Raw genomic sequence first — 72,089 nt, forward strand, 5'->3', positions numbered from 1 at the left:
TATCGATGGACCAAATATTATGTCAGGATTTATAAATTCTGAATGGGGTCAAGTCGTAAGACGAGATGTTGGCAGTACATCTTTGGAGATGCTCAGCTAAGCGAATGTAATTGTGAGGTTACAATTAGAGGAAAGAGTTATTCCTTGAAGCATTCGACTAACAGGATCGAGACACGACCATAATGTCTCAAAGTCGTAGATCTGCATTATAGCTTTTTGACTTGTCGTCGTCTATGGAGTGTGATTACACCAAACGGATAGAGGTTCAAGGTAAAACATTTCATCTCTATCCGGTATCCATTGAAGTTGGGGACTTAGGAGGGTTAAAACTCAGAAGGGTACCGACTCTGAAAAGCAAGTCATGATAAAATCTGATTTGCATTTCTGTATGTATTTGTGGGGGATTTTTAGAAATGGAAAATTTGAGACATGTTTAAGACATGTTCTTAATGTAATTTCCTAAAACTAATTGTTGTAGGTTGTTTCTAATAATGAGGACTTAAATTTTCATGTTTGGATCTAAGTCATTTTCTTAGTATAATCCATATAGAAATTGAGGTGAAGTTTAGTAGTTTGAAATGGGTTTGTGGGTTTTATCCCACATTGATTAAGTAAAGAGGGGTGTGTTGCTTTGTATAGTACCTTGTACAAGAGTATTATACCAACTACTAAGGCATGTGGGTGTGCATGGTGTTATTGTGTGCCTTGCGCGCGCACACACACGCGCCACCGCCTCACCACGACACAGGTCGGAGGGCGATTTGGACGAATGTCTCAGCGTCTCGCGTACGCGAGGTGACTTGGGTGAGGAATTTTACTGCTTCTTTAATTAAAATATTTAATGATTTATTATTTTATTTTAATATGAGACAGATCCCGACGCTTGACTGTATCAGGATTTGCTGAGGTTGTGACATCCTGACGCTCGACTGGATCAGGATTTGCTGAGACTGATAAATCCTGACGCGCTTGGATCAGGATTTGCTGAGTGTAAATACTGATGGGCAGGGTTGTCCTAACTATTACGTTTCTGATTTTGATAATATTCAATAAAATGCTGTTTAAGTCAAGATATTTATTTTAGTTAATGTAAAGTTTTCAGTTATGTTTTGGTTTTGTATTATATACATAACTAAACGTTTGGGAAAATATATACTAAAATCACATACTTGTGAAAACCCTAACCGTTACTTCTTTCTTTTTCTCTCCTCCATAACATACATATTATAACATAGGTTTTCTGGGCGAACTGAGGTGCGGGTCGCTGTTTAGCATTACGTGACTGTGGACACATTGCTCTGATAGTGATATTGCTGCAACTCAACACAACGTAAGTGGGACAATACTCTCTTCAAGAACAATTTGTTTTCTCGAAGGCTGAGCGGCTCAGCAGTTCATAGTTCTTTCAGATTACATATTTGATAAAGGTTATGTTAGAACTAAATGTTCTATTCTCTTTTTGTCAACACAGTCACTAATAATATATTGTTATTTTTGCCTTGTATTTTGTTTTGTTACTTGGTTATTTGCATGTTCTTGTTAATCCTAATTATATAATTATCTCATTATTGCACGTATCGTTAATTATACCCAACACCTCTAACCCCCACCACAACTCATTATATTATTCACGCGTGAAACCTAATTTTCTTAAACCCGCCATGTTCTACATATACCAAAACTAGTCATATGCAAGGAGCTGAGGGAAAAACTTGGGAGTTTTAAAGAAGCATTAACATGAAAAAAATTGGAGAACAAATCTGTGCATATTTGAACTGGATGCGAAATCAACAGTGGATAGATACAACTCATGGCACCCGGAAAATTCAATTTTTCATACTATTATAGAGTAACTAGCTTTATTACCCGTGCAAGGCACGGGCTAGCTTTATTTATAAAAAATTGCTATTTTTTGTGTATTTTTACGATATTTGCGTGTTGTTTCATACAATATTGTGTGATTCATATTAGAAGGACTACTGTAATGACGAACATCCTTAAATTTATATTGTGTCGCGAATGTAAAGTTTAGAGTGCATTCTTACCATTAAAAATAATGATTTTCTATCAAGTCTCAATGATTTTTTTAACTGGAGATACCAAAAATATTATAATGTTTAAGTGTCATGTTTATCAAAATATGGGGGCAAAATAGTAATTTTTTTTGCACGGTCGAACTCGAACTTCAAATTACTCGGCTCATAAGGTTCACGAGTCTTATCGAGCTGATATTATTTTTTTAATAGAAATATATTTTTATCTAAATATTTAATATTTTATTAATATTTTATATATTTATTAGAATCGAATTCGAGCACAACCTATCATATTTCGAGTTTTTGTCAATATTTGGTGAAATTGATTCAAGTTTTCGAGCCGAACTTGAGGCTACCGAACTATTTACGACCCGAGTTTCATGCTGATTTAAGATTCGGGTGAAACCGAGCTCGTGCTCGAGCCTGGACATTTTTAATCGAGTTCAAGTCTGAAAGTTTTCGACTCGGCTCGGCTTGATTATATCCCTAGTTGTTGTAAAGTTGGTATTTCGAAGTGAGTTAATTATCCAAGTCTCAATATTTAATAAACTATTATTAAATGGTAATATATAATCAATCAGTTAATATGGTAACATAATATCAAGAAGTTATTTATTTAATATTTATAATTTTTTTTATAAATTAAAAAATAATTAAAATCACGTGGTTGTACATGAGTATAAAGTTAATATATTATAGTGAACTAATTACTTAAGTCTTAGAATAATTTTATTATATATCAATATTAGATTATATAGGTTTAACCATCCAATATAAAGAAACATATACATAACTCGGTACATGATGTTATTAAAATATAATCAAATGAGTATCTAACTCAATCGATAGAAGTCAAATGTTTGGATATAGGTGTCACGAGTTCAATTCTACAAGCCAATAATAATTTTTCATATTTATTCAAATAAGGGCGCAAAATATTAATTTTGAATTATATGTTTTCCCTAAAAAATTTGACCCTATCGAACTTTTTACGACCTGAATTTTGAGTTTAAAATTTAAAGTTCGGTTGAACTCGAGTTCGTGCTCGAACCCGAATATTTTTAATCGAGTACGAGCATGACAGTTTTTGAGTCAACTCAGATTGATTATATCCTTGGTTGTTACACGAGTATAGAGTTAGTATCTCAATGTGAGTTAATTATCCGATTTTTGATCATTAATAAATTATTATTATATGGCAAGATATTATCAACAAGTTAATATGATAATATATTATCAACAAGAAGTTATTTATTGAATGTATAAATTAAAAAAAATTATAATCACGTTCTTGCACATGAGTGTAAAGTTATTATATTGTAATAAGCTAATTAACCAAGTCTTAGAATAATTTTATTCTAGATAAATATTGAATTATATAAGTTTAGTCACCCAAAATAAAGAAAGAAGTATGTAACTCAATACTTGATTTTATCAAAATTTAACCAAATAAGCTTGCTCAATTGGTTGAAATCATATGTCTATTATAAGTGTAAAGTTAGCATATTGAAATGAGTTATTCAATCAAGTCTCAAATTATTATGTTTTATATAAATATTAAAATAAATATAAAATTTAATGTAAGGCAAGACACCTCGTTTAAATAAATAAGTTCCAAGTCAATACTTAATGTTATTAATGTTTAACCAAAAAGTGTCTCTGGTTCAAGTGGTTGATGTGTTTGTTAGATATATTTGATAATGTCATGTCTAATCTGATTTATGTTTAGTTTTCAGATCTTACTTAAACAGGACAAATCAGTACTTAACTGAAATCAGCACTTATACTGAAATCAGAACTTAAGTCGTCAGTACTTAAGGTTCAGGAGATATTTATCAAAAGATAATATCAGGACTTAAAGGAAACGTTCAGATAAGGAAGGCAGCTGATTGAAAGGAAAAGAAGATCAAGATAAACGTAAGAAGAGATATGCATGAAGAAGGAATTCCGTGAAAAATGGAATACTTGGAAGAAAAGATATCTGATTGATATATTTTAGGAAGCAGAATTATATTCTATATCAATTAGCGATTATCTTGTAACTGTGTAGTATATAAACACAGACATAAGGTTTACACTATAAGTGTTATTATTATCGAGAAGATTATTTTTTGTAACCCTAACAGCTCTCGTGATATTTGTTCATCACTGAGAGAGGACAGTTCCATACTGTAACAAAGTTTATTGTTTTGAATAAAGTTTGTTTTATATTACTTGAGTTATTAAAGTTCGATTTGATTGTGCTATACACTGTATTCACCCCCCCCTACAGTGTGTGTGACCTAACAAGTGGTATCAGAGCCTATCTGTTAACACACAAACTGTTTAAGATCCAAAAACAATCATGTCTGAAGTAGAAACTCAAACTAAGCCCACCAAAACTGAAGAACCTCCAAAGACACAAATCCAAAGCCGATATGAGACGATTAGAGTTCCCATATTGAGACCATCCAAATATCCCATATGGAAGGTGAGGATGACCATATTTCTGAAAGCTACAGATCTAGAATATCTCGATAGAATCAAGGAATGACTTCACAAACCAACCAAGCTCGTTGTTGCAGTTGCAGGTGAAGCAGCAAAGTCTGTACCAAAGGAGAAGAGTGATTACACTGATGAAGATATCACATCAATTGCCAATGATGCTAAGGTACGACACTTACTGCATAGTGCCATTGATAATGTAATGTCAAACACGGTAATAAACTGCAAGACTGCAAAGGAGATATGGGATGCCTTGGAAACAAGATGTCAGGGAACTGATACGATTAAGAAGAACATGAAGACAATACTCACTCAAGAGTATGAACACTTTGACTCAAAGGCTAATGAGTCATTGACTAATTTATATGATAGATTTGTCAAAATCTTGAATGACTTGTCACTGGTTGATAAGGAGTATGATCTTGAAGATTCAAACCTTAAATTCCTGTTGGCTCTTCCTGAAAGCTGGGATTTGAAGGCAACAACAATAAGAGACAACTATAATCTTAATGAAACAACTTTTGATGAAATTTATGGGATGCTCAAGACTCATAAACTTGAGATGGAACAAAGAAGTAAGAGGAAAGGAGGAAAGTCAAGAACAGTTGCTCTTAAGGCTGAAGAAGAATCCCCCAAGGCAGCTACCTCAAGGAAAGGCAAGGGTAAAGCTCTTTTCACAAAGTCTGATACTGAGTCATCAAGTTCTGATAGTGATGATGACTCAGAATCTGAAAGCTTGCTTGAGACGGATGCTGATGAAGAGATGATGAAGCTGTATGCTCTTATGGTGAAAGGAATCACGAAGATTGCATACAGAAAGTTCAGGAAGGAAAGGTGCAAGTTCTGATAAGAAGAATTTCAGAATATCTGAGGGCAAAGGAGGAAAGTCTGACAGAGGAGATTATACAAATGTCAAATGCTATAACTGTGGTGAGAAATACCACATATCTCCTGATCGCAAGAAAGTGAAGAGTGACAAAGGCAAAGCTCTTGTCACAAAGAACAAAAGCTGGGCAGACACCTCAGATTCTGAAAGTGAGGAGAATTATGCCTTGATGGCAAATGCTGATATGGCAAGTGCTGAAAGCAGTTCTGAAGCTGCTGAGTTAATGGTACCTCAAATTACTTATGCCTTTCATACTGATGATATTAATGAGTTGAGAAGATATCTTAAAACCATGTTCATTAGCTACAGAGATCAAACTTTAACATGTGAAAGATTAACTTCTGAAAATCTTGTTTGCAAAAAGAGGAATGATTATTTAGAAAAAGAGTTAGTCATGTTCCATCAAACTCAGAAAGATAGAGATGATGCTTTCTATGTTAGAGATGAAGTGCTTAAAATGAATGAATCTCTAAAAGCTGAGTTAGAAAAGGAAAGAGAGATTATCAGGACTTGGACTAATTCTGGCAGAACAACTCAGAATTTGTTAAGTAGTGAAAACTAGAAAGAGGGCTTAGGTTATGGAGGGGATAAGGGTGATAAAGGAACTGTAGATATTAAGCCTATAGTTGTTAAACAAAAGCCAAAGTTAAAACCTGTTAAGTTTGTAGCTGTAAAGTCTGATACTGAGAAATCAGAAGTTAAAAAGGAATTAACTTCTGACAAACTAAAACAGGAAAAGACAACTGAAGTAAACGTAGGCTTAATGACAAAGAAGCAGCTTAAGCATAAGCTGAAAGATGTTAAGAATTCAAACAAGGTAAAATCACCTAGGAAAAATAGGAATGGAAAGGAAGGTGTGAATAAAAGCAATGATTATAAGCCTGTTCCTGATGCTCCTAGAAAAACATGTCATAACTGTGGAAGATCTAACCATCTGGCTTCTTTTTGCAGGAAGAATAAGAACATAAACTCCTTACCTTCAAAATCAGAAGTTAAGAGTCAGTCTGTTAGATATAAGCCACAAAATCCTTGTTTTCATTGTGGTAGTTTATGGCATTCCATTTATACTTGTAAGAAATATCATAGTCTGTACTATGATTATTATCAAATAAAACCCTCTTTAAAGAAAGTCAGCATTGTTCCTTCTAGTGTAAGTTCTGATTCAAAGTCTGATAGTGTAAATTCTGATAAGAAAAATGTTAACATAAATTTTGATGCTAAATCCGCTGCAAATGTTAACAAACTTAATAAGGCCAAAGGATCCAAGCAAATCTGGGTCCTTAAAACTAATCATTAGTGGTCTTTGTGATTGCAGGGCAACAGGAAAAATATCCTAGTTCTGGACAGTGGATGTTCAGGACATATGACTGGAAATAAAGCCCTGCCATTAGACTTTTTGGAGAAGGCTGGCCCAAGTGTTTCTTATGGAGATGGAAACATTGGAAAAACATTGGGATATGGCAATATCAATCTTGGGAATGTCATCATTAAAGAAGTAGCTCTGGTCTCAGGACTTAAACACAATCTGCCGAGTGTCAGTCAAATCTGTGACAGAGGTTATCATGTGGATTTCTTTGAAGAACACTGTGAAGTTGTAAGTAAATCTACAGGCAAAATTGTTCTGAAAGGATACAGGCGTGGTAACATTTATGAGGCCAAGCTTTCAACAAGTACTGATGGTTCTGCAATCTGTCTGATGAGTAGAGCATCAATTGAAGAAAGCTGGAATTGGCACAAGAAACTCTCTCATTTAAATTTCAACAATATAAATGAACTAGTCAAGAAAGATCTTGTGAGAGGACTGCCAAAATCAGTATTTGCTCCTGATGGCCTTTGTGATTCTTGTCAGAAGGCTAAACAAAGGAAATCCTCATTCAAGAGCAAGACTGAATCATCAATTCTTGAGCCTTATCACCTACTGCATGTTGATCTATTTGGTCCAGTAAATGTCATGTCTATTGCAAAGAAGAAATATGCTATGGTCATAGTGGATGAGTTCACCAGATACACATGGGTGTATTTCTTGCACACAAAAAGTGAAACTGCATCTATCTTGATTGATCATGTCAGGCAACTGGATAAATTGGTCAAAGATTCTGTGAAAATAATAAGAAGTGATAATGGTACCGAGTTCAAGAATTTGATAATGGAAGAGTTCTGCAAAAACCATGGAATTAAGCAGGAATTTTCTGTTCCTGGAACTCCACAGCAAAATGGAGTTGTTGAAAGAAATAATAGAACTCTCATTGAAGCTGCACATACAATGTTTGATGAAGCAAAGCTTCCAACCTATTTCTGGGCTGAAGCTGTGCAGACTGCTTGTTTTACTCAGAATGTAACACTAATTAACAAGCATGGAAAGACACCATATGAGATGGTGAAGAAAAAGAAGCCAAATCTGAAGTATTTTCACGTATTTGGATGCAAGTGTTTTGTTCTTAAGACTCATCCTGAACAGCTATCCAAATTTGATCTAAAAGTTGATAAAGGAATCTTTGTTGGATATCCACTTTCCACAAAAGCCTTCAGAGTCTATAACTTGAGAACAAGAGTGGTCATGGAATCTATCAATGTCTCTTTTGATGATAAGAAATTTACTGGACTTGAAGATTTCAATGATCATGATCAGTTGAGATTTAAAAATGAAGTCTTAAATTCTGATACTGAAAATCCTGACAGTCTAAATCCTGATACTGCAATCTCTGATGGATTAAACTATGATGTTATTGAAACTGTGGTGACTACACCAAAGGAAAATGCACCTATGCAGGGGGAGCATACTCAAGATACAACCACATCTCAAGAAGCATCAGAACATACATCTGGCTCTTCAAGTTCTGATTCGTCAAGCTCTGATAAGCCAAGTTCTGATAATTCTGAAAACTTAAATTCTGAAGAATCCAACTCAGAGAGCATAATTTCAGGGGGAGCATCAGAAAATGTTGATGAAGATAACATGGATCATGGGGGAGCATCCAGTTCTAGAGAAAACCTTCCATCTGCAAGGAAGTGGACTAAATCACATACACCTAACTTAATAATTGGAAATCCTGATGCAGGTGTCAGAACTAGAACAGCTACTTCAAGTGAATGTCTTTACAATTATTTTCTTTCTCAGACTGAACCAAAGAAAGTGGAAGAAGCTCTTCAAGATGCTGATTGGGTGCAAGCAATGCAGGAAGAGTTAAATGAATTTGAAAGAAACAAAGTCTGGACCCTAGTGCCAAGTCCAAAGATCAGATCTGTTGTTGGTACAAAGTGGGTCTTCAGAAACAAAACTGATAGTGATGGCATAATTACAAGAAATAAGGCAAGGTTGGTTGCAAAAGGATACTCTCAACAGGAGAGAATTGATTATGATGAAACATTTGCACCAGTTGCTAGATTGGAAGCCATAAGGATATTTTTGGCTTATGTTGCTCACAAAAAGTACACTGTCTTTCAAATGGATGTGAAAAGTACTTTTCTCAATGGAGAATTGGAGGAGGAAGTATATGTTGAACAACCTCCAGGCTTTGTAGATCCCAAATATCCTAATCATGTCTACAGGCTTGATAAAGCACTTTATGGCCTTAAACAAGCTCCAAGAGCATGGTATGAGACATTAGCTCAATTTCTTCTGTAAAGTGGATTTAACAGAGGAACTATAGACAAAACATTGTTCTACCTCAACCATGGAAAAGACTTACTTCTGGTCTAGATATATGTTGATGATATCATCTTTGGTTCTACAAATGACAGATTTTGCAAGAATTTTGCCAAACGGATGCAGTCAAGATATCAAATGAGTATGATGGGGGAACTTAGCTATTTTCTGGGCCTTCAAGTCAAGCAAAATGAAGAAGGCACTTTTATTTATCAAACCAAGTACACCAGAAATTTGCTGAAGAAATTTGGAATGCAAGATTGTTCAAGTGCATCCACTCCCATGGCCACTGCAACAAAACTGGATAAAGACACTGGTAAATCAATAGATATTACTGATTATAGAGGTATGATTGGCTCTCTACTCTATCTAACTGCTAGTAGACCTGATATCATGTATGCTACCTGTCTTTGTGCAATATTTCAAGCAGATCCAAGAGAACCTCACTTAACAGCTGTGAAAAGAATTTTCAAGTATCTTAAGGGAACAGCTGATCTGGGATTGTGGTATCCCAGAGAATCAGATTTTAAACTAATAGGTTACTCAGATGCAGATTTTGCAGGTTGTAAAATTGACAGGAAAAGCACAAGTGGAAGCTGCCAATTTCTTGGAGGCAGATTGGTTTCTTGGTTTAGCAAGAAACAAAAGTCAATTTCCACATCAACTGCATGAAGCAGAGTACATTGCTGCAGGAAGCTGTTGTGCACAGATTCTTTGGATGAAGAATCAGCTACTGGATTATGGGTTAACATATTTTAAAATCCCTATTTACTATGATAATCAAAGTGCTATTGCTATGACAAGTAATCCAGTTCAACACTCAATGACAAAGCACATCAGCATTAGGTACCACTTCAGAAGGGAACATGTGGATGAAGGTACAGTGGAATTGCATTTTGTTCCAACATATCAACAACTAGCAGATATCTTCACAAAACCACTGTGTGAAGCTACTTTTACAAGATTGGTAAATGAACTTGGAATGGTTTCAGGTTCTTTCTCTAAATCTGCTTAGTTTTTGTTCTGATGCATCAGACTTTATGATCAGTATTTACAAAAATTACTCTCTTTGTGTATTCTGTGCTTAATTGAAAATTGCTTAAGTACTGATTGTTGTCTGATGTGAATTTCTAAACTCTGATAGTGATATGACTGTTTTTGTGACTATTCAATCCTATAAGGATAACTGTGCTAGATTGTGACCTAGTAGTCTTTAACATACTAGAGATCCCATGTTAGCAGTAATTATTTATGTGGCACTCTATTGACACAAGCAAATTCTGATATTGAGCTTAGTCACGTTTACTTTGTCTATCTTATTACTAAGTCAAAAACTAGAATAATGCTTCTCATCTGTTAAGTTCTGATGTTAGTAAATCTGATGAATGTACTAAGTGCTGATAAATCCCACTCATCAAAAGAAAAAGTAAATAAACAGAGAATAAAAATCAGGTACTCCTTGAGATCTAGAGTAACAATGTGGAAGGGACGATCCAAGTGCATTGCTGGTATTAAGTAATATGCATCAGAAAAACAAATAATTATTTTTCTTGGTGACTTTTCACACTCTATGATTACTGGAGAAATACTCTGATAATAGCATAAATTCTGATAAGCAGTCGTGACTCACTTACACTGAGAAGCCACTGTAAAATGGAATTTCAAAAGATGCATAAAATAAGCACAAAACAGTTGAGGCGGACTCATGCATGAACTCATTCAAAAGTAAACTTCAGAATAATGATAGATTTTTAGTAAAGTTCTTAGTTATACCTTATTTCTAAGATGTACTGAAGTGAATCAGACTTTACTCTTTGTCTGATATTTTGCTTAAGGCACACACTTACACTCCATATGAATAATGAAAATTACTGTGGCGTTCAATGGTGTTTTAGATGAACAGTTTATGTGTCAGATTGCATAAATTCTGAGGACAAGTTCTGCTGGAAGTTCTGATAAATAAGTTCTGAAGAACCGAACTCAGAATTTGTGTGAAGAATCACAAAGATAGGCATTCATTTTTCGAGTTAAGAAATCATGTTCTGATGACTGTTAAGTTCTGATATAAGTCTAAGTGCTGATATTAAATTATGATCCTCTACTTGACTTATTTTTGGTTAAAATCTGAAACAGTCTTATTTTTACTCAGAATATGAACGGGTAAGATATTAACAGTCAATACAATTAGGGTTAGTAGAACACGTACATGCACAATAATTTTTTACTTGTTTGTTGTGCGCATTAAACCCTATTTTACTTTTGCAATGACTGTTTTTCTTCTTCCCAGTCTAGGGAGACGAGGTAGAATTATTTCTACCTGTCAGCATTAAATTTCCTTGCGTCTCCTGGCATTCTCTTGCCTATATAAACCAACACCTCAAATCAGCCTACACATCATTTCTTTCTCACACACTCACTCTCCTTTCCTTCATACCAACACAAACATGGTCAACTACAATATGTTTTTGAACTATGAGACCTTCAACATGGAGCTGAGCTGTGAGGATTGGCAGCAGGAATGGCACGTAACTGTCATTCCTGATGAGATTTGGGACTCGGTTCCCCAGGAGGTTCTCACACACCTCCTGTTCTTTTACATGGACTACCATCGCCATCTGGAGCGATTTGAAGAAGAAAGGATGGAAGCTCTCCGCCAACAAGAGGGAATCATTCGACTCGCTATTCTTTTTGTAGAGAGTCGGAAGAAGAAATAATTTGTTTTCTTCTTCCTGTTTTTCTTCATCGTCAGCTTTGTCCGGCTTCTTAGCCAAGGACAAAAGCTGTTGATGTTAGGTTTAGAAGCTTAAGACAGTCTTGTAATGCTCAGATGTAATTTCAATTTCATGGATGTATTCTCTTAATATATTAATGGAATTTCTTATTTTTGCAAGATTCTGTCTCTGAGATGTTTGCAATTTTACTGCACTGTTAAATCATGATATATCCATATTCTGATGACCATTTTAATTATTGATTTAAATTAAGTTCTGCTTTTAAAATATCAGTACTTGTTTACTTGATTTATTTTTTTTGGTCATTCTCACACTTGTTTTTTTCAGAATATTGGTTTTGCAGTGAAAATAATTAAATAAGTGGGAACAATTTTATTTTTGAATTAAAACTGACTTACCTCAATTAATGGGATTACTGGGTAAGTGAAACGGTTTTTCCTTGAAAAACTTTATGTGATAAGTAATGATTACTATTTTCCCGTGCTCATTAACTATTCATTATTGCTGCATGTCTGACAGGTGTCCAACGGTTATTTTTTCTTAACCAAGTATAAGTAAGAGAGAGAGAGAAGATTATACAATCTTTTATTTACTTTTACACTTTATCTCTCTTTCTTTGCTTTTACTCTCTCTCATCTCCTGACGTTGATTTTTCATACAGACATTTTATCAAACACCTTACAGGCAATCTTAATTCTCAATTTTTTCTCATGGCACCTAAGGATTTGATCATCGATGGAGCCAAGTTCGTTTCCAACAACTATGTTGCAATTCTAAATCATGATGAAGCTCCGTCTGAGTTACATTTTGTGCAAGATCTTCTTGCACACAGTGAAATTGGGTATGCAAAGACCCAGCCTTCCGTCTTTTCAAGCCAACAAGTTCTGACATTTTGGCGGACTGGGCATTTTGATAATGGTGGTGCAATTGGTACTCCCAGCATTGTTTTTGAAGTCAATGATGATGAGCATGTGGTAATTCCTGGAACAGTTCGAAAGGCTTTACATTTACCAAAAGGCTGCATTTTCTCAACACCGGAGGAACCAGCACTACAGCAGCTCATGGACAATTTGGGGTATGAGCAGAGTTTGGCTAAGCTTGGACAGTTGAAACGAGCACATATCAGAAAGGAATGGAGCTTTTTCTTCGACTGCATCACTAAAGCCTTCGGGAATAAGTGTTCCAACTTTGATGTCATTCCAATAATGAGTCGGCACATCGGGTATGCTATTATTAACCAAACTCATTTTGATTTTGCAAGTGCTGTGCTAGGTTTTATAGGGGATAGGATGACAGAGGATAGGAATGTTATCTACTTTGCTAGATTCTGTCAGCTTATATATAATTTATGTTGTGCTGATGAACCCCAACCTACCACTGACTTATTTCCACCCTTTAAACTTGCAAAACGGGCTTTTAATGACTTGGTAAATGCTGACCTTAAGAAAACGGTGGTTAGACCTTTACAGATTCCTCAGTCTGTAAAACAGATCCTAATAAATGATGATCCTCAAACCTATAGATCTGTTTATCCTGATGTTCAACCTACCACAACATCCCAAACACCACACCAACCATCAGAACATACCACACATACTTCTATACCTCAACCCTCTCTCAGAACATATCTCAAAACTTATCTCACACCTTCACAGACAGCTCAACCTTCATCCTCTGCCCCTACTGTGAAGCCTTCATCTTCCAAGCCCAAGAGGACAAATACTGTTCCTCAGACACCACAGAAGAGAAGGAGGATTGTTCTGAGAGATGAGTCTAATAGTGAGGAACAAGTTTCTGCATCAGAACCTGTTGTAAAAGAAGCTGAGAAAGTTCCTTCTCAGAAGGATTCTGGAATTGGGGGATCTAAGCTTCTCAAAAGGCTTAGAAGAATGACTTCTGCTGAACCTCCCAAGGAATCCCCACCTTCAAAGGGATACAAGAAACAAAGAGCTAAAAGGCTAGCTTCAGATGATGAGGAAACAGCAGCTAAGGAAGGAGATCAAAAATCTCTGATCTCAAAAGAACCAGAATTTGCTGAAGCTACTGAATTTGCTGAAGCTACTGCATCTCTCTCTTTAATGTACCCAAATCAGGAAGCTGCTACAGATAAGGCAAACACACCATCTATGTCTCCTGTACATGAAACTATATCTTTTGAAGACCCAGGCACAAGTGCTGAAATTGATATTCACAACCTGGTTGTGCCTGAGGTTCTCTACTTAGAAGCTCCAACAACAGTTAATCCATCAACAACATCTGTCACTGATGCTACTCAAACTCCAGAATTGTCTACAATACCTTCTCTGCATCTAGATGTTGATGATCAGAATATAGGTGAGCATCAGGATATGGCTGTTGATCAGAACTTGGAAACAGATCAGCACTTAGAAGATGATGCTGAAGCCTCGATTGCTTCTCATACTGTTGTCTTATCAGAAGATGCTGATTCTGTAGGTTCTGATGCTTCACATGCTGATACTACTGGTGATGTTGCTCCTAATACAGATGCTGATGAAGTTGGTCCTTCAGGACATGCACCTCAACAAACTGTTCATAAATCTGAACTAGTTAAGAAGTTTGTTACAAGAGCAGCACCAGTACCTTGGAGTGAAACTCCTAGAGGACATGAGTGAAATAAGGAATGGAACTCAGTTACCTTTGTTCCATCTGAAAAGATTCTTGCTGAGCACTTGGCCAAAGCTGATGAAATGTTAATTAATGATGATTTCAAGACACAACTTCGAGTCACTGCATTGAGTACTAGACATCTGCAAGGTCTCCATTCAACAACTCATGCAGAGTTACGTCAAGTTAAGGAAGAATTGCTCAAGCAAGATATGACTAGGACACTTGATAAGAAAAAAAATTTCAAACCTACCTTTGACAGAGTTGCTTACATTGAGAAGACTCAAGAGAAGCAACAGTCTCAGATTGATGATATTCTGAAACATCAAGCTTTTCAGCAATCACAACTCGATAAAATCCAAGCCTCAGTGGAATTGCTTGTCTCTCTTCTCTTACCTGCTGATGCCAAAAAGGGGGAGAAAGTAATTAAGTCCAAATACAAAACTGTTAAGACAGTGAAGGGGAAGGATGATGAAGAAGATGATCATGGAAACTCTGGAATGGATGGAGGTCATGGTCAAGGTAGAAGTTTCTCATCAAGAAGAGCTGAAATTACAAGTCACAGGACAATTTCTGATGCAGGAAAAAGAATTACTTCTGCTACTGGTAAAAGGATAAGTTCTGATGAACTTCTAGATCTTGATGAAGAAATATCAAGACAGTTATTTCTTAAGGAGAATTCAGGAATGGACTTGGAAAGTCTGATGGAAGAAGAAGCTAGACTAAAGTCAGAAAAAGTCAATTCTATATCTGAAGCTTCTGTTGGTAAAAAGAAACTTTCAAAGGCCAAAGGCATTATGATAAAAGAAAGAACAAGTTCTGAAGCAATCAAGGCTAAATCACAATTGCAGATAGATCCAAGGTCCAAGGGCAAAGAGAAAGTTGGTGAACCTATCAAGGTTTATGTGCCTCCTGTGGATGAAGAAATTACTGTTGAAGATGCTGATCTTGCTCTGACTTCAAGAAAATTTTCTAAGACAGCCTCTGACATGGCTCAAGTTGTTCAGAGTAAAGATATAGTTAGTTCTGATATTTGAAAGAAGCAAGAAACCTCTGACATTGCTCATGTTAAACCTTCAAAGATACTCCTACCAGGATTCACCAAAGCCAAACAGACTCAACCTTTGAAGACTGCTGTAAGTGGTTTTGAAGCAAGAGTGGTTACTGGAAAGGAAGCAAGAGATAAAACTGGATTGGGTAGTGCTGATGAAAGAAGAATACAGAACACAACCAATGATCCAACTTCCTTAAGTGAACCAGGTATTGGAGCAACTCCTGAAAGATTGAATCAACTAGAATCTGTACAGATGGTTTACCATACCTACTTGAAAGAACATATCTTGTTGTACTTCATGACAGATGGTAGGGTTTATCATATAAAGGAAAATGTCATTCCACTGAAGTATTTTGAAGAACTGGAACATGTATTATTCTTACTTCAAGTGAATGACAAAATAACAGAAAGTGCTGCAAACTATTTGAAGAGTCAAATTCAGAGACAGAAAAGGCTTTATTCTGTTAAGTCTGACATCACATATCTTCCAAAGTACAGAGATCACAAGGGTGATATTGTTGAGATGAAGCCTAACTCTGCTAAGATCATAACTACCTTTCTGGGTTACAAGGCTGTGGAATTCAATCTTGAGTCTGACAAGGCATATTTGATCAGATTGGATCAGGACATAATGAAATCTAAAATTAATGATCTCAGGGCTGCAATCTTTCAAACTGGTGAATATTCTGCAGAACTTAAAGATGCTAAAAGGAGGATGATTGATGAACTCAGATTTGCTGAGAGATGTTTGTTAAAGAATTATCTCAGAACAACTCCTGACATCAGAGAGATCAGAAAATGAAGTCAAATCAAGATCTACAACTGCTCAATTCCTGATATGAATACAGACTGAAGTTGTTATCAGAAGTTAAAGTTGGTAAAGTTTTAAGGACTGTAAGTTGTAGTTATCTAGTCAAATTCTCATGCATTTGTACTTAATGTTTTTGACATCATCAAATATCTGTTAAATTGTATATTATGCTAATTTACAAGTTGAGGGAGATTGTTAGATATATTTGATAATGTCATGTCTAATATGATTTATGTTTAGTTTTCAGATCTTACTTAAACATGACAAATCAGTACTTAACTGAAATCAGCACTTATACTGAAGTCAGAACTTAAGTCGTCAGTACTTAAGGTTCAGGAGATATTTATCAGAAGATAATATCAGGACTTAAAGGAAACGTTCAGATAAGGAAGGCAGCTGATTGAAAGGAAAAGAAGATTAAAACAAACGTAAGAAGAGATATACATGAAGAAGGAATTCCGTGAAGAATGGAATACTTGGAAGAAAAGATATCTGATTGATACATTTTAGGAAGCAGAATTATATTCCATATCAATTAGCGATTATCTTGTAACTGTGTAGTATATAAACATAGACATAGAGTTTACACTATAAGTGTTATCATTATCGAGAAAATTATTTTTTGTAACCCTAGCAGCTCTCCTGATATTTGTTCATCACTGAGAGATGACAGTTCCATACTGTAACAGAGTTTATTGTTTTGAATAAAGTTTGTTTTCTGTTACTTGAGTTATTAAAGTTCGGTTTGATTGTGCTATACACTGTATTCACCCCCTCTACAGTGTGTGTGACCTAACAGTGTTTAATTTGCAAATAATTGTCATAGGTTCGATTACTATTAGTAACAACTATTTTTGATATTTATTAAAATACATGGGCAAAACAGTAATTTTAAATAAAATGTTTCCCCAACTACAGATTATAAAGATAATAGATTTTATATAAATATTAAATTTAATGTAAGGCAAGATATCTCGTATAAATAAATAAGTTCCAAGTCAATACTTAATGTTATAAAAGTTTAACCAAAAGTGTATCTAGCTCATTATAGTTGATGTGTTTAGTTTGTAAATATTTGGCACAGATTCAATTCCTATCTAACAACTATTTTTGAAATTTATAAAAACTTGATGTTACAAATATAGCCTCACAATCGGCTAATTTTATGCCAGGTCTGGCGGAGTGATAACATGTTGTTCCGGATTTTATATATAATCTTATTGTTGAAGAGAGTTAATACATGTAAGTACGAACTTACATGAACTTTAATCTCAGCTACCTCGAATCTTTTCTATAAACAGGGTTCATATGTTCAACTGTTGGCCAGAACCCATGTTTCGTATTTTATTTTTGTTTCCCGGGTAATCAGAAAATGATAACTCCTGTCATATGATTTTCCAAGTGTATCATGTATGGAGCAAGTAAAAGGGTATGTAGGCATTTGTTAAGTGGGCAATCCTTTGATGTTGCCGGGCATTTGTGTTGATAATTAACAAAGTTAAAGTAAAGCTAAAGTAACATACATGCATACAATCACTTGAATTCAACTCTTTTGTGCTTTCCTTTTAATCTGTACATGGTGGGAGTGTGTTAGTGCTACATTAAAGGTGAAGACCCCATGGAATTGGAGTATGGATGGGCTTGATTGGGTTTAATTTGTTCCCTCCACTTCCAACAAACACGCCTTACATTACATAGACTATTGGCCGGTCAATAATGTTATACTGATATATTCCGTTTTTTCTATTGAATTGTTAATATTGTTCTTGTTCAAATTATGTGTATGACATAATTTGAATAATATTATAATTTAAGAAGACGAAAAAAGTATTATAAATTGTATAATTTATTCTGTTTTTTTTAAAACAAAACATGACGTTAACTATTAATCTTTTTTAATTAGAATATGATTGACAATAATCATGAGAAAACGATTTCTTATAAGAAAATACTATTTTCAAAACAATTTTTTTATTTTTAGAGTAAACAAAGCATGAAAAGACAAAACTGCTTCTACATACACGATAGCATTAAAAAGAAGAAAAAAAATACCAGAGTAATTTCATTTTTTTAATAATTTTTCCTACTCTGAAAATAAAAATTAGCTCTTAAAATAATATTTATGTTTGTGACGTATATATAATATTTGTACGCAACACAGCCGGCATTATTTTATGCCACAGGTATAAAATATTGAATGTCAGTGGTTAAATAATTGGGTGCTGTAGATCTTCTTGGCTGTCTCAAAGATCTTCTTTCAGGTATTTTTTTTAAAAAAAAATAAAAAATTAATCATGGCAACCCTCGGCTTGGTATTTTGTTTATAAAACTAATGCATAAATCCTGTGGACTTGTACTAAATCATATTTCTTGATTATTCTTTTTCTGATTTACTTGCTTGAAATATGACTTCTTTGTCTTCAGAAACAGAACTTTGAGTAAATATTTTTGTTTAGGAGTGCAAGAATAACAAACCTAACAGATACCAAAACAAAACTGCATAGATTTTCAAAGGCTGTGACCAAAATATAAAGACAATATGAAATTTGACTATCACTATCAAAGGAAAATTAAATTGTACAATACCTAACTCCATTTTATAATCAAGATTGTTGGGAAAAACAAAGTTTGTATAGCATGTCACCTGTATATTTAATTTAAGGTCCACATGTATGGTTTCATCATTAATCATGTCTGTTGTTTTAAATTTTTAGTAGTAACCACTTTAATATATCTTATAACATTAATCACATTTCATACTTTCAATACATTGCCTTTTTTTGATTAAAATTGGTTTTGTTATCATCTTTTATCTAGAGTCTATATGATTGATTTTGGTTTGAATGGTCAAATCAAAACTATGTGTTAGACATAGGATACTATGTGATGCCTGTTTATGATCCTACTCTTACCAGGGTCATAAATAAAGAGATTAAAAGAGAGAGTTATTAAAAGAGAGAGTTAAGGATGAGAAAGGGTTTTACAATTCACACACAACTGGGTTTTACGCATGCATGTTTTTACCGTGGCGGAAACGAAGTACTAAGCATGCTAAAGTCCCGTTAAATTAAACTTTCTAACAGAGAATGGTCTAATTTTTCTTAAGCATCACTGACATTTAAAATTGTTGTTAATTTTAAAATGAAATATGGTAAGAATACTAGTAAGATATATCTCAGAGGTGGTGATCATAGATGCTTCTAAGGCAGTGAATTCGGGACGCTTGCGAGCAGCTCGAACTTAATCTCATTCAAGCGAGTTTGGGTCGGCCAGACTCAACCCGTCTCAAATTGTATAGAAGCCGAGTATGTATCAAACTCGATGAGCTTAGCTCAAACTCAAAAATTTGGTTTTGCTCGAACTTCTCTAAATTTTACATAGAAATTATTTTTAATTTTGTTTATTACTTATAAAGTTGAATTTAATTGAATTTTTATAAATTTTCATTTTCTTAATGTTGAGTTTGAGAGCCAACTCAGCTAGACTAAATCTGACTTGTTGTAAATTGCCGGTAAACTCAATTTGGCGTGTATTACGAGTCGTGTTTGACAAGAAATTCAAGCATATTTAACTTAAACGAATGGTTCGACTCGTTTAAAAATACCCGATCACTGATTCGTTCATTGATACTCGACTCAGTCTCGAATTACAGTCTCCCAGATGAATCCATGCATACATGTTAGGATCTTCCCCATTTCTTAATTTAATAAAATAATTTCATTTTAAGTAAAAATTGAATAATTGAGAAAAAAAAAACTAAAAAAGTGGTTGGAAAATGGAGATGAAAATGAAAGTGAGAATGGGTTGGTCAACAAAACTAGAAGTGGATTCGAGAGTGAAGATGATAGATTATGATGATGATACTATGCAAGTTAATGGGGCCCATGAAATGTTTGTTCATTCATTTTCATCAACCTCCAACGCAAGCGTGCACTAACACACGCGTGATTCTACAGCACACCATCCCCCATCTCTACTTATTCATTCTTCTTTCCTATGTATACTGTATCCACACACATTCTCTCTCTCTCTCTCTCGTTCAGAAAGTTTATTTCAACAAGTTCTTGTCTGAATACTGTAAGTTTCTATTTTTCTTGTCATAATTTTGATTCATGTGTAATCTTAGAAACTTAATCATACTACTATTGTTGCACCTAACTTCACTAAGTAGATAAATCTAAAAAAATACATAAAATTCATGTTATGTTCTGTTAATTCTAAAAACATTACATAAGATTCATGTTATGTTGATTTCATTCAAGTTTCTTTAATGGCTTCATTTGATGTTTACAATCTTGATTAATTGTGAAATTTTCATTTACAGGGAAATTTAAATCTATATTATCCGATTAAAAATATTAAGGAAGAATAGCATGCTGTGGTTTAGCCATTCTGTTAATGTTGTTGTCCGAAGATTCATTATCAGTTTGTACTGTCGTGTGATTCTGTAATTTGTTTGTCTTCAATCCCATACTTTATGTAATCTTGAGCTTGCCCTTTTATAAAGTCTACAATTCTACATTTACACCTTAATATATCCTACTTAACACACTAGTCATCCCAATGGGCTCTAATCTTTTCATTGTCCTCCCCTGTTATTGCCGTTGGATCAGTTGAAAAATCTTGTCAGTTCAGTTTAAACCACTCTTGTCTTTCCACACTATTGATTCAGTTGAACGAATTTTCCTTTCTAGTTCTACTTTTTTCGATTTTTTTTCCGGATTTTATGTTTGATCTGCTTTCTTCCCTTCGATTGGCTTTGATTTGAATATCTTGTTAGTTCAGTTTAAACCACTCTGTCTTTCCACGCTATTGATTCAGTTGAAAGAATTTTTATTTTTAGTTCCTACTCAAAAGAAATTGTCTTTCCACTATATTTCATCCGCTCTTGTGCCTTCAGTTAACTTTGATTTTGTCGAGGATTATATTTTTCCAATATATTTCTTGTTTGAAAATTTAGTTTGATTTTAAAGAAAAAGGGGGGAAATTTATAAGGGGTCAGGGAAAAGTAGTTATGGTGTGTCAAGCAGCCGGCCAAACACGATTTCGAGCATTGAAGCATGAAAATGGAATTGCTGGGGGTGCCACCATAGTTGTTAGAGTTATTGCTTGCTTTCAACCTCTACAGGATTGCCAGGTTAGTAGTAATCTATACTATCTCAGTTTTCTTGCAAGTTTTGATCATTTTCCATGTTTTAGGTAATCGTTGATCTAAATCTTTGAACAATTTTTCAGGCTGAATACTTCCGCCAGTTGCTCAAACCTGTAACGTAGTTGGATTTTCCTCACTCGTGTTCAAACTTATTAAGCTGGAGTGTGTAGTTACATCTTTTACATTGTTTTTAAAGAACAGCAGATAATCGTTATTCCAAACATTGTCAATCTGGTACGTATTGATGTTCAACGCTGTCTAATATGTGGAAGTTCAACTATTTTATGTAAGTGATTTGGAAACTGTTTCTACTCTATTCTTTTCACAGAGCATTTTCTTTCATTTTTCATTATCTGGTGGCTGTTTTGGTTGGATGGAAGAGGGCATAGGGAGCTGGTACGATTACCAGCAAAACAATGGGCAATCATCCAATTTCAACATTTTGGATGCTCCATACTGTATGGGCCAGCAGAGTACTTCCCCCTTTTATATGAACTCGTGCAATAATTTTGTATCAACAAATGGCATTATGCCCATGCATGGGTCTACCGGGTTGCCACAGGTGAAGGCTGATCAACCATTTCAACCTCATAATTGGTTATACTGCCTGCCTCGTTATCGTCAGGCCTTTACCCCGGTGTTGAACTCTGCTTCTCCATATAAAAATAGCAGGGATGCTGTAGCTTCGAATGCTCAGAGTACCCCTAAAAGGTTTCTTGTTTTTGATCAGTCAGGAGATCAGACCACCATGATGTTTAGTTCTGGGACTGGGATCAGTGGTCCTGTCCACAACATGCCTTCTTGGCGCCCAAAACCTTCTAATGCATTTACTCCCTACAAGGACCTGGAAATCAGAAAAGAAGCAGAAAATCTATCGAAGGGATATTTTTATGATGGATTTAGTAAACAAGATTATGAAATTGATGTGCGCAGTGAGATGCACGAAGACACAGAAGAACTAGATGCATTGCTTTACTCTGATGATGAAAATGAATATTCTGAGGATGAGGAAGAAGCAAGTACGGGACATTCACCTAGTATACTTGATAATAAACGAGTATGGTTGCACGAAAGTGGAGAAGAAGTTTCTAGTTCAGCCAGGCCAGCAAAAAAGCACAGAGTTTCTGGTGGGGATCAAGATGTTCCATCACTAATTGAAACAGCAAGTTCCCTGAAAAGTGATAGATGCTTCGAGCACGAAGACAAGGCAGAATCTAGCTGTGGTAACAGCAACAATTTATTGGAGGAAGAAAAAATACGCAAGACCATTAGCATTCTAAAGAGCATAATTCCTGATGGAAAGGGTAAAGATTCAATTGCGGTCATTGATGATGCTATTCAGTACTTGCTATCTTTAAAGGATAGTTACCTTATAGGCCTTGATGGTCAGTAAAATACACTTGCAGATTATCATTGGCACCAGCAGTGCGTATTGTTTGGTACTTGTTTCAAGTATGTTTGTCTTGACGTTATATATTTCCATGAAGTTGTATATGCCGTGGGTGTCGGCAACGTGAAGGAGAAAGATGCACGCCGTGGATGAGTCGGGGGATTAACTCTCCACTAGTTATGTTCACTTCCTGTGGGGTGTTTGAATCACATTTCCTGTTTCAAAAGCTCTTCCGCTTGACAAATGGTTTGTTGTGTACCACCTGATATCTTTATTTCCTTTGTCACATACATCTACATATAATGTTTGCTTTGCAAGTACTTATGAATATTTTTTGCGTGTAACTAGTATGAATTGATAGTAAATTGTGACCATTTGGGTATGAATTATTATTGTATTTTGTTGTCTGTTTTTTTATGAAGGATCTTTATTGTCTGGTTTGTTTAGATTGTAATCCTTGATTTGTGACATATTAATATCTTGGTCAATATCTTGGATAAACTTTGACAATCACCCCATTTTTATCTATAACAGATTGATTTTTACAAAATTTCGACAGATAATAAATAAATTTAGAGTATTTACTGAAAACCCTGTTCTTTTCCGCCTTCCATAAACCCCATCTTTCTGTTTTCTCCTCATCATCTTTGGAGACTGTAGAAAAGGTAGGGAAGCAAAGAAATGGATAATGGATAAATTATCTGTGGATTTAGTCATGAAAATCTTTATCAGGGTACACCTATAAAATCACTTTTGAGAATGAGGTGTGTTTCGAAATCATGATGCAAAATCATTGATGATCCATTTTTGGCTCACATGCAGTATGATTGTGGTGAGGTTGATCAGAATCTACTGCTGCTCCAGAAAGACAGACTCTTCAGGGCCAGTAATGACAACTTCATTGTATGAGGCAGAAGAATGCATCGATCAAGAGTCTAGAATGATTTTTGTAGCAACAACAGTTCCTATGATAAACCTTCAACTTAGCTTTATTGATGTCGATGGTTATTGCATCGGTTTGCTGTACTTTGTAGATAAATGGACAGCTGGAAGAATTTTGGCTGCAAATCCTCTTAGAAGTCAGTTTACGACATTGCCTCCGACGCCCATAAGTTCAATTTGGATTGGGATCGGATTAGGTTTTGATAGTTCAACCAATACTTTTAAAATGGTTTGTACCAACAGTAAACCAGAAACTACTCACTTTACACTAATCCACACTTTAGGGACGACGTCCTGGAGAGTAATGCCAAGTGTTGATCCCGATTTTAGTTGTTTTCCTCGTGATAATAAGCCCGTCTACGTTCATGGGTTCTTGCACTGGCTGACCATTATGATAAAGGATGGTTGAGAACAGATACTGGCATTTTATCTTAGCAAGGAGACATTTGAAGGTGATTCCTCATCCCGAAATTACTTTCAGGTGCTCAGCGATATTAGAAATCAAAGGAAATTTGGGTATGCTTGATACCTCCGGTGATATAAAATATGATTTATGGGTTGTGGATTATAACGAGAAGTCATGGAGCTATTGGAGTTACAGCATGAAGACAGGAAACCTAGAGTGTAAAGAGCAGAGTTCTAATGCACACGTTTCTGGTCTTAAGGGTAGCCTGATTCCCATTCCCGGGTGCTATGAAAGTTTGTCAGTTGGATTGTTCGAGTTTTAATGATTCCTTTCTGCTCAAAGCATACTCTGTTGCTGAAACTATGTACTGAACATTGTTTATCAACTTTCTATCTGCATGTATTTGTATGAATTCTCCTTAAAAACATCCTTGTCCTCAAAGATGAGGATTGAATTTAGAAGAACACCTGGATAGCAGTTGAAATCTCCTGGATCGAATATTAATTATAATATCATAAAACTGCAATCCAAAGCACGCACCATCCTATTCACCCGGGGTACCTTAAGGCTCAAACTAACCTTTGAAGCACCTGTTCCAAGAAGAACGTGTTAGGTCAACTGGTTGTTCATGTTCTTAGCTAAAATCGGTATCATATGTTTAATGTAAGTCGACTCTTTCTAGTTTAACTTGAGTATCAGCGAACATGGTTCTAACGTTCTTCTTTAAAAAGGATGAGATTCAACCTATGAAAGATAAGGGTGTGCATATATACTTATAATAGTATTGATCCGGACTAACAGTGTGCACACTTGCACGCTATAGTATCTCCCGTTTGACAGCTCATAAGCTTAACTGACACAAACATAACAAACTTTATTCTATATATATATTCTGTACTTGATCAGCTTGTTAGTTAGTTCTTTAGCATCTGTTATTTCTTCCGTAATTCTCTCTCGGTTATGACTTTTCTTTCTCATTAGCTATGTAAATGTAGTATTGAAATGTTAATTATTGATAATTAAAGATTGTTTAGTTTGATGTCTTTTCATTAGTTTACTCAGTTGATATCATCAACTATCATGGTATCAAGAGTTTAATTCCGCATAATCATCATCAAAACCAAGTTAATCTACATCAAATCGTCAAAATCATCGAAATCTCTTCTCGATCCACCATGAGAATTACAGAAGTGAAACTTCATTTTCAGGTGTTATCATCTATATTTCTCCCTTATCTTTGTTTTAAGATTGATGTATTGCATACAAGGTGTTTGTGATTGAGATCACTATGTTTTTCTCTTCGCACTGAGTTTATATATCATCTGTAATCATATCATAACTGATTTATTGAAGAACTCAAAAATTGAGACTGTTTGATGAATGTGTTTAATGTGACGAAGATGATCTGTTTGATGTTTGTTAAGTGAATATTTGTTGAATTGTTGCGATGACTACAAGAGTTAGTCAAGACCCGTCTACTGTTTACTTTGTGCATCCGTCTGATTCAAGTACGAGTCAACTTATTTCAGTTAAGTTCAATGGAGAAGGTTTTAGTAATTGGAAAAGAAGCATACTTCTTATTTTGTCTGCTAAAAATAAGATAGGCTTTGTTAATGGAACAATTGAGCCTCCTGAAATAAAGTCTATAGACTACAAATTATGGGAGAGATGCAACGACTTGGTCATTTCTTGGATTTTATTCAATCTAGATGATAGCATTGCTAGAAGTCTGTTGTTTCTAAAGACAACAAGGTCCATTTGGCTAGACCTTGAAAGTAGGTTTGGATATACCTCTGTTACTCAGGTTTTTTCTTTAGAACAAAAGTTATCGGAAATGAAGCAAGGACAATTGTCAGTCTCTGAGTTTTATACAGAAATCAAATTCAATGGATGATGCAGATCCCTTGCCAAACTGCACTTATGACAAGTGTACTTGTCTTCTATCTGGAAGAATGAGACAAATGCAACAGAATCACAGAGTTTTGCAGTTTCTATTGAATTTGAATGATCAGTTCTTAATAATTAGGGCTAATATTTTGATGACGGTACGTCTACAAGATTTAAATCAAGTATACATAATGGTTGCTCAAGAAGAAACTCATAATGAGTTTTATCAGATTCAGAATCATAATGAAACTCTTGCTTTTGTTGCTAATAAGAGAAGATTCAGTGATAATCATTTTCAGCATATTTAGAATACTGGAAATTCTCAAAGACAGGGGTTTAATAACTCAACCAAAAGATTCAATCAGAAACCAACAAACTCTCATTATTGTACTCACTGTAAGCTGGCAGGTCATAGCAATGACAAGTGTTTCAAGCTACATGGATATTCAGCTGGTTTCAAGGTTAAAGATAGGAGATTTGCTGGTGCAGTAACTCAAAATGAAGACAATTCAAGCAATATTAGCTCAGTTCCAGTGTCTATGCAACAATACATGAGCTACTTGAATTACTCAACAAACATAAGATGTCTTCTTCTGATCAACATTCCAAGGAACCTGATATAGCTGGCCATGCCATGTTGGCAGGTAACATATGTTTGCTATCCAATTTTTCTACTCAATGGCTTTTAGATAGTGGTGCCATAAACCATATCAGTAATAATCAATCAGATTTTATCAGTTTTAATCCTGTGGCTAATATTGAGAGTCATATTACCATTCCTGATGGCAGAAAGATTAAGGTTACTCATACAGGGATAGTTAAATTGACAGACCATATTACCCTCGATAATGTGTTATTTGTTCCAGATTTCAAATATAAGTTGATTTCTGTACACAAATTATGCAAAGACATGCATTCTAATCTTTACTTCTCTGATAATCATTGCTACCTTCAGGTCCTTTCTCAGAGTCAGCCTCCACTTCTTCTTGGTCAATTACAAAATGGTTTATATACTGTTGCTGGTACTACATGTTCAAATCAGTATTCAAATTTATGTCACAAGAAGACCGCTTGAATTACTGTATCAAATGAAGCCAAGCTATGGCATCTCAGTCTAGGGCATTTGCCATTTTATCAACTCAAACTGATTCAATCAACCTGTTCTGTTCAGGATGTAGTTGAAGATTCCTTTTTCAAGATTTGACCAAAGGCCAAACAACCTCGATGTTCATTTCCACTTAGTAATATACATACTGTTTCTGCATTTCAGCTACTTCATGTTGACATTTGGGGCCCTTATCGGGTTAAAAATCACAATGGTTGAAATCAATTTGTCACTATTGTCATTGATTTTACCAGATTCACCTGGATTCATTTAATCAAGTTTAAGTTAGATGTTGTTTCTGTTTTAGAACAATTTGTCAAGTTTGTTAAAGTTTAGTTTAATTCTAAGGTTCATTGCATAAGGTCTGATAATGCAAAAGAAATCAATGAAGGCAAATTTCAACAATTTTATCAACAACAAGGAATTATACACCAAACCAGCTGCAGTTACACTCCTCAATAGAATGAAGTTGTCGAACGGAAACACAGGCACCTATTGGAAACTGTCATGTCTCTTTCTTTCTAATATAGTTTACCTTCTTCTTATTGGGGATAGTGTGTGCTATGTGCTTGTTATTTGATCAATAGAATGCCTCTAAAAAGCATTTCTATTTTGAGTCCATATCAGAAGCTTTTTATGAACCTTTGCAGCTACACAACCTTCGATTTTTTGGTTGTGTTTGTTACGTTTCCACCTCTGTTCCACACAAGTCCAAATTTGATCCCCGAGCATTACCTGGAGTTTTTATCGGTTATCCACCAAATAAGAAAGCTTATAAAGTTTTAGATTTAACTTCAAACACTATCATCATTTCCCGAGATGTTTCTTTTCACGAGCATCACTTCCCTTTTCATGTCTTGTCTAAATCTGCTATACAACAATTTTATTCCTCCACGGCTTTCCTGCCTACTGTTACTCCTGGTTCTTTTGTTGATAATTCTGATATTTGTTTTCATAATCCTACTGATAGTATTGATCATACTAGTAGTATTGATCAGCCTAACAGTGATAACAATGTTCATTCTCCCTTTACAACTACACCATCTACATCCGTCCATACTTCTCATGATAATTCTTCTGCATCAACAGGAACTTCATCATCCTTGTCAGCATTTCTTTCTCAAACTTCTGTTATTCAAGAGCCTAAAAATTATCAAGAGGTATGTCAGCATCCTTGTGGATTGATGCAATTAACAAAGAGCTCAAGGCTCTTACTGATAACAACACCTGGGATTTAGTCGAGTTACTACCTGAAAAGAAAGCCGTAGGTAACAAATGGGTGTTTAAAGTAAAACTTAAGGCTGATGGTTCCCTTGAACGTTGCAAATCCAGACTAGTTGCAAAAGGGTTTTACCAGAAATATGGTATAGATTACGATGAAATATTTTCTCCAGTCATTAAAATGACCATAGTTCGCTGTTTGATTGCTCTGGATGCTATTAAAAATTGTAAACTGTACCAACTGGACATTAACAATGCGTTTTTACATGGCGATTTAAAGGAGGAAGTTTTCATGAAAGTTTCTGATGGTGTTCCTCACAAATTAAATCACGTTTATCGTCTTAAGAAATCTTTATATGGCTAAAAGCAAGCCTCTCGTTAGTGGTTCTTTATGTTACTTCAGGAATTATTATTCCAAGGGACAATCAAAAAATGATTATAGTTTGTTTATCAAGAATTGGGATGACTTAACTACTATTGTTGTTGTGTACGTCGACGATATTATTCTTATTGGTGACAATCAAGTCGAAATAGAATGTCTAAAGTCCCATCTTGATAAAGTTTTTAGTATCAAGGATCTAGGTATTTTACATTACTTCTTAGGCATTGAGGTTGGGTATGTAACAAGGGGTATTTTGTTGACTCAACAAAAAATCACCACATATCTTCTCAAGGATTGTTCATTAGAAATTTTTAAATATGTTCCACCCCTCTACCATTAAACCTCAAGCTAAATATCACTGATGGTCCATTACAAGTTGATCCTGAGTTATATAGATCATTGGTTGGTAAGCTAAATTACCTCACAAATATAAGATCAGATCTTTCCTATGTTGTTCAGACTCTCAGTCAGTTCCTCCATAACCCTCATCTCCCACATCTTCATGCTCTTACACATACTTTACGATATGTGGCTCATATCATTGGACAAGGGATTTTCCTCAAAGCTTCTAATACTCTTATGGTACAAGCATTCTCTGATTCTGATTGGGCATCATACCCAGATACCAGACGCTCCATTAGTGGCTACTTGGTTCTATTCAGCAACTCCATTATTTCTTGGAAATCCAAGAAGCAAAGCACTGTATCCCGATCATTAACTGAAGTCGAATACCGTGCCGTGGCTGCTAATGCTTCTGAGATTACATGGCTAGTTCGTTTGTTAGAAGAATTTGGTGTTATAGACTTAGCTCCTGTCACCTTACATTGTGATAACCAATCTACATTCCATATCGCTAAGAATCCGGTTTTCCACGAAAGAAGCAAACATATTGAGCTTGATTGTCACTTCACTCGTGATAAGGTTCTTGAGGGTCTTCTACAACTTTCTTATTTACCTACTAAACACCAATTGGATAATGTGTTCACCAATATTGTTCCTTCTCCTCATTTTAAGGAGCTTCTCTGCAAATTGGGCTTGTCTACTCTTCCATCTCAGTCACCCTCCAACTTGAGGGGGCCTATTAGTAGTATTGATCCAGGCTAATAGTGTGCACACTTACACACTATAGTACATCCTGTTTGATAGCTTATAAGCTTAGCTGCCACAAGCATAACAAACTTTATTCTGTATATATTATGTACTTGATCATCTTGTTAGTTAGTTCTTTAGTATCTGTTATCCATCTCCTGTAATTCTCTCTCAGTCATGACTTCTCTTTCTCATTAGCTATGTAAACACAATATTGAAATGTTAATCATTGATAATGAAATATTGTTTAGTTTGATATCTTTTCATTAGCTTATTGAGTTGATATACATCAACTATCATATACCGATGTATGAAAGGATGGATACATATTGGGCACGTTCAGTTTGATACAGTACTTCAAAATTTGGTTTGTAAAATATTTGATCATACGAAATTATCATGAAGACAGCCAAAAAAGGTATGCCAAGGACTAATTTCACTGGTTCAAAACAAAAAACAAACAGTGTCTTAATTCTAGGATTCATGGATACTTGTCCAAGTACAAAAAGTGGTGCAACTTGCATCAGAGTACGATGTAGAAGTCCATATTGTGCATACCATTGATGTTCAAAATAGAAGGTTATTCAACAACAAGATATACCAAGGCTTAGTAAAAGTCTATTTTACCCTTATTTCTTAATACTCCCCCTCAAGCTAAGGGGCGGGAATTGTGTAAAGCTCTTGGCTTGAAGAAAGTGGACTGATGTTGACTGGCAAGCCCAACAACTTGTCCGGATTTGATACTGACCGGGCTTAAGGATAATGCGTAATATGCACTAGCTATGCTATGTGTCCAACTGAACCCTTTGAATTTTCTAAAGGGAAAGATAAGTCTGCAGTACTATGGGGTATACATGATCACATCACATATACACTCTGGTAGCAGATCCAAGATCCACAAAATCTTCTGAAACAGGCGGCACCGATGAAAAAGTGATAATAGTTGTAGAGACCAAATACAAACCAAATAAAGAAGGTGATCAGTTTTTTAAACTTACGTCATGGCTTCGCTTTCCATTAAAGGAACCTGGCTTTGCTGGCCACTAGAGGAATCCTAGATTTTCTTGCCAATAGAGGACCTTCAACTTTCATTGAAGTCCTGAATTTGTTTGTCATTGGAGAAATCCTGGATTTGCTCTCAGTCACTTCAATGGAGTAACCTCTCAGCTTCAACAACCCATGAAAGGGCACAATTTCGAGTTAACAAGCTTCATACTCAATGATTTCTAAAATTAGGTTCCATGACTCAACAAGTTGAGCCTTACATTTTCCTAAACCAATCATTTAGAGAGTTTTAAGGGGTATCCCTATCTCGGTGCAAAATCTGGACATATTTATAGCAACTTGACTATGCAAGCTAAGCTATTCAATAAGGTCACGTACTCGTTCAATCTACACATTTCAGAAGTGAACTCACAGCTTTTAATTAGCTCAATAACTTACTTGCTCCGATGCAAGGTCCCCTGAAGAAACACCTTCATAATTTCATCTCATTTAATCTTGAGAGCTGTAGTAATTAGACCCGTATCAGGTGTCCAAGGTTTAAAAAATAATTTGATCTTTGCAGGGATCTCAAACTTCTCCAGAGCTGCTGCGCTACTCCACTATTATAGTCCATATTACCAGAGGCATGACTATTGGAGAATGGTGATTCTACGAAAAAAATCATATTCAGCAATCAATAGTTTGAGATTCAGGTGATGTCAATATCAGTGAGTGATCATCTACGTCAGTAAAATATCTCCTCCGATTGTTATAACTCCTAAAAAAATTTGATCCACGAACTGAACTTCTATCCTCCTCGAAATTGAGTCCTTTTTCAACAACATTTTTTTTGGCTGCTTGCAATGCTTCAAAAGCAACACCTACAACCATTAATATAGTTGCAACTGTAGATTAGTCATCATCAAGTACTTAATCCTGTAGAGCTTTACTGATTGCTCTTCAGTACTGTATATACTTCATTATATTCTTTTCGAATGTTTCAGACGTTCGGCCCTCAAGGTTATCCATTAGAGGTTGCAACAGTGATATAAACCACACTTGTTCTGAAAGAACATCCGTTCAGTGATATAATTAACCTACATAGTCCAAGTATGGTTTAAGGGGCTGCCTCTGAACACTCTCATTGTGGTTCTTATTATTTTTAGGATCTACATGTTGGGCTTGCTGAGCACGCCTAACTCCACATTAGTATGACATTGTCCGCTCTGGGCCGAGCCCGCACGGGTTTGTTTTTGGACACCTCCCAAAAGGCCTCATACTAATTGGAGTTATCTGGCTGCTTATATTCTAGCAAACTGCCCCTCCCACAAATGATGTGGGACAACTCCTAACAATCTCCCCCTTCACACATCGGGCCCGACACCTGTCGATTCTGCCTCCTTCAGTGTGACCAGGCTCCCCCTCGACCCATACTGAAAGTCCATCTGGCTATTTGCTCCCCCTAGGCCCATACTGGAAGGCCCGTCTGCTTTTCCTTGAGCCCATTCTGGGGCAAGCCCATCTGCCTCTTCCTAGGTCACTTCTGGAGCCCACGTGAGATTGTTATGGACCGTCACAACCATAACTCTGATACCACTTGTTGGGCTTGCTGAGCAGGCCCAACTCCACATTAGTATGATATTGTCCGCTTTGGGCCGAGCCCGCACGGGTTTATTTTTGGGCACCTCCCAAAAGGCTTCATACTAATTGGAGTTAGCTGGCTGCTTATATTCTAGCAAACTGCCCCTCCCACAAACGATGTGGGACAACTCCTAACAATCTCCCCTTCACACATCGGGCCCGACGCCTGTCGATTCTGCCTCCTGATTGTGTGACCAGACTCCCCCTCGACCCATACTGGAAGTCCATCTGGCTATCTGCTCCCCCTAGGCCCATACTGGAAGGTCCACCTGCCTTTTCCTTGAGCCCATTCTGGGGAAAGCCCATCTGCCTCTTCCTAGGTCCATTCTGGAGCCCACGTGAGATTGTTATGGACCGTTATAACCTGAAGCTCTGATACCACTTGTTGGGCTTGCTGAGCAGGCCTAACTCCACATTAGTATGATATTGTCCGCTCTGGGCCGAGCCCGCACGGGTTTGTTTTTAGGCACCTCCCAAAAGGCCTCATACTAATTGGAGTTATCTGGCTGCTTATATTCTAGCAAACGGCCCCTCCCACAAACGATGTGGGACAACTCCTAATAATCATGTTGGGCTTGCTGAGCAGGCCTAACTCCATATTAGTATGATATTGTCCGCTTTGGGCCGAGCCCGCACGGATTTGTTTTTGGGTCACTCCCAAAAGGCCTCATCCTAGATCACTTCTGGAGCCCATGTGAGATTGTTATGGACCGTCACAAACATAGCTCTGATACCACTTGTTGGGCTTGCTGAGCAGGCCTAACTCCACATTAGTATGATATTGTCCGCTTTGGGCTGAGCCCGCACATGTTTGTTTTTGGGCACTCCCAAAAGGCCTCATACTAATTGGAGTTATCTGGCTACTTATATTCTAGCAAACTGCCCCTCCCACAAGCGATGTGGGACAACTCCTAACAATTTCCCCCTTCACACATCGGGCCCGACACCTGTCGATTCTGCCTCCTTCAGTGGTGAAGGAGACCGGGCTCCCCCTCGACCTATACTGAAATTCTATCTAGCTATCTGCTCCTGTTATGGACCGTTTCAACCATAGCTCCGATACCACTTGTTGGGCTTGCTGAGCAGGCCTAACTCCACATTAGTATGATATTGTCCGCTTTGGGCCGAGCCCGCACGGATTTGTTTTTAGGTCACTCCCAAAAGGTCTCATCCTAGATCACTTCTGGAGCCCACGTGAGATTGTTATGGACCGTCACAACCATAGCTCTGATACCACTTGTCGGGCTCTGATACCACTTTGGGTCAAGCCCGCACGGATTTGTTTTTGGGCACCTCCCAAAAGGCCTCATACTAATTGGAGTTAGCTGGCTGCTTATATTCTAGCAAACTGCCCCTCCCACAAGCGATGTGGGACAACTCCTAACAATCTCCCCCTTCACACATCGGGCCCGACACCTGTCGATTCTGCCTCCTTCAGTGGTGAAGGAGACTAGGCTCCCCCTCGATCTATACTAAAATTCTATCTGGCTATCTGCTCCCCTAGGCCAATACTGAAAGGCCCGTCTGCTTTTCCTTGAGCCCATTCTGGGGCAAGCCCATCTGCCTCTTTCTAGGTCACTTAGGGAGCCCATTTGAGATTGTTATGGACCGTTTATAACCTGAAGCTCTGATACCTCTTGTTGGGCTTGCTGAGCAGGCCTAACTCCACATTAGTATGATATTGTCCGCTTTGGGCCGAGCCCTCACGGATTTGTTTTTGGGCACCTCCCAAAAGGCCTCATACTAATTGGAGTTATCTGGTTGCTTATATTCTAGCAAACTGCCCCTCCCACAAACGATGTGGGATAACTCCTAACAAACTCCCCCTTCACACATCGGGCCCTACACCTGTCGATTCTGCCTCCTTCAGTGTGACCAGGCTCCCCCTCGACCCATACTGAAAGTCCATCTGGCTATTTGCTCCCCCTAGGCCCATACTGGAAGGCCCGTCTGCCTTTTCCTTGAGCCCATTCTGGGGCAAGCCCATCTGCCTCTTTCTAGGTCACTTCTGGAGCCCACGTGAGATTGTTATGGACCGTCACAACCATAGCTCTGATACCACTTGTTGGGCTTGCTGAGCACGCCTTAACTCCACATTAGTATGATATTGTCCACTTTGGGCTGAGCCCGCACAGATTTGTTTTTGGGCACCTCCCAAAAGGCCTTATACTAATTGGAGTTAGCTGACTGCTTATATTCTAGCAAACTGCCCCTCCCACAAGCGATGTGGGACAACTCCTAACACTACATTCATTTTTCTCGAAGGATATTCTTTTTTTTTTGTATCTTGGTTTCCAGGAATTACATCCTGAATGGAGTGGTTGAACCCCTCCCCCCTCATTAGCTTCTGTTGACGCTTAGAAAGACATGGTACCCCTTTACGTTGGTCATAAAAGAATTTGTATGAATGATGGCTGCTCTAACGGGCTCTCCAAACCAACGCCCAAGTTAATTTGCTTAAGAAAGTGAAGGTAAAATATTTAGTGCAACTAATAACTGGCTATGATGCTCACATAGAATGCGAAAGGAATTCCACAATTCCTAAGAGCCCATCAGTTCTCTCGGGAGATCACCGTTCGACGGGATTATCATCAGACTTCTCCACAATTACAACATGATGAACCCTTCGTGGAAGGAAGAAATGCATGCTTGTAATGAAAGATGATAAGTCCGAGCTATTTCTAGCTTCAAACATGTCTGAGTCTCTTCTCGGTAATTCATCTTCCAAGTCCAAGTCAATCCACAAGCTAATCCAGCCGTCAAGACTTCTCATCATCACCTTTTTAGTTAGGCCTCAATTGAAACCCATTGTACACTTTTAGAGCCTTTGAGTAGAGCTAATCAAATGCAAAACCCACATATTCATAAAAAAAGGACATCAAGAATCTTACTAAAACTGAGAATGACATGCAGATTCCATTTAATCTCACACTTCTTTAAAAATTCAACAGACAGCAAATCAATCTCACATTATTTTAATATTACCAATTGACATAGTTATCAAGTAGGTAAAGTGCAATAACTAACAATAAAACTCCCTCGTCAAAAATTCACATAATGAACCAGAAATACCAAGGATTAGGAAAATTCTATTCTACCCTAATTCCTTAATATTCGTGTTTTTACCAAAATTTGTAGGTTAAGTGCTAAATTTGGTTGATTTAAGAGCAATGTAAATGAAAATAACACGAAGAATTGGTTACGCGAAAAACCCGTAAATGGGAAAAATCGCGGGTAAGATTGATTGCCCAACTTAAAACTAATGCTATCGACATATTTTTGATACTCCGTTTGTGGGTGATGGTCTATTATGAGTTGTTCTTCTCAGTGAAGAAGATGAACTCGAGTTGTGTTTGTGTGTAGTGTTCTTGCCTTAGTTATCCTCCTCTTATATTTAAATCAATCTCTCTTATCTTCTAGTTTGTTTTCTTCTTTTTCTCCAACCTCCCCTCATTTTTCTCTCACTTCAAATTATGATTGCAATCCTCGCTGCAATACTTGATTGATTCTCCTCCAAATTCAGACTATGGCTTGACAGAGTCTTCCGATTCTTCTCGTTATTGGCATGTGTTTGTTGATATCCAAGATGCCTTCTTACTCTTTCCAACTTGAATTGTCCCTTGCATTTCTTGTCGTCCGTCTAATGTTCACATCCTGTCATGACTAAAAATCAGGATATAACAATATCCCCATATTTTGTTAACTAAATATTTTAATTCACAAAATTTTCAACCAAATCGTTAATCAGTAATGAATATTTGTGATATGTAGCATGTGTGACTGGATCATTCAACTTCTCTTGATAAATATGTGAACAACTTTATGATATACATGCTTGGTTGTTCACTTATCAAGAAACCCCTTCATTATTTCTATTAGGACTCTTTAGTTGCCCCTATATATCCTCTTCTCACAATTCATCCGCCATTCTCTCCTCTTTTCTATCGCCCCCAACCTGTTTCTTCTTATTTATTACTTAACAATGGCCAAAAAACATAGCAAAAGCTCAGAGAGCTTTAATGATGAAAACCCCAACTCGTCTCTTGCTCAAACAAACTGGATTGCCACCAATCTCTTAGATCCTCCAGATAACAACCAGAGCGAAATCAAAATTGAGAGATTCGAAGAAGCCAAACTATCATTCCATACTAATATTGTTGCCACCATCCCGGACGCATTGATCCATGCTGACTTCTACAGGAAAGGTTGGGTTTGCTTTTATTAATACCCCTTTGACGTAGGGCTTACTTTTCCCTTTTCAAAGTTCATCATTGGCGTATTAAGTGCCCTGAAGGTATCCCTTGGACAGCTCATGCCATTTGCATGGAGAGTTTTAGCCTGCTTGGATTCCATAGAAGAAAAACATGATTTAGGCATCAGCGTGGAAGTACTCAATCATTCTTACAGTTTGAAGAAGTTTAGTAATTGCAGAGTTGGTTTCACCAATAAGGATACCGATGATCCTCTAATCCTTAACAATGATACAGTTAACGACCGAAACTGGAAAAAGGATTACTCCTTCATTGAAAAAGCGACTTTGGGAGATGATGTCGGCTACCTTCTGGATCGATGGAACAATACTGGTGATTCATCAATTTCCTTTATGTTTGTCACTTTCGTTATTAATTATTTGCTCGCCTATAATTTTTATGTCATGCATGCTAATTCTTGTTTATCATATGTTTGTCTGACATTAGTTAGGCTCTCCTGGTTGTATGTTCTGAGCTTTTCTTTTTCTGTTACTTTAATACGCATCTCCGTAGTTCCCTTTTTATATTGACTTTTCATACCCCAATATCTTTGAGTTTCAATATGTAATACTGTATATTGTCTTCCTTACATGTATATTGTGACTATGAATTCGACGAAGATAACACTGAAGCTAAAGATGTTGTTGAAAAAAATTGTGCTTTTCCAATTGGAGAAAGACTGTGGCCGAACTGTTTGGGAAAGCCTATACAAAATGCAGGTCAAGTTAATGTTGACGATTTTGTTTTGGGAATGAAGAAGTCTCAATCAAGACTTGACGGTAGCACTTCTAAGCGGTTGTTACAGAAGAATGCTGCAAACAGGACTCGTAACAAACATATATAAACCCCAGTAAGTAAGCCATCTCACTCTACCCTAAGTCTTTCTCCTGAATCCCATGGCAGCCCCAGGAGTGTTAAAGACTGTGAAATGAGTTCTGACAGGATATATGCTAAAGGTATACGTCGAACATTCTCTTATTTGACATATTTTTTATTTCATTTTGTTTATCCCTCTCCGTATTAACATGGATTGAACCATTTTTCTTCATTGCAGAGTTTAAGCCCCCCTGTGATAAAACCCTTCTCATTTCTAGTTAGACCTGTTTGCCAAGAGAGGCCGTGATGATAAGTCCAATGAGACCGATTCTTCCAAAGGCCCCATGATGTTGAGCCCTATAAGCAGCCTCCTTTCCAAAAAGGTTAAAATTAATCCATCTGCCACAACCACTAAATTTGAGACTATTATTCCTCTTGCCATCCAAAGTTATGATATGGCTGCTGACCCCTCTACTTTTCCCCATCTACTTAATGACATGTTGCTTCCCCAATCTATGGAAGCTCTCTCTTCTAAACCAGTTGCCTCCATCTTGAATGATGCTGTCGGCTATTCTTTTCATGTGAGTATCATCACAATTTTTGTCAATTGCATTTTCCTTTTTGGTGTTCACTTGATTTTTTTACGTAATCTGTTATTTGTAACACAGACTCTACAAAGCGTCATGGTGGCCGGCGAGGTCTATGAGCATAAGATGAAAAAACTCAAAGACTTGGAAGATGAGCACAAAAAGTGTGCATGCAAGATCCGAGCGGCTGAGGAGTTGGCACTCAACAACTTGAAAGCCATGAAAGATGTTTAGAATGAGTTGGAGAAATTTGCTTCCAAAGTACAGACACTGGAGAAATATATGCGTGACGAAGCAGAGAAGGTTGTGCATCAACAAATTATGTGAACTCGAGTTGACATGATGCTGGAGTACCACGGGGAGAATGGAGCTTGTGGGACGTTATCAAGACTGTCAAAATCTACAATGAAACATTTCCCGATGACGCTTTCCCTATGGACGGGTTTTGTGGTGCTACCCATGATTATGAGGTAAAGTCCCCCAAAGGTGATGCTCATGAAGAAAAATGACAGAATTCTTTTTTCATAATTTTTGTTTAGACATGTCAAACTTAATTTGATTTCAACTTTGAACTTGTTTTCCCGTTGTCTTGCATTATTTATGCTATACTTTATCCCTGTTTCGCTTTTAAGCGTGGGATCGAGATTTTATTCACGCTGTTTTTCAGTCTTAAACTTTCGTCGTAATATTAAGTTTGTTGTTTTTGAATCATATTTCTGTCGTCATTGTGTTTTACGTTTCCACTTGTGTTTTTTGAGTGTATTTTTGACTCATCCTATTGTATTGTTTGTAGTTTTCGTCATTATAAGATGCCATATACTTAACACCCAATAATTCGTTGTAAATGTTGGGTGTTGTGTAATTGTTCAACTTGTAAGGTAAAATCTCTCTAGATAACTCTAGGAAATAAAAATGTCCAGATAATATATTTTCTTATACGAACGGATTACTTATGTAATCATGTAAAGCAAAGTTTTTCTTTTATCGTCATTATGTACTTTCTCAAGTCAGATTTTTATTTAAATGTAACAGTAGTCGTCAATATACTTTGTTTGATTCGTCAATATACGTCAGTGCATGGACTCGTATAGTTGTTAAGAGGCCTTTTTCCCTCTTGAAACTCACCAAAGATTATGTCATGTATTAGTATAACGTGGATGCGTGTAAGTATTATTTGTCATATTAATAAATTTAATAAAGCTTTTATGTCAACTAAGACTGTCGAATGTTTATAGCATTTTCATTTAGAGCAACATGATTGTAGTTGGGTGATCAACCATTACTTTTGTAATTGACATGTTTTGTTTGTCGTATACTAGTATATATAAACATTATAGAAATAATTCTAGCAAAGTAAACTCATGTAAATATGAACAAGACTAAAAGGTAAGCGCTATTAATAGAAATAACTTGCATAATGATGTAATTTATGATATAAACGTAAGGAATTGGAAACATAAACATATGATCAAGTTTCCTCAAACAAAACGTCATACCAAACATAAGAAAATAACGACAATCAACTATGTCATAGCGACTTATTAATCAAAGACTCTTAAAAAAACTGAACTAAAAAGATGAGTTAAGAGACTTTACACATGATATAGCTTCAAGTGTAAAGCTTTCCAGCTTCTCGGTACTTGTGTGTCGTCCATACTCGATAATCGATAAGCCTCACGTCCAATGACTGCGTCAATAAAGTAAGGTCCTTCCCAAGTGTCAGCGAATTTTCCTGCCATCGCGTCCATAGTGTTTTGAAATGTCTTCCTTAACATTAAGTCACCAACATGGAAAGCTCTCACATGGATATGTTTGTTATATGTGTTGGCCACCCTTTGTTGATAAGAATCCATACGAATCCTCGCCATCTCTCGAAGCTCGTTCACCGTATCCTGGTCATGTGCCAATTCTATGTTGTTCATGTTAGTCGTCAATAGTCCGTACCTGGCTGTTGGCATCATGATCTCTGTTGGTAATAAAACTTTAGTGCCATAGACTAAGCTATGTGACGTCTGTTCTGTTAATGTCTTAGGGGTCATCCTGTCCGACCATAATACCCAATGAAATTCTTCAGCCCACTTTCCTTTGCATGACGTCAGTCTCCTTTTAAGATTGTTGATTATGAGCTTGTTGCTCGATTCAGCCTGTCCATTGGCTTGAGGATATCTTGGTGTCGACTTAATCAAGTTGATATTCCAACGTTTGTAAAATGCTTCTGTCTTGTCGCTTATGAATGGTGATCTACTGTCACAAACAATTTTAGATGGAACACCAAACTTGCAAAAATGTTTCTCTTGATAAACGATGTCACTTCTTTTGACGTGACTTGCTTGAACACCTCTGCCTTGATTCATTTTGAAAATTAATCTGTAATAGCCACCATGAACACCTTTTGCCCAGGTACAGGCGGCATCTTCCCCACAATGCCCATCCCTCATTTCATGAAAGGCCAAGAGGGAATAGACATGTTAAGGTGCTCAGATGGTTGGTGTATGATAGGTGTGTGTATGTGGCAGACGTCACATCTCCTCATGTAATCTAGAGCATCATGTCTTAGCGTCGGCCAATAGTAACACAAACGTAGAATCTTTAATGAGATATTTCTTCCGTAGGTATGATTTTCGCACTCTCCCTCATGTGCATCTCTTAATACCATATCAACCTCGTGTTTTCTCAAGCATCTTTGAAGCAACCCGTAGAAGATTTCTTGAATAGCTCGTCATCTATGACTGTAAAACTTGAAGCTTTCTAACTAAGAATCCTAGCTTCATTATTATTATTTGGTTTAACACCAAGTTGTAAGTACTCTTTGTATGCTCGAATCCAGCTATCCATGTCTTCATTGATATTGTCATGATATTGATTAAGATCTAATACTTCTATGTCATGAACCAATCTTTCCACAATGGGCTTCATGATATAAAAAGTTGGAATGTTGTTTAAGTCAAGACCTTTAGAAACAGCTCCCAAATTGCCTAGTGCATCAGCTTGTATATTATTTTCTCTTGGAACTTGTTGTATGTTGAAAGTGTCAAAGTAATTCGTCAATTTCTTGGTGATGTCCAAGTATGTGATCAATTTGGGATCCTTAGCTTCATAAGAACCATTGACATGATTAACAATTAATAATGAATCATAATTTACATCAATGTTTCTGACATTCAAGTCCTTAGCAATCATGAGCCCCACAATCAGTGTTTTATACTCAGCTTCATTATTGGTGTCCTTGAAGTCACAACATATTGGATGTGCTATCATATCCCCCTGTGGTTATTTGAGTACAAGCCCCAATCCCGTTCCATTTACATTCGAAGCTCCATCAGTATACAATGTCCATGGCCTGGTGTCTACCCTTGAAATGACTCGTTGAAACTCCTCTTCAGCTGATGTCATTTGGCTTGGACTGAAATCAACCACAAAATCAGCTAGAGCTTGTAATTTTATGGCGTTCCTTGTATCATATGTGATGTCATAGGTGCTCAAATGTATGGCCCATTTCGCCATTCTTCCCGTCAGGTCAGGTTTACTCAAGACGATTCTCAAGGGAAAGTTCATCATCACATGTATTTTGTGTGATTCAAAATAATGTCTTAGTTTAGTAGAAGTCATGGCTAATGCAAGCACCAATTTTTCCAGAGATGTGTATCTTGTTTCCGCATCTACTAGGCTTTTGCCGACATAATAAATAGGCAACTGGACACCTTCTTTTTATTTGACGAGCACTCCACTCACAACATGACCTGTAACTGACAAGTACACATAAAGGTCCTGTCCTTGAAGAGGCTTAGACAATAGTGGAGGAGTAGTGAGATATTTCTTCAGGTCATTAAGTGCATCTTCATGTTTTTCTGACCACATAAACCCCTTATTTTTCCTTAAAACATCATAAAATAGTTTACATATGCCCGATGATCGTGAGATGAACCTATTCAAGGTTGAACTCTTCCCGTCAGTTTCTGGACGTCTTCAATTTGATGGACTCTTTAACTTGAAAATTTCCTTAATATGTCTTGGGCTAGCCTCAATGCCCCTCCTGATCACCATATATCCGAGAAACTTTCCTGACGACACATCATAGTTATATTTAGACGGGTTCAACTTCATGTTGTATCATCCCAATATGTCGAACACCTCCTGTAGGCCGTGAACGTGATTTTCAGCATTTACAGATTCGACCACCATGTCATCTATGTAAACTTCCATTGTTTTACCTATCAGCTCCTTGAACATCTTGTTAACAAGGTTTTGAAATGTAGCCCCAGCGTTGCGTAGTCCAAAAGGCATGGCCAAGTAACAATAAATTTCCTATTCGTGATGAATGTTGTCTTCTCACAATCAGACGGCTCTGTTTAAATTTGATTAAATCCACTTGAAGCGTCTAAGAATGTAAGCAATTCATGTCTAGCCGTTGAGTCCACCATGGTGTCGATGTGGGGTAACAGATAGGGATCTTTAGGGCAAGTTTTGTTCATGTCCGTGTAGTCGACACAAACTCTCCACTTCTCATTCTTTTTCTGCAATATGACAATATTTGCTAGCCACTCGGGATAGTTAACCTCTTTTATCATCCCAGCCTTCATAAGCCTGTCGACTTCATCGTTAATTATCTTGTTTCTCTCCGCCGCGAACTTCCTTATTTTTTGTTGAACATGGGTGTAGCTAGGATCAACATTTAATATGTGCGTGATGACATTTGGTTCTATTCCTGTTATGTCGTCATGTTCCCATGCGAATGCATCCAACCTCGTAGTCAAGAAATTCACCAAATTTGCTTCAATCGTTGGTAATAGGTCTCCTCCTATTAGCACTTTCTTGTCTCCCGTCTTTAGATCGACCTCATCCAATTTTTCAGGTCCTGTGACTATGGCCGCAGGTGTCTCATTCCCATGGTGTTGGACAGTTGGTTTCAAACATGTCTTGTAACACTCGCGTGCCATATCTTGATCCCCTAGTATCTCCTGAGCTCCCCATAGTGTTGGAAATCTGAGAACTTGATGGCATGTCGATGGTACAGCTTTCAAATTATGGATCCAAGGTCTTCCCATGATTATGTTGTATGTCGAATAGACGTCTATAATGCAGAATTTCTCCAAAAGATTAACTCCTAGTGCATATGTAGGCAATGTAATCTCACCCAATGTACACTTGGTTTTTCCACTAAATCCCACCAATGTCATCGATTTCTTAATCATGTCACTTTCTTCCAAACCCATTTGTTTCAATGTGCTCAACATCATGATGTTGGCAGCGCTCCCGTTGTCAATTAGTATTCTATTGATTAGGAAATTCCCCATAGGGAGTGAGATGACAAGTCCATCTTGCTGTGGTTCTCGGATACTTCTTTTATCTGACTCGTCAAACATCAATGATGGTATATTATTACTACTAACTCCTACCTGAGTAACTCGTATGTCTGTCTCTCTAGCCACCCTTTTAGATTGTGAATATATCGATCTACACACTTCAGAACCACCTGCAATGAATTTAATTACTTTGTGATATGGTGATGGTGATGGTTGTCTTACTGGTGTCATGTTGTCTCCATTGGGTGACTTGTCTCTCCTGATGTAAGATGCTCTCTTGGAAGTCATGAACTCAGTTAAATATCCTTCTTAGTCAAGAATTGTAGCTCATTTCGTAAAGCCACACAGTCATGAGCTCTATGTCTGTAATCTGCATGATAGTCACACCTTTGGAATCTGGATTCGCCTTAGGATTGTTGCTCTTCATTAGCCATTTGACTATATCTCCCAACTTGGTGAACTCCTTCATCATGGCTGACGGTGTTATCATGAAGCTGTAGCTCCTTGGTGGCAGATTGGGATCCTTTCTCCAATCAGTGTGTTCCTCATTTTTCCAATCGCTGCATTCCCGCGTTGTGTAGATATAAACTTCATCACTAGAGGACCTCGAATAGGGTTTGTATTCCCTGGACCGTGGCATCGTGATCTTTCTCGAAGGCCTGTAATATTTCTCATCAACCTCCCTCCTGTCTTCTTTCAATCTCACTTGTGCCATTGCTTTAGCTTGTACGTCATCCATAGTTCTACATGGATACTTTGTCAATTCTTCGTAAAGTGGAGATTCCATTTCTAATCGCTTTCTGAACGCTTCAATATATGTGGCTACATCGATTTCGAACACAAGTAACAGAAAACATATGTATTCGATATAATAAACTCTGTTACAATGGAACTGTTCTCTCTCAGTGATGAATAAATATCACGAGAGCTGCTAGGTTACAATGTATGATCTTCTCGATAATGATAACACATATAGTGTAAACCTATGTCTGTGTTTATATAGTACACAGTTACAAGATAACTTCTAATTGATATGAAATATAATTATGTCTCCTAAAATATATCAATCAGATATCTTATATAATTCTTCTAATCATCTAACTCTTTCCATACATATCTTCTTTTGTATTAGTCTCGATCTTCTACTGTTAATCAGCTTCATTCCTTAACTGTAAGTCCTCCTGCACTTAAGTTCTGGTATAACCATAAGTCTTGATATGACCTTAAGTCCTGACTTTCAGTAAGTCCTGATTCCAGTAAGCACTGATATTTCATGTTTGTTAAGATATGAAAACTAAACATGAAACATATAAGACATGACATCTCAAATATATCTAACAATCTCCCCCAACTTGTAAATTATGCAAAAATATACAAGTTAATAGATTTGATGATGTCAAAAACATTTAAGTTCAAATGTAATAAGAGTTTAGTAAGACTATTAACTACAACTTACAGAGCATCCAGCTTTACCAACATCACTGGATCAATCTGAATCCATAATGATTCTTAACAAAATCTTTCACCAGCTTATCTTCAGCTTTTCTCAGAACTTCAACTAACTGTGCTTTGACCTGTATCAGTTCTTCATCTTTAATGTCACCAATTTGATAAATGGCTGTTCCGAGAGCTTGAATTGATGTTCTTTCAAGTCCTTCACCAAGTCTGATAACTTTAGGATGTGAAGAGTTTTCATTATAACATAAGCATCTTCCTTTCAGAATAACTTCCACCTTAGCAGAATTCTTCAGCATAGGAATTTCTCTTCCATCATCTTCAGTAATCATTGGACTGTAATGAGAAGTCTTTGTACCAGAGATTCTGAGTAGATCTCTTATAGCATTCAAAATGTATTCTGACCATCTTCTTGTAATATTAGATTTTACTTCCAAAAGATAGTGAATATGTTGAAGCTCTCTGACAGACTTCTTTAGCACATCAGTATCAGCTAGTCTATAAGTCCTTCCATCATTGAGAAATAAGATCAATTTCTCTTTTAGATTCTCTTTATCATGAGCATCTATCATAATTTGAGCAGACAACACTTTGTCAAGGTGCGTTTGTTTGATTTGTTCATATGGTTTGTCTGTCAACATGAAAGAATCTCTTAGAGTAACCTCTACTCCTGTTTGAATTTTCTCTTCATCAGAACCTAATCCAGCTCTATCTCTAGGTTTCTTGGCTCTCAACCCAAATGTAGCGAGTTGATTAATCATAAGATTGGATTTTGGTTCAATTGGAGTAGATTTCTTCCATAACAGCTTCTTCTTATCAGCAATTCTCATCTTTTTCAAATCAACTTAGCACTGTCAGTAGTTGATGTCTTGATAGTTTGATCAGAATTTGTTGTTTCTTCTGTAACTTGTTGTTCTACATTCTGAACAACTTGAACAATGTCAGAGGTTGTTTAAGATTCTTCAGTTATCTTTCTTCTTTTTAGAATTTGAACAGTTTCATCTTCAACAAGATTATCATTAGTAACTTGAACCATTTTACATACTGGTTTCATCAGAACTTGAGGAATTTTTATCTCCAGTGGCTTGATTGGTTCATCAACTTTTCTTTTCCCTTTGTCTTTGGGATCACTCTCAGTCTGTGATTTAGTCTTGGACTTTGAAATCTCAGAATTTGACTTTTCCTTGATCACAATGCCTTTTTCCTTAGGCCTTGGAGGTTTCTTTGTATCAGAAGCTTTAGACTTTAGATTTGTCTTTTCAGTTGCAAATCTAGCTTCTTCCTTCTTGAGAGTTTCTAAATCCATTCCTGGATTGTGCTTCAGAAATAATCTTCTTACTATCTCCTCATCAAGTGTCTGGATTTTAGGATCTTTGTAATAAACAGTAGTCTGCTTCCCCTTTAACTTCAGAGTTTGCATAAACTTCTGAGAGTCTTTAGATCCTGACTGAATCAGGATATCAGAACTTGACATCAGACTTTGTTTATCAGCACTTGACTTCATACTTTTAGCATTCACAGCATCAGAACTTGACTTGTTCTGTGTAGAAGATTTTCCTTAAACTTTTCCTTGACCTCTGCTCTTTTCAGAGTTTCCCTGGTCATCACCTTTGTCATCCTTTTTCTTCAGTATCTGAGTAGGTGAGCATTTGGACTTAATTACCTTCTCCCCCTTTTTGACATCATCAGGAAGTTAGAGAGAAAGAAGAAGTTCAACTGAAGATCAGATTTCATCAATTGAGCTTTCTGAGAAGCTTGATTAGTCAGGACCTCAGCAATTTGGGCTTGTTGCTCCTCTTGAATCTTCTCAATGGCTTCAATTTTCTCAAGAGTAGGTCTGATATACCTATTCTTGTCAAGCTTGAGCTTTAGATCTATCTTATCAACCTGTTCCTTGAGTGTATCAACCTTAGCATGAGTAATGGAATGTAGACCATGAAGACTTCTTGTACTCATAGCTGTAACCTTGAGTTGAGTCTTGAAATCAGAATTTGATAATAACTCATCAGCTTTTGATACATGCTCTGTCAGAATTTTAGTGCTTGGAATAAAATCTGATTCATTCCACTTCTTGGTCCACTCAACTCCCCTGTGAGTTTCTTCCCAAGGTACAGGTGTATCCTGTTCAACAAATTTCTTCACCAAAGCTTCCTTTCCCAGAATAGGAACTGGAGTATCAACAGAAATACTGTCTCCAGAACTTGAGGAAGTTTCATTATTTTCTGAAAGTTCAACAGTGTGTGAAGCAACCGGAGATTCAGGAACAATTTTATTTAAATTCTGAGAATCATAATTTATCTCCAGAATTTGTGTAGATGGTCTCTCAACATCTAAGATTAAATTTTTCCAATGTCTTTTCATACCCCAGACTTGCCATTAATTTTTGAAGAACTGGCTCCTCAACCGTTGTATAAACACAGTTCTCAGGAAACTGCAGTGCTTGGCGTACTGTAGCCAAAGTTACGACATGCTCATCCTCCCCTGTTGTAAAGATGATACTTTGGGACCCATGAGTACCACCATCATCATATACCCCACTTCTCCAATAAACTCCAGCACTTGAGTTCAGAGTGCTTCAGGTTGGGTCAAAGCATACCCAATATCAGAATTAGCGAGGAAATCCTGAATAAAGTGAAGTTCCGATGGAGCTTCAGCCTTGCTAAGAATAGATGCATAGTTATTAGGAAGAAACTTAGCTCTATTGAAAATCAAGTCTTTTGATGCCATCTCTGTAAGAAATTAAGTGAGAAAAGAGAGTGCCTGAAAGGTGTTTGTGAAAATGCCTGTAAGAAAAACCGCTTCAGAGAATATTAGTGGGTGGGAGAAAATAAGAGAGATGAGAGAATAAGGTAAGTAGGTAAAAGATTAGAAAATCTTTTAACTCTCTTATTTATACAACCCATGTGATAACAATTACTTTTTGAAGCATGACAAACACTTTACACCTGGCAACGTGTGAACGGTCAGTAAAAAGTAAAAGCAGGAGTTAGTGGGCACGGTAAATAAGCATTAATTAACGTGCATATGCAGTTTTTTCAGGACAAACACGTTTACCACTAACCCAAATGATTATGACTGTTTTTATCTCACCTAAATATATTTTGATTAAATATGACCGTTCAGTATCTACCACAAATAAGCCAAGTAAACAAATAATGCCACGTAAGCATCAGGGTTTCCATCAGGATTTAATATCAGAACTTGACTATTATCAAAACTTAATGGTCATCAGAATATGGATTCTATACTCAAAAAGTAAATGGTTGTTTCTGTAATTCTCCATACAAATACTGATTTGTTTTCTTCAAAGTTTAATCATCAGAACTTCCATCGGAACTTGTCCTCATAATTTATGCAAATGACACTTAACTGTTTGTCAAAAATAACTTAATCACCACAGTAATTTTAATCATTCATATGGAGTGAAAGTGTGTGCATTCAGCAGAATATCAGATAAAGATTAAAGTATGATAAACTTCAGTATATCTTAGAAATAAGGCATAACTGAGAAAAATGCTTAAAATATGTCATTAATCATGAAGTCTACTATAGAACAAATTTATGCAAGAGTCCACCTCAACTGTTTGTGCTCATTTTATACATCTTTTGAAATTTCTTTTTACAGTGGCTTCTCAGTGTAAGTGAGTCACGACTGCTTATCAGAATTTATGTTGTTATCAGAGTATTTCTCTAGTAATCAGAGAATGTGAAAAGTCACCAAGAAAAATTTATTTGCTTTTCTAATGCATATTACTTAATACCAACAATGCACTTGGGTCTTCCCTTCCACATATTTACTCTAGATCTCAAAGGAGTACCTGACTTTTATTCTTTTCTTTTCTTTTCTTTTGATAAGTGAGGCTTATCAGCATTTAGTTCATCCTTAAGATTTACCGATATCAGAATTTGACAGATAAGAAGCAAGAATCTAGTTTGTGACTTAGTAATAAGATATACAAAGTAAACTTGACTAAACTCAATATCAGAATTTTCTTGTGTCAATGAGTTTTCACATAAACAACTAATTCAAACATGAGATTTCTAGTATGTTAAAGACTACTAGGTCAACATCTAGCACATGTATCCTCATTGGATTGAATAGTCACAGAATCATTCAAAACACTTATCAGAGTATATAGATCCACATCAGATAACAATCAGGATTTGATTAATTTTCAATTTAAGCACATATTACATGAAGATAAGATAATCTGTAAACACTGATCATAAAGTCTGATGCATGATAACAAAAACTAAGCAGATTTAGAGAAAGAACTTGAAACCATTCCAAGTTCATTTACCAGTCTTGTAAAGGTAGATTCACATAGTGGTTTTGTAAATATATCTGCTAGTTGTTGATCTGTTGGAACAAAATGCAATTCCACTGTACCTTCCATCACATGTTCCCTCATGAAATGGTACCTAATACTGATGTGCTTTGTCATTGAGTGTTGAACTGGATTACCTGTCATATCAATAACACTTTGATTATCACAGTAAATAGGGATTTTAGAAAATTCTAACCCATAATCCAGTAACTGATTTTTCATCCAAAGAATCTGTACACAACAGCTTCCTGCAGCAATATATTCTACTTCTGCAGTTGATGTGGAAATTGACTTCTGTTTCTTGCTAAACCAAGAAACCAATATGCCTCCAAGAAACTGGCAGCTTCCACTTGTGCTTTTCCTGTCTATTTTGCATCCTGCAAAATCTGCATCTGAGTAACCTATTAACTTAAAATCTGATTCTCTAGGATACCACAATCCTAGATCAGCTGTACCCTTGAGGTACTTGAGAATTCTTTTCACAGCTATTAAGTGAGGTTCTCTTGGATCAGCCTGAAATCTTGTATAAAAACAGGTCGCATACATGATATCAGGTCTACTTGCAGTTAAATAGAGTAGTGAGCCAATCATACCTCTGTAGTTAGTAATATCTACGGATGTACCAGTATCCTTATCTAACTTGGTTGCAGTGCCCATGGGAGTGGATGCAGTTGAACAATCTTGCATTCCAAATTTCTTCAGTAAATTTCAGGTGTACTTGAATTGACAGATAAAAGTACCTTCTTCATTTTGCTTGACTTGAAGGCCCAGAAAATAGATGAGTTCTCACATCATACTCATTTGATATCTTGACTGCATTAACTTTGCAAACCTTTCACAGAGTTTGGCATTTGTAGAACCAAATATGATATCATCAATATATATCTGTACCAAAAGTAAGTACTTTCCATGGTTGAGGTAGAATAAGGTTTTGTCAATTGTACTTCTGTGAAATCTACTTTCCAGAAGGAATTGAGCAAAAGTCTCATACCATGCTCTAGGAGCTTGCTTAAGACCATAAAGTGCTTTGTCAAGCCTATAGACATGATTTGGAAATTTTGAATCTACAAAGCATGGAGGTTGTTCAATATAGACCTCTTCTTCCAATTCTTCATTAAGAAAAGCACTTTTCACATCCATTTGAAAGACTTTAAACTTCTTGTGAGTATCATAAGCCAAAAAGATTCTTATGGCTTCTAATCAAGCAACTGGTACAAATGTTTCATCATAATTAATTCCCTCATGTTGGGAGTAGCCTTTTGCAACCAGCCTTGCTTAATTCCTTGTAATTATGCCATCACTGTCAGTTTTATTTCTGAACACCCATTTGTGCCAATAATGGATCTGTTCTTTGGTCTTGGCACTAAGGTCCAGACTTTATTTCTTTCAAATTCATTTAACTCTTCCTGCATTGCTTGTATCCAATCAGCATCTTAAAGAGCTTCTTCCACTTTCTTTGGTTCAGTCTGAGATAGAAAAGAATGATAGAGACATTCATTTGAAGTTGCAGTTCTAGTTCTGACACCTGCATCAGGACCTCCAATGATTAAGTCAGGTGTGTGTGCTTCAGTCCACTTCCTTGCAGATGGAAGTTGATCTCTAGAACTGGATCCTCCCCCATGATCCATGTTGTCTCCATCAACATTTTCTGATGCTTCCCCTGTAGTTATTCTCTCCGAGACTTCAGAATTTGAGTTTGATTTTTCAGGAGTTGAAGTATCAGAGTTTCCAGAATTATCAGAACTTGGCTCATCAGAACTTGAAGAGCCAGTGAGAGATTCTGATGCTTCTTGAGAGTCTTGAGATGTGGTAGGATTTCGAGCGTACTCCCCCTGGACAGGTGCATTTTCCTTTGGAGTAGTGTAACACCCCCAGATCCGGGGTCGGGGATCCGGGTCATCACGGTCTTTCTTTCCATAATATCACTTCACTTAATTAATAATAAATAACCTTATGCTGTGACCCCACACTAACACACACCACAACCAGTTATAGTCTCAGAGATGAAATTGAAATAAGTACAAGTCTTTGAATCCACAATTTAAAAGTTATTACAACCCAAAATGATTACTTGATAAATTTACAGTTAATTGCCATTATCTGTCACAAGTTATAATTATACATAATTGATTCTCAAAAGTAGATGGTCTGATCTACAATAGATCTACCTCTGCAGCTATAGCAGCTACAACATCAACGGGAAGACGCGAGACGCTTCCCACGCGCTTGCGCTGTGTCTGCTGGAGTCTGGCCATCTTTCCTAACTGTTGTTGTGTGATGAAGAAATAAAGCAAGAGTGAGCCTTACAGCTCGCAAGATAATATATAGTGATAACAATAATATAAGTATCTAAATGGATACTTACTAGAATCTTTTATCATGTGTAAGATAATTACTTACTAGATATAAGTAAAAACAAGGGATGAAGTTACCAAATACTTCACTACACTTATATCATTTATAAAGCTACTTGAACTACCACTGTTCAAAGTATAATGAGCTTTCAACAGTTCATCACATAGATGAGACTACAAGACAAGATTTGAATAGATTAAATCTTTGAAATATTATTAAAGGAAATGAAGTTATGATATACTTCATTAAGTTCTGATATATATATATATATATATATATCCACATATACATCTTCTTTATACATTTCCTGAAAACCTCTGTCATGTAAAGTATGAACAGAGTTTAAAACATCCAATGAATTTTGGAAAGGAAAAGAATTTTGGCATAAACCAGATATCTTGATGATCAGGCAAAGATACCAATAAGTAACCTTTTCTACTAGTAGATGGACGAATTCCCCACTGGTCATCACCCTGGCCATAATAGGACCTTATGCTGGACTGCCACTCAACCACTTTTGCATTTGATGGACTCCCACTAAGCCACTTACACTATCATGGACTCCCACTGAGCCCATGTTGCTTATGCCGACTCGATAGATGGACTTACTTCCCGAACGTTGGGTAAGTAATCAATTCATTTACCAAAACTGCAATCTTGTTGCGAATATAAAATACACCATAGAGCCGGATCCCTCAGGTTTTGAGCGAGTATTTAAATCCCCTTTAAAAGGAAGATCTTAATATAAAAATGAGTTTTGGGATCCGCTCTAACTTTTAAAAATTATTTTGAAGACTCGAAAACACTTTAAAGAGTGTTTGGAGTAATGCTGATTTAATGAAGTAAATCAGCCCCAATATATTAGAAAATATTTGAATATTATTATTTAAATAATATTCCCATAAAGATAATCCTTATAAAAATAATCAAAGTAGAAGTATTAAAACTTATACTTGAAATGGATATTACATAACCAAAGATATACTTATATGAAAGTACTATCTTTATTTGAATAATCGAAAATAAGTTTGATTATTGACACCTTATTCTTTAATAAAATAAAGAATATATTTCAGTAATAAGCGGAGTCATAATACCTCGAATGAATATTATAAATAATATTCATAAAATAAAGGAGTCATACATCCTCGAATGAATATCCAAGTAATATTCAATAATAATATAAAGGAGTCATAAGCCCTCGAATAATATTCGAAATAATATTCAATAAATAATATAAAGTTATCGAATAACCCTTATTCGATTAATAGTTTTGAAAACTATAACCATATATATATATAAATATATATATATATACGTATATACAAAATCTACTCGGGATCCTCGACTCCCGGTTTTAGAAAATGTTTTCACCTTTTGGGTCCCTATAATAAGGGTATATGCAAATTACCGCTATCCTCTAGCATAAGTATTATCAACTGAACCAACAGATATATATAGCAAGAATACGAAACATGCATGCATATATACCATATAACATGCTACAATATATCGCAACATTTGCTAATTAACCAACATGCATCTACCGCAAGATAATGCATATACATATATACATCACAACAACAGTATAACGGGTAGAAAACTTGCCTGAGCGACTTGGGGTGATAAAAGGCTCGGGACGAGTCTGGTAACCTATAAACAACAAGTAAGTTGGAATTAAACCAAAGTCACTTGTAAATCTATACTTTAACTAACTTAGACTCTAACGCTTGTTTTGCGCTTATTGATTCTCTTAAGTCACTCGGGTACCCTCGGCTCCACCATTTTTAATAATTTAAACTTTACGAGTTTTAAGGCGATTACTTCGCGAGTGTCTTACCAACTGCCTAACACACTTACCATAAATGTTTCATACATTAATTAACCCTTTTTGGTCTTTAACCTATGTTTCAAAGTAAGGCGAGGGGAAAAGTTTCGTTCGCGAAACGCCGTTACTTGAAACGGTCGTTTCTCCTAAACCGTGCATCGGAATCGAACGAACTACATATCAAAACGAAGCTCGTAACACGAGCTATCTAGACATGGCAATGGTCATAATCTAGCAGGGGGTTCTCGGGTCCTAATGTTATGCACAAAAACAGTCTAAAGAAAATTGGACGTTACGACGGCTATGTTTACGCGATTTCCCAATTTTAAACCATTCAAAACCAACCACAATTCAACCTCAAATCAAACACACAACCAACATCCATCCTTATCACATCATAACAGCCCCAATCAATTCAATTCCAACATTTATACTTATGCCTAAGCTTAACTTAAACTATACTTAAGTTCTTTTAATCAAAATAACAAGATTTACCATTCCATTTCAATACCACTTCAACCCAAACTCTAAACCACAAACATTAAGCTACAATATCACCATAATAACCAAAATCATCTTAATAAACATAGGAATCTAGGGTTTGGAGATGATATACCTTCCTTGAAGTGGTGGGAGTAGCTAGGAAGCCTTAAGAAGCTTTGAGAAGTCTTAGGGATGCTTGGATCTTAAAGGAAAACAAGAAAAATTTCAAGTTAAAAACTTGAAAACACTATTCATTGTCTTCTTCATTGATTTAATGAAGAAGATTGAGAAAGAATTGATGGCTTAAACTCATGATATAGCCCTAACTATGCATAAGGATGATTAGGGAATTAACTCACCAATTTAGGAAGCTTGGATCTTTGATTTTGAAATTTCTTGCCTTTAAAATGTCAAAAAGCCGAGAGTAATGAAGAACAATGCCTTGGTTTCTTTTTTTGATTTTGATGAAGAATGAATTATTTGGCTTGGTTGATTTGGTTTTGTTTTTTTTTTGGTTAATTACCAATTTAACCTTGATTTTGTGTGGTTAAAAATCCACCACATCTCCTTCCTTCCCATGTCATGCCTATGTCATGTTGTGATGTCATCTTTCCCTCCTTGTCCTCTTCTCATTGGTTGGGTGACATCACTCTCTCTCTAATCCCTTTGCTTAACTTCCTAATTGTTTGCCTAATGACCGCTGATCTGTTATACGGTTCGCTTAACTTTCGTTTTCGTTTATCGTTTGAAGGATCATACCCGGGATCTTATTACTTAGGTTCCCTTAACCTTTCTCAATACATTATATTCCTTTTTATGATCCTCTATTGTAATCCTTTAATTTAAATCCTTTTTATCCTGTTACCTTATACTCAATTCTCTCCGTATCTAGTGTATTTCCGGGAAAAACCAAAGTGTTCGGAATTGGATTCTGGCGATCTTTACATACACTCATATACCATATAGAGTACTAATAAAATCTCAGAATATCCATAATAGAACCCCTACATAGTGTGGCATGAAAAGTTTTCTCATTCAGCTAAAACACTATTCACAAGGGTTACAGAAAGTTGAAAATTTTGGGGGTTATTACAAGTAGTTACCACAGTTTCAATGACATCAGAACTTAACCCGTCAGAACTTACAGGATCAGGATTTAAGTCATCAGAATTTACAGAATCAGAATCTAAATCTTCATTTTCAAATCTCAGCTGATCATGATCATTGAAATCTTCAAGTCCAGTAATCTTCTTATCATCAAAAGATACACTGATAGATTCCATGACAACCCTTTTTCTAAAATTGTAGACTCTGAAGGCTTTTGTGGAAAGTGGATATCCAACAAAGATTCCTTCATCTGCTTTTAGATCAAATTTTGACAGCTGTTCAGGATTAGTCTTAAGAACAAAACACTTGCAACCAAATACATGAAAGTATTTCAAATTTGGCTTCTTTTTCTTCACCATCTCATATGGTGTTTTTCCATGCTTGTTTATGAGTGTAGCATTATGTGTAAAACAAGCAGTCTGCACAACTTCAACCCAAAAGTAGGTTGGCACCTTTGCTTCATCAAGCATAGTTCATGCAGCTTCAATGAGAGTCTTGTTCTTTCTTTCTACAACTCCATTTTGCTATGGAGTTCCAGGTGCAGAAAATTTATGTTTGATTCCATGCTCTTTGCAGAACTCTTCCATGATTGAATTCTTGAACTCAGTACCATTATCACTTCTTAAAATTTTAACAGAATCTTTGACCAACTTATCCAACTGTCTAACATGATCAGTTAGAGTAGATGCAGTTTCATTCTTCTTGTACAAGAAGTACACCCAAGTGTAACTTGTGAACTCATCCACTATAACCATAGCATATTTCTTCTTTGCAATAGACATGACATTGACTGGACCAAATAGAACAACATGCAGTAGGTGATAAGGCTCAAGAATTGATGACTCAGTTTTGCTCTTGAAAGAAGATTTTCTTTATTTTTCCTTCCGACATGAATCACAAAGGCCGTCAGGAGCAAATACTGATTTTGGCAGTCCTCTCACAAGATCTTTCTTTAAAAGCTCATTTATGTTGTTGAAGTTTAAATGAGAGAGTCTTTTGTGTCAATTCCAGCTTTCTTCAATTGATGCCTTACTCAACAGACAGATTGCAGAACCATCAGTACTTGTTGAAAGCCTGGCTTCATAAATGTTACCATGCCTGTAACCTTTCAGAACCAATTTTTCTATAGAATTGCTTATAACTTCACAGTGTTCTTCAAAGAAATCCACATGATAACCTCTGTCACATATTTGACTCACACTCAGCAGATTGTGTTTAAGTCCTGAGATAAGAGCTACTGATTCAATGATGACATTCCCAAGATTGATATTGCCATATCCCAAAGCTTTTCCCATGTTTCCATCTCCATAAGAAACTCCTGGGCCAGCTTTCTCCACAAAATCTGATAGCAGGGCTTTATTTCCAGTCATATGTCCTGAACATCCACTGTCCAGAACTAGGATGTTCTTCCTGCTGCCCTGCAATCACAAAGACCACTAATGGTTAGTTTTAAGGACCCAAACTTGCTTGGATCCTTTGGCCTTTTTAAGTCTGTTAGCATTTGCAACGGATTTAATATCAGAGTTTATGCTAACATACTGTTTATCGGTACTTATATCATACTTTACATCAGACTTTACACTAGAAGGAATTAAAGTAACTTTCTTCAAAGAAGGTTTTATTTGATAATAATCATAGTACAGACTATGATATTTACAAGTATAAATGGAATGACATATGCTACCACAATGAAAACAACGATTTTGTGGCTTAAATCTAACATACCGACTCTGAACTCTTGACTTAGGAGGTAAAGAGTTATATTCTTATTCTTCCTGCAAAAAGAAGCAAGATGGTTAGAGTTTCCACAGTTATAACATTTCTTTCTAGGAGCATTAGGAACAGGCATATAATTATTTCTTTTATTCACACCTTCCTTTCCATTCCTATTTTTCCTAGCTGTTTTTACCTTATTGACATTACTAATTTCTTTCAGCTTATACTTAAGCTGCTTCTTAGTCATTAAGCTTGTGTTAACTTCAGCTGGTTTATCCTGTTCTAATTTGTCAGAAGTTGACTATGCTTTAACTTCTGTCTTAGTATCTTTCATCTTTTCAGAATCAGACTTTACTGTTTTTACTACAAACTTAACAGGATTTACCTTTGGCTTAGTAGTCTGTATAACAATAATTGGCTTAATTTGTTCAGTTCCTTTTTCACTTTTATCATCTCCATATCCTAAGCCCTCTTTCCAGTTTCCACTACTTAGTATATCCTGAGTTGCTCTTCCAGAGTTAGTCCAAGTCCTGATAATCTCTCTTTCCTTTTCTAACTCAGTTTTTAGAGATTCATTCATTTTTAGCACTTCATCTCTAACATAGAAAGCATCATCTCTTTCTTTCTGAGTTTGATGGAACATAACTAACTCTTTTTCTAAATAATCATTCTTTTTCTTATAAGCAAGATTTTCAGAAGTTAATCTTTCACATGTTAAAGTTTGATCTCTGTAACTAATAAACATGGTTTTAAGATATAATCTCAACTCATTAATATCATTAGTATGAAAAGCATAAGTTGTCTGAGGTACCTTTAACTCAGCAACATCAGAACTGCTATCAGCATTTGCCATCAAGGCATAGTTCACCTCATCTTCAGAATCTGAAGTGTCTGTGTTAGATATATTTGATAATGTCATGGCTAATATGATTTATGTTTAGATTTCAGATCTTACTTAACAGGACAAATCAGTACTTAACCATTAATCAGTACTTATACTGGAAGTCAGGACTTAAAGATATCAGTACTTATATTATCAGGAGATAATCATCAGAAGTTAGATATCAGAACTTAAGTGCTGAAGGACGTTCAGATAAGGATAGTAGCTGATTAAAGGAAAGAAGATCGAGATAAACATAAGAAGAGATATGCATGAAGAAGGAGTTCCGTGAAGAATGGAATACTTGGAAGAAAAGATATCTGATTGATATATTTTAGGAAGCAGAATTATATTCCATATCAATTAGCGTTTATCTTGTAATATTCAAGAAGATTATTCATTGTAACCCTAGCAGCTCTCGTGATATTTGTTCATCACTGAGAGGTAACAGTTCCATACTGTAACAGAGTTTATTGTTTCAATAAAGTTTGTTTTCTGTTACTTAAGATATTAAAGTTCGATTTGATTGTATTATACACTGTATTCACCCCCTCTACAGTGTGTGTGACCTAACAGTCTGTCTAGCTTTTCTTCTTTGTGACAAGTGCCTTGCCTTTGTCACTCTTTCCTTTCTTGCAGTCAGGAGATATGTGGCCTCTTTCACCACAATTGTAGCATTTGACATTTGAGTAATCTCCTTTGTCAGACTTTCCTCCTCTGCCTTCAGATTTTCTGAAACCCTTCTTATCAGAACTTCCACCTTTCCAGGAAAACTTCTTTCCCCTTCTGAATTTCCTGTAGGCTATCTTTGTGATACCATTCACTATAAGAGCACATAATTTCATCATCTCTTCATCAACATCTATTTCAGGTAAACTTTCAGTTTCTGAATCATCATCATCAGAACTTGATGATTATGAATCAGACTTTATGATGAGAGCCTTTCCTTTGCCTTTCTTTGAGACAACCACTTTTGGGAATTCCTCCTCAGCATTAAGAGCAACTGTCCCTGACTTTCTCTCATGCCTCTTGCTTCTTTGATCCATCTCAAGTTCATGAGTTTTGAGCATACCATAAATTTCATCAAGAGTAGTTTCATCAAGAGCATAGTTGTCTCTTATAGTAGTAGACTTCAAATCCCAACTTTTAGGAAGAGCTAAAAGGAATTTTAGATTTGAATCTTCAAGATCATATTCATTGTCCACCAGTGACAGATCATTCAATAGTTTGACAAACCTGTCATATAAACCAGTTAATGACTCATCAGCTTTTGAGTCAAAGTGCTCATACTCTTGAGTGAGTATAGTCCTCCTATTCTTCTTGATTGCATCAGTTCCCTGGCATCTTGTCTCCAAAGCATCCCATATCTCATTTGCAGTCTTGCGTCCAATTACCCTGTTTGACATAACATTATCAATGGCACTATGTAGCAAATGCCTTACCTTTGCATCCTTCGCAATAGATGAGATATATTCAGCTGTATACTCACTTTTCTCATTTGGTATGGACTTTGCTGGCTGATCTGTAACTACAACAGAGAGTTTGGTTGGCTTATGTGGTCCTTCATAAATTTTGTCAAGGTATTATAGATCTGTAGCTTCCAGAAACATAGTCATCTTCACTTTTCATATGGGATACTCAGAAGGTCTCAGTATGGGAACCCTAATAGTCTCATATCGACTGTGGATTTGAGTCTTTTGAGTTTCTTCAGATTTAGTGGGCTTGGTTGGAGTTTGTTCTTCTTCAGACATGATTTTTAGGATCTTTACTGTATGTGTGTTAACAGATAAGCTCTGATACCAATTGTTGGGTCACACAACACTGTAGAAGGGGGTTGAATACAATGTTTAATACAATCAAATCGATTTCGAACACAAGTAATAGAAAACAGATGTATTCGATATAATAAACTCTGTTACAATGGAAATGTTCTCTCTCAGTGGTGAACAAATATCACGAGAGCTGCTAGGTTACAATGTATGATCTTCTCGATAATGATAACACATATAATGTAAACTTATGTCTGTGTTTGTATAGTACACAGTTACAAGATAACTTCTAATTGATATGAAATATAATTCTGTCTCCTAAAATATATCAATCAGATATCTTATACAATTCTTCTAGTCATCTAACTCTTTTCATGCATATCTTCTTTTGTATTAGTCTCGATCTTCTACTGTTAATCAGCTTCCTTCTAAGTCCTCTCGCACTTAAGTTCTGGTATAACCTTAAGTCCTGATATGACCTTAAGTCATAACTTTCAGTAAGTCCTGATTCCAGTAAGCACTGATATTTCCTGTTTGTTAAGATCTGAAAACTAAACATGAAACATATAAGACATGACATCTCAAATATATCTAACAGTTAGTTCTTTCTTCAACATCTCATTTTCGGAGCGTATCTTCTCCATCTCATCTTGTAGTTTTTTTAACGTTGCTTCTATCTCTTTATTGTTCTTATCCTTAGCTCCTTGATTGGTAGCTTGTTCTTCTAAGTCGTTTCCCGTCATCGTAGTAAATCAACCAAACTCTTAGCAAGTTTCCCATATACGACGCCAATTGTTTTTACCAAAATTTGTATGTTAAGTGCTAAAGTTGGTTGATTTTATTAGTTGTGGAATGTAATTAACTAAGAGCGATGTAAATGAAAATAACACGAAGAATTGGTGACGTGAAAAACCCGTAAATAGGAAAAACCGCGGGTGAGATTGATTACCCAACCTAAATGTGATTTACTAGATATTCAAGAATGATTACAAGAAATTCTACATGATACATTGTCTTGAGCACGTACTAAAACTAATGCTATCGACGCATTTTTGATACTCCATTTGTGGGTGATGGTCTATTGCGAGTTGTTCTTCTTAGTGAAGAAGATGAACTCGAGTTGTGTTTGTGTGTAGTGTTTTTGCCTTAGTTATCCTCCTCTTATCTTTAAATTAATCTCTCTTATCTTCTAGTTTGTTTTCTTCTTTTTCTCCAACCTCCCCTCATTTCTCTCCCACTTCAAATTATGGTTGCAATCCTCGCTGCAATACTTGACTGATTCTCTTCCAAATTCGGACTATGACTTGACAGAGTCTTCCGGTTCTTCTCTTTGTTGGCATGTGTTTGTTGATGTTCATGACACCTTCTTACTCTTCCCGTCTCGACTTGTCTCTTACATTCCTTGTCGTCCGTCCATTGTTCACGTTCTGTCATGACTAAAAATTTGGATATAACAATTCGCCATCTAAGGATGTATCCGGGTGGTCTTGCATGTAAAAACCATGACCGAAATGCATATCAACGGAGCGAAAATACAATCCGACCCGATCCGATCCGATCCAAAATTATTTTAGCGAATTTGGATCCACCTATTAAAAATCCAATCTGGGATCCGATAATTTTCTTTATTATAAATGGAGCAGATATGAATTTAGGTTGATCTGAGCCGTTAATAACCCGATCCGGTTTATATATATTTATTTATTTATATAAAATTATATATATATATATAATAAAATAATTTTTAATATTTCTGATTTAGAAGTCTTATCCTTAGTCAACTCGTTGTCTATACCTCATTTGGTCCAATAGTTTAGTCCATTTTTATATTATACTATAATTCTTTTAATTTAACTTTTGCATATTACCCCCAATCCACCCCAACTCTCAATTCAAATAACAATTTCACATTGATATATCAATTTGTTTCATTGTCGGAATCAAATACTCTATGATCCAATGGTATGTTTAATTTTTGGTATGTTTTCAATTTATAAATTTTGCAATGAGTTATGTTAAAAAATAAATATAGATAGATGTAGCGATATCCGATCCAAAATCCGTGATCCGAACAGATCCGTATATAAATTGGCCTATAAAAAAATCTGGAAAAATAAATAAATATGAATATGGACTTAGATCGGTCTAATCCAAACCTGGTCTATTGACATGCCTACGTATGACTAGTAGTTTGATTTGAAATATGAAACTTGCAATTATTTATTGTGATGATTTTTTTTAGATGTGATGTATTTTCACCCATTTGTTATATGAGTTTTTATTGTGTTTTTTGTTAGTTTGGTATAACACCCAAGTCCCACATCGAGGATATTTGGGATTTATGTTTAGTTTATAAGACAAAGTACTACTACTACTACTTGCACCAATAAATCATGATTTTTTGGAGGCCTATGGTGGGCTAGTCATTACCCAAGTTGGATGTATTTGATGTAAGACTTGCTGAAAGGCTTATGTTGTGTTATTCATGTAAGAATATTTATACAATTCAGGAATGTGTAAAACAATTATACAATCAATTGTTGAGAAATTAACTCCTATGATAACTCCTACATTAGCCTAACTGCATAATAACTTCTACAAGGTAATAAACTACAGTTACAGATATAACGTGATATACACATTAAAGCAGCCAGTGATTGACTCAATCAATCCTTGATTGTGTCAGTCGTGATTATCCTTTACATGCCCCCGCAAGATGGGCGACCGAACTGTGAGACCAATCTTGGACATGAACATATCAAACTTAGGTCTGGATAATGGTTTGGTGAGAGGATCAGCTAGCTGGTCCCCGGTAGGAACGTGAGTGACACGTAAATAACCATTTTGAACCTGCTCCCGAATAAAGTGGAAAGCTAAAGACAAATGTTTCATACGGGAGTGAAAAACTGGGTTGACACTCAAATGAGTTGCTCCAAGATTGTCACAGTAAATAACGGGGACATGAGAGATTGTGACACCTATTTCATATAGCAAGTTACGCAACCATAACAACTCATTCGCTGTTGAAGCTACAACTTTGTACTCTGCTTCTGTCGAAGATTGAGCAAGGAAACGCTGTTTCTTAGAACTCCAAGTAAGAGGATTTCGACCCAGAAAGACAACATAACCCATTGTCAACGTATAATCATTTTTATTTCCTGTCCAATCAGCATCAGAGAAGGCATGGAGGGTGAGAGGTGAGTCACGATAAATTGTATTGCCTTTGTCTAACGAGCCTGCAAGGTAACGAAGTAGACGCTTGAGGGCTGCCCAATGAGAATTCCGGGCCTGATGCATAAATTGTGAGAGTTTGTTTACAGCAAAGGCTACATCGGGACGAGTGAGTGTAAGATACTGAAGACTTCCAAGCACTGCCCTATATTCAGTAGGTTGATCAATTAAATCTCCAGAGTGTAATGTGAGATTAAAGTCCACAACCATAGGAGTTGAGACTGGTTTTGAGTGTGCCATTCCAGTCCGTTAAAGTAAATCAAGTATGTAACGCTTCTGATTAAGATAGAGTCCTTGTTGACTTGGAATCACCTCGACACCTAAAAAATAAGAAAGTGTACCAAGATCCTTGAGAGCAAATTTTTCAGCGAGGTGTTTGATGAAGTCTTCCGGGACTTGCAAGTCTGGTCCCGCAAGAACTATGTCATCCACATAAACAATTAAGTATATCGAAGATGATTGTTGATTATTAATAAACAATGATGCATCAGCAATAGAGCGCTTGAACCCAAGTTTTAACAGAAATTTGGTGAGCTCAATATACCAAGCTCGTGGAGCTTACTTAAGACCATATATAGCTTTCTTTAGCTTGCAGACAAAATTTGGAAATTTAACATCAGGAAATCCCGGAGGTTGTGCCATAAAAACCTGCTCATGAAGAATACCATTCAAAAAAGCATTATTAATGTCAAGTTGCCTAAGATGCCAATTATTGGCCAGTGCAAGGCTCAAAAGAGTTCGTATTGTAGCGGGTTTGACAACAGGACTGAAGGTGTCCGTGTAGTCAACACCAGCACGTTGTTGAAAACCTTTGGCAACTAGACGGGCTCGATAACGGTCAATTGTACCATCAGATTTATATTTTATACGAAAAATCCATTTGCATTTAATGAGATTTTGACTCGTTTCCGAGGGTACAAGATCCCATGTATCAAGTTTATGAAGAGCACCTATCTCATCCATCATTGCTTGACACCATAATGGATCGTTGATCGCTTGTGCTACAGTAGTAGGCTCAGAGTGTTTAGGCTGGATTGTGGTTGAGTGAACATATTTCGGGTTTGGTTTAAAAATGTTGTTGCGAGAACGGGTGGTGATTGTTGTAGTTGGTGGTATGGTGGGCTGATTAATTGTGTCAACATGGTGTGATGTGGATGGTGTGTTGTTTGATGAAGTAGGTGAAGGTTGAGAAGACTCTATTGATGAGGGAGTAGACGCAACTGATTGACTAGGTGTAGTTGATAATGATTGTGTGGTAGAAATTGGAGCACTAGGCACCTGGTCAGGAACCAAATTAGAAGTGGAAGATATGAATGGAAGAGTTATAGAGCACCAACTATCTGAATTGGGATAGGAAGTAACGGGGATGGTGGAAGATAACATATGGTATGGAAACTGAGATTCTACAAACCGAACATGACGTGATGTATAGATCTTATGAGTAGTCGGTTCAAGACAATAATACGCACTTTGAGTGGCAGAGTACCCAACAAATATACATGGTAATGATCTATAATCAAGTTTGTGTTGAGCATAAGGACGCAATAATGGATAACAGAGACAACCAAAACTCCGAAGTTTGAGATAGTTCGGAGGGGCACCAAATAGGCAGTGAAATGGAGATTTATTTGACAAGGTGAGGGTTGGTAACCGATTTATGAGATATGATGCTGTAGTAAAAGCTAAAGACCAGAATTCGAGTGGTAATTTAGCATGAGAAAGCAGAGCGAGGCCAGTCTCTACTATATGTCTATGTCGACGTTCTGCGAAGCCATTGTGCTCAGGAGTGTGAGGCGGAGATGTAAGATGACAAACACCATTAATAGTAAGATAATTGGATAGACCTTGATATTCTCCTCCATTGTCTGAATATACAGTCTTGATTGGTTTTTCTAAATATTTTTCAACTATCGCTTTAAACCTAACAAAGACTTCTTTCGTATCTGATTTTTTTTTGAGTGGGTAAAACCAAATGTATCGAGTGAAATGATCGACAAATATCACATAATATTTGAAACCATCAAGAGAGAAAACAGGAGAAGTCCATAAATCTGTATAAAGAAGCTTCAGAGGTGAATGAAAAACCAGGGTATTTTTATTAAAGGGCAGCTTGTGGCTCTTATTACATTGACATGCATTACAATTAAAGAAAAAATCATCCGTAAAACCAAGCTGAAAAGATGAAACAAGATTTTTAAGAACGGGAATTGATGGATGGCCAAGACGATGATGCCAGTCAATAGCAGGGACTTTGATGCTTGAAAAGGCTACAAGGGGAGATGAAGATGGCCATTCATAAATTCCATTTCTAGTTGGTCCCGAAAGAATAGGTGCCCCCGTTAGACGATCCTTCACATGAAAATAATTAGATGAGAATTCAATGAGAAGATTATTGTCTTTACAAAGCTGTGAAATCGAAATGATGTTTCGTTGCATATTAGGCACACATAAAACATTAGAAAGAGATAAATTATGAGATGAGGTTGAAAGAAGAGTTGAACCAGTGTGTGTTATAGGAAGACCAATACCATCGCCAATCACTATCTCCTCAGTTCCGTCATATGAGTTATACAGTGAGAGATTATTAAGGTCTTGTGTAACATGATGAGAAGCACCGGAGTCAAGTAACCATTATGGGGAATGAGATGATGCAGAAGCAGTAGCTACATGGACTTGTGGTAGCTTAGACATGTACGTAGGTGGAGCTGGTGCCTGGATGGTGGGATGTTTTTCCTGAAAGATGGGACATTTTTGAAGGGAGTGACCTTTTGTATGAAACCATTGGCAACGACTCATAAAAGGACGAGAACCGGTAAAGTTGTGGGTAGGTTGTTGTTGGTGTGTATTTTGCTGGGTGCGATAAGGAGGTTTAGAGTGTTGGTTATTCCGGTAGTTGTTGAAAGGTGGTGCTGGATTGCGATAGTTTGAGCGGCTTGTTGTATCATGAACAGTAGCGGGGAGTCCAGTAACGAGGGGTTGAGATTTTAGAGTGAGTTCTCGATTAATAAGCTTTTCATGAAGCTCTGCAAAAGTGATTGGAGTATCTCTAACATTGACGGCATCAATAATTCCTTGATAAGCAGGGTCCAGGCCTTCAAGAACTTTGTCAAGAACATCTTCATGTTTGACTGGATAACCGAGGAGAGCTAATTGATCAGTACACACCTTAATTGCATTCATGAATTCCGTCACAGTTTGTGGTCTTTTTGTAATTGATTGAAACGAGCTTGTAGTTGTTTTATGTGACCTCGAGAAGCACTGACATAAGTGGTTGCGAGAGTATCCCACAGATCTTTGGAAGTGGTAGTGAGGCAAACAAGAGGAACAATTGTTTGTTCTAGTGACCCAATGAGAGCGCCAAACAACAAGCGGTCTTGACGCATCCAAGTTTGATATGCTGGGTTAGGTAGCGTAGTAGTATCTGTTGTAATTGTGGGAGATGGGGAAGGATGTGTACCATCCAAGAATTTGAATAAACCAAAGCCAACCAACGTGGCCTCTATTTGAAGTTTCCATGATAGGTAATTTGCTGGGGTGAGTTTGATGACATTGGAGAGAGTTACGACAACAAGCGGAGCACTTGGTTCAGCATCATTTGGGATAATATTTTGGGAAGCCATGGATGGTAAAAAAAAGAAGAAGAAGAAGGGATCAGAACCTTGCTCTTGATACCATGTAAGACTTGTTGAAAGGCTTATGTTGTATTATTCATGTAAGAATATTTATACAATTCAGGAATGTGTAAAACAATCATACAAATCAATTGTTGAGAAATTAGCTCCTATGATAACTCCTACATTAGCCTAACTGCATAATAACTTCTACAAGGTAATAAACTACAGTTACAGATACAACGTGATATACACATTAAAGCAGCCAGTGATTAACTCAATCAATCCTTGATTGTGTCAGTCGTGATTATCCTTTACATTTGGGACCGTAGGCTTCGGCTTATTTGGACTCGGAATCGGGATTTGACTCGGTTTTTGAAAAAGGCTTGGGATTTGACCTGGGCTGTCACATATGGTGTCAGAGCCGACTCTCGAAAGTTTAATTCATAAAGTTGTCGAGGTGGGGACATGAAGGCTGGTGGTATTATCCCACATTGGCAAGAGGTCCGGAGGTGGGGACACGAAACCAGCCGGTATTATCCCGCAATGGCTAAAGAGGTACGATCTTGGTCTTATGGGCTGTCTGTTCGGGGCTGACGAGGACGTCAGGAGTTTAAGTGGTGGAGTTTATAACGCCTCAGTCCCCCATCGAGGAGATTTGAGATTTTTGTTTAGTTTATAAGACAAAGTACTACTTCTACTTGCACCAATAAATCATGATCTTTTGGGGGCATGTGGTAGGCTAGTCGTTACCCAAGTTGGCTGCATTAAGGACAATAGGTTTTGATTTATTTCGAATTCGGAATTGGGACTTGAACCGATTTTTGAAAAAAGCTCGGGATATTTGAGCCGGGTTGTAATATTTGGTCAGTATTTCGGTAATTAAGATTTTTTTCAATGAGACAATAAAGGTATTTCTGATTGTGAATAGAATAAGTAACCATGTCAGGGGAAAAAAATTCTCTGGTTTTTTTAGTAAAATTTGTATTGTTACGGGAAGATTCTAACACCGTAATTTGAACACTGGGCACCTAAAGCTAATCTCGTCAAATATACTTACTTATTATATTTACCATAATTAAGTTATAATATATTTTTTTGAGAGCTCTTTTGAAAAATACGGATTTTAAGTTATTTTACAAAAAATATGGGTTTTAAGTGTCAATTTGTAAAAATAAGATTTCATTTTTTTTGCAAAAATACAATCATTCAACTTGATGCAATCAAACGCTATCTCAAATGCATTCGAAAAAATTCCATTTTTTTCCTGAAAACGTAAAAAAATTGTTTATCTGGTTGATTTTGTTTGCACATTATTTTTCTTAAATATTTTAAAAGATTGAAACTTTACAAATAAACTTGAAAATAGTATTTTTAATTTTTTTAATAGAAAGATAAGTTTACTATTTTAAATTATAAATTGATCATGCTACTTTGAAATTCAAAATATTATTGTACATAAATTGGATACACAAGAATTGGTAACAAGATATAAGACCCCTCGGATTCTTTCCCCACTCATATGCGGGGTACAAAAAGCGTATCGCGGTCGCGCCCGATGTTATAAAAACTTTAAAAACTGTGGTTGTTTAAGAAACAAATGGGCCGAGCACGACTGCACCGGTGATAAGGAGTTTATCCTCTTTTGTTCCCGGTTCTGAGTCCGACTCTGATTTATGTGATTTATCTGAGTCCGACTCTGGTTTATCTAAAAATTATTAAGAATACATACTTATTTGTAAGATTACAAGTCATATTAGTCAAAAAAAATGGGTCGAGTTTTTTCGAAAATTAAGTCAGGCTTTCCCTAAGTTTTAAATCCGTGATCCAGGCTAGATCGAGCTCGTCATGCTTTTATTCGCAATTTTTTGCTTATATATCACCATTTTATTTCAAAGTTTTATCTGGATTTTTGCGTTTTGAAACATGTCGGCTTTTCAAGAAAAAAGGAGGACCGTTTAAGAAAAAAGAAGGAACCGAACCAGACTCTTTTCAAATTAAATTTTTGGGGGTTTTCCGGATCCGATTTCGGACTTTGAATTCTTTTAACTGCATATTTGATTTTTTTAATTATTTAAATTTTTATTTCGTATTTGAATCCGATTTAACCTAATATCCGATAATCCATTTAAATTAAACTGAAAATCAAAATTATCTGAATTTTAATTCAAACTTGCTTTTTAATAGTTTTACGTGACTTCATTTTAATTTGCAATATGTTGTTTTCGGTTTGGTTGAGCTTGACAGTAGAATATATTTTAATTTGCAATATGTTGTTTCTTTACTGAAATTTCATGCAATCGTCCATGCTATTTATTTTCACCATCTCCTAAATTTTCAATATGCATAAATCTAACGCTCGCTATGATACGACACAAGTAGGTTTGGTTTAATTTGCCAAGAACAAGATGTAGGAAATGCCGTTAATAAAAGCACCTTTCAGAAAGTAAAACGTACAGCATAAATGGTACGCAGTATTTGTTCATGTTTTTTGTCTCAAATGTTGAAGATACAGAGGAATGAGTGATGATGACTCAAGAGTCATGTTATGTAGTTGACAGGATTTGAACTATCAAAATTTTAATCGTTTATGTTCTTAGTATTTAGATATAATGTTCTGATTATTTCATTTAAAAGATCTAAAAGGTCTACCGATAAGGATTGTGATTAATATATATAATCATGCAAAATCTAAACTAAGAGCATTTTCAATGGTTTTGGATATAATTGATTGGTTAAATTGAACATTTTGAACAATATGTAAAATTTGTTGAATCCGTAAGATATTGAATTTCGATGATATTGGATATATTGATTAACTATATTCTAAAAATAGCATATTATTAAAATTTTATATTTTTATAAATAGAATATATAACTTCAATATAAAAATAAATGATTAAAAATGATTTTACAGATTTCCTATAGGTTTTAGTCGTTCAACAAATATAATGAATATCAAAAAGTTGGCTATATTTATAAATAAGGGGAAAATATTATTGAATATGATTTTTTTTACATAATCTCTATATTTTTTATTTATAATTTATATTAAAAAATTTTAATTAAAAATTATGTATTGTTAAAGATGCTCTAAGAGATTGAAACAAACTGTGCATCCTCATTTAAGTCAATAGAGGGCAGATGGTTTCTCTCTTCACGGTGTCCCTCTCGTTACGGTTATTATTATATTAGTATTGACACGGAAAGATAACCTAAAAAAAAGTAATATGTTAATTAAATTATAATTTATTCCGATTGACTGATTATTATGATGAAGTATAGATATTATGATGAAGTATAGAGAAAACTGGATATGAAATTATAATTAAGTATAGAGAAAACTCGATATGAGATTGTACTCAGACAAATTATATGAGTATATGATATTTTATAGTGTAATATTTTAAGGGCAACTTTGTAAAAATAAACACGACCCCCTATATTTACAAATATACCCCTACACTACACTTGTTTTATTTTAATTTTAAGCATGTTTTGTTTCCTGAGTTCATCCCAAGGGCAGCAATCCCTAAGTATATATATCTCATTATTAATGGAATTTTTTTATTATAATTTTTAGAGTAAATAAAAAAAATATTATTAATGTAAGCCAGGGATTTTATTTTGTGAATAAATAACTTTGTATGCTAATTTATACTTGAAGTACCACTACTAAATTATAATAATCGGAAGAGTATAACGTGGATCCAAAATTGGGTAAAAAAATAGTTATAAAATGATGTAATATTGGTAATGTGTAATTTTTGACTATTTTAATTGGTAATTATTAATGTGAATGCACAATGTCCATTCTATTAATTGTGCAATTGTTCAAATAGAAACAATCCATAAAATAAAAACTAAAAATAACTTTTAAAATTTACATTATACTCCCTTTATTTTTAAAACTCACATTATACCCCATATTTCACATAATAAGTTCCATAATTTACAGTGGGATCCACTGCTACATCAACAGTGGGACCCACTGCCACGTCATCGCCAGAAAATTATCACAGAATCACCGTCAAAATGAAAAATCATCACCAGAATTAAAGTTACCACTAGAGCGGGGAATCGGGTCGCGTCGTGTAATTTTGTGTCGTGTAATTTCGTGTTTCGTGTACGTAAACATGAAACCCGTATCCGACCCGAAATAATTTCGTGTACCCATATGTGAAACCCATATCCGATTCGAATCGTGTCGAGTACTTTTCGTGTACTTTTCTTGTATATTAAAAAAAATATTATATATATACATATAATATATATAAAAAAACTATTTTAATGTATAATTTGATGAAATATGGATAGTGTATATATAAATATATATATATATATATATATATATTTACATAGTATTCTATAAAAACTTGTAAATATTTATATTATATTTATATTATATACATAAATATATGCATGTGTTATATATATTAATTTATAAATATATTTATTTCGTGTAATTTCGTGTACTTTCGTGTACCTAAATTGAAACCCATATCCGACACTAAATCTATCGTATAATTTCGTGTTCGTGTACATTCGTGTTTCGTATACCAAAAATTAAAACCCATATCCGTATTTTTCGTGTCGTTTCGTGTCGTGTTCACGTATCGTGTACCAAATTTTCCGCTCTAGTTACCACATACGCCAAATACCACAACCATTACAGAATCACCACATCCGACTATAACGACCATCAATCCATATTCGGCTACTACCACAATCACCAACTAAATTGTTAAAATTTAAAAATAATCATTGTAAAATCATCTACTCCCTCCGTCCCTCCCAAATGTTTACATTTGGGTGGGGCTGGGTGGGGCGCGGAGTTTAAGAAAAATGATAAAATAGTGGAGGAAAGTTAAAAAAGTGAGTAAAATAATGGGACCGATTAATATTATATGTATAAAGTGGGTATAGTGGAGAGAAGTAGTGGATGTAGTTATTTTAAAAATTATAAAAACTTTACCATTTTTGAAAAGTTTTGAAATGTAAACAATTGGAAGGGATATCCTAAAAAGGAAAGTGTAAACAAATGGGAGGGACAGAGGAAGTAATAATTACCACCAGATTATATCAAATCACCAAAAACTGAACAAACTTCTAAACGAATAAATCAAACTACTTCAGATCTGTCAGAAAAGCGACGAATCCAAGCGGAAGGAGCGAAAACACTGATGTCGCAGAAGAACATCGAAAATGGTGATAAATCCGGGAAACGACGGAGTGATTGGTGATTGAGTGGTAAAAAAATCAGAGAGAGAAATGAGAGAGTGAGAGAGGGAGGGGGAGAGAGAGAAGGAGAAAGAGGGAGAGAGAGAGAGAGAGAGAGATCCGTGCCTATCGGAGGTGGAGGGTTGAGCAGCGGCAGCGTGATTTGGTGGGTGGTGGTGCTCGATGGTGGGTGGGGTTCTGGTTGGTGGAGAGTGTGGGTGTGATACATAAAATTTGTGTTTTGTAATTTTAAATATTAGCATTTGTTGGGCTGGTCTTAATTTAATGGATTGGGCCTCGATTTCTAATTTTCAGGGTAAGGTTTCTATTAGAACAACTCTCTGATTGTATAATGATCAATCACAACAGGTCACGTGTCATTTTGGAATCATTTTGAGAATCAATTTCGGGTACCTAACATTTCTATAATCAGAATACAGTATAATTTGGTTTAATTGTTATTTCCTTATTTTGTTTATTAAAAAATAGAATAAATAATATTATTTATATATATTAAACTACTAGATAAAATATTTTTTTAATATTTCGTCTATTATAATATAGTTTGTTGTTGGTGAAATTCATTCTTGAGCTTATTTATATCTTTATAAATACTAGTTATCAATAAAAATATAAATGTTAATTGTTGGTAATAATCAAACCCAAAATCTCTATAT

General features: G+C 36.0%; 4 protein-coding genes across 5 annotated transcripts; 1 reads left to right on the top strand and 3 right to left on the bottom strand.

Annotated features, from left to right (window-relative positions):
• Window positions 1-20,197: 20,197 nt before the first annotated feature.
• LOC141706981 (transcription factor bHLH145-like) lies at window positions 20,198-23,223 on the top strand. Of its 2 annotated transcripts, XM_074509907.1 has the most exons (4): window positions 20,199-20,351; window positions 20,599-21,411; window positions 21,510-21,660; window positions 21,755-23,223. In XM_074509907.1, exon 4 carries the CDS (start codon window positions 21,800-21,802, stop codon window positions 22,817-22,819), a length of 1,020 nt encoding a protein of 339 aa, XP_074366008.1. In that variant the 5' UTR covers window positions 20,199-20,351; window positions 20,599-21,411; window positions 21,510-21,660; window positions 21,755-21,799; the 3' UTR covers window positions 22,820-23,223. The 2 variants fall into 2 exon arrangements, with proteins under 2 accessions (XP_074366009.1, XP_074366008.1); XM_074509908.1 differs by having other exon boundaries at window positions 20,198-20,351; window positions 21,510-23,223.
• A 16,495-nt stretch (window positions 23,224-39,718) lies between these two features.
• Window positions 39,719-40,564, bottom strand: LOC141685570 (uncharacterized). The gene has a single exon (XM_074490665.1). It carries the CDS (start codon window positions 40,562-40,564, stop codon window positions 39,719-39,721), a length of 846 nt encoding a protein of 281 aa, XP_074346766.1.
• Window positions 40,565-40,874: 310 nt separating this feature from the next.
• LOC141685578 (uncharacterized) lies at window positions 40,875-41,630 on the bottom strand. Its single transcript, XM_074490671.1, has 2 exons — window positions 41,433-41,630; window positions 40,875-41,390 (listed from the first exon to the last, which is right to left on the bottom strand). The coding sequence occupies exons 1-2, from the start codon at window positions 41,628-41,630 to the stop codon at window positions 40,875-40,877; spliced, it is 714 nt and encodes a 237-aa protein (XP_074346772.1).
• An 845-nt stretch (window positions 41,631-42,475) lies between these two features.
• Window positions 42,476-43,717, bottom strand: LOC141685583 (uncharacterized). Its single transcript, XM_074490677.1, has one exon. It carries the CDS (start codon window positions 43,715-43,717, stop codon window positions 42,476-42,478), a length of 1,242 nt encoding a protein of 413 aa, XP_074346778.1.
• Between the last annotated feature and the right edge of the window lie 28,372 nt (window positions 43,718-72,089).

The sequence above is a fragment of the Apium graveolens genome, chromosome 2 (genome assembly GCF_009905375.1).
Source record: "Apium graveolens cultivar Ventura chromosome 2, ASM990537v1, whole genome shotgun sequence".
NCBI lineage: Eukaryota > Viridiplantae > Streptophyta > Magnoliopsida > Apiales > Apiaceae > Apium > Apium graveolens.

Coding starts and splice junctions, on each gene's coding strand:
- LOC141706981 (XM_074509908.1), top strand. CDS start 21,800: ATGGAAGAGGGCATAGGGAGCTGGTACGATTACCAGCAAAACAATGGG.
- LOC141685570 (XM_074490665.1), bottom strand. CDS start 40,564: ATGAGGGATGGGCATTGTGGGGAAGATGCCGCCTGTACCTGGGCAAAA.
- LOC141685578 (XM_074490671.1), bottom strand. CDS start 41,630: ATGGCGAAATGGGCCATACATTTGAGCACCTATGACATCACATATGAT. Junction 41,391..41,432: donor ATACTGATGGAGCTTCGAAT/GTAAATGGAACG, acceptor AAATAACCACAG/GGGGATATGATAGCACATCC.
- LOC141685583 (XM_074490677.1), bottom strand. CDS start 43,717: ATGACTTCCAAGAGAGCATCTTACATCAGGAGAGACAAGTCACCCAAT.